Source organism: Eurosta solidaginis, chromosome 4 (assembly GCF_040869045.1).
Source record: "Eurosta solidaginis isolate ZX-2024a chromosome 4, ASM4086904v1, whole genome shotgun sequence".
Taxonomy (NCBI): domain Eukaryota; kingdom Metazoa; phylum Arthropoda; class Insecta; order Diptera; family Tephritidae; genus Eurosta; species Eurosta solidaginis.
In genome coordinates this window covers 278724455-278796543 of record NC_090322.1, presented here as the reverse complement: position 1 = coordinate 278796543, position 72089 = coordinate 278724455, and the positions used below count along the sequence as shown (strand labels likewise).

The window sequence follows — 72089 nt, the reverse complement described above, 5'->3', positions numbered from 1 at the left end:
AAATTGATTATAATTATTGATGATGATAATTAAATACATTTTATCACATATGGGTATATTTTTCAGTCTTATACACATATGCATTTGAAAAGTTAAAGCATATATGCTTATAATATATTCTGGGCTACATCGAAAAAACGTATAATAAAAAAAGTTTTATATCGTTCATTGTATATTCTTTTCTAGAACCAGCCTATGTCTTTCATCGACAAAACGTAATGAGGACCTGGGTTTTGCGTACAAAGTTCTTTGGCGAACATTATGTGCTTGATTGGAATAAACTCCAATTTATTGCGTAATTTGGTTTCAAAAAGAGACAATTCAAAAAATGTTCGGTCTGCGGCCGCCGAACTATGTGTCAGACTCAGTAAATCATATATAAAACCAAGCAATTCTTCAAAACACCTTTCGTTCTTACCATTTCTATAAAAGCTTACTTTTTCCCAAAAAGCTAAAACGTCTATATCAGCCTTAAAACCACAATTTAACAGTCTTAAAAGCTTCGGCAAATACGCAACATAAAAACCCGTAGTTTATTTTTTCAATTTTGAATAGCAAACAAAACAAAATATGCAAAAAAATTTAAAAGGAAAAAAGTTGTTCAGAATGCCACTTACTTCGAGATTCGCACAATGTTACACGACAAAGCATTCTATATAAAACCGGCCAATAGCTATCGGCTCTGCTGGTGAGAGTTACTGAAAATCGATTGCCATTCACAGGGTCTTCAAATAAGACAATCTTTTATCAGTATTGCGTATTGTTATGAAAGTAAAAAAATTCAAAAATTCTAATCAAAGTACTAAAATCGATCGCCTAAAAAGTACCAAAATTGAAAAAAAGGACCAGCGGACCGAACGGGGTTGGAGCGGAGTTGTGCTGCTGAGACTTGTTGGTTTGTCCTGTTGCTAGGGCCTTTTGTGACTGGCTGTTGTGTTAAATATGTTGTGGGGCCCAATTAATGAGGTTTTATTTGGTCCTTCGTTTCGGTGTCCGGTGTTAGGGAGTGAGTGTTTTCTTCGGTGCTTGGTTGTGGAACTGTGTGAGGGTGGGATGTGGTGGTAGTGGTTTGGGCCATCTCATTGGTGTTTCGACCGTCCGTAGGAACCGGGTCAGCATTTCTGTGCGCTTCTTGCTCGCCATTTCTTCCGTGCACGGCTGTATACACAGTCCGGGTATTCCTTCTCCCGCTCCCCATGTATCGCAATACCCTTTCCATTTTTTCGGCCACGTAGACGCCACAGTCGTTGTTGTTGTACTGTTGTGGCATCTCGAGCTCCTGGGCCTTTGGCCTTGCGTGCAGAACTTTGGCCCTGTGCATCGAGTCCGCTCCTGCCAGCATTCTGTGTCAGTGACGTGGTGTATGACTGCTGCATTCGCCTGGCCGAGCAGGTATCAGTGTTTGGCTGCGTTGTGGGGCGCGAGGATCACGCTCTTGCTAAACAAGTCGACGTGTCGGACCCAGCGGTGAGTGCGTCGGTAATTTTCCTCTGTGTTCCTCTTCTGGGTCAGCTGCCAGATCACGAACGGGCTGAGAGTCGTATTTTGTTGTCCGTGTTGCTATTCCAGTCCCTTTGCCCAAGCGCCAATGACGGTGTCAGTCAACCATTTCGCAAGCAAGCGCGGTTGCCGGTATACACTCTCTGCAAGCGTACAAAAACCGGTTATTAGGCGAATTACTAACACTGCTAATGCCGGCGCTAACATTTCTATGAACACTGCCTCTTCTCATGCTGCTAATAACCAAAATATTGTAAATGATAGCAACACTGCGCGTAATTTAAATGGTAATGACACTGTAGCTAATGACGATAACGTTGTTTATGTTGCTGGAAATTTGGGTGATACTAATTTAGATCCGGCTGGTCCTAGGTTGGTTAATGCCGTGCCGCCTCGACGTGCAATTTTCGTATCAAGATTGCATCCATATCTGACGGAGTCTGGTGTGGTTAATTATATTTTAGCTAAGATTAATAGTACAGGTTCTATTAACATTAGCGCACATAAATTTGTTTTTAAGTATGTGAGGGATTTTTCATCATTTAAAATATCAGTTCCAGATGAATATTTTGGTATGGTTCTTGACAAATCTTTTTGGTCTATACATTCGGTGGTACATTTGTACACCACAAAGTCGAAGGTTGAGCCTCGCGCACGTATAGTTTCAAAAACAACAACAAGTTTGAAGTCCAATGGTTGGTTTATTAAATGTATTAATTTTGGTACAGAGTAAACTCATTTATTTGCCTACTGTAGAATGACGACTGAGTTTTATTGTTTTTCAATCAGCTGTGCAAATGAGCTTATGCTTATCCAAAGTATTTGTACATAAGGACACACATATAGCATGTTATTAAGAGAGGTGCATTTATCTGCGATGAGAACTTTATCCCCCGCTCCGTTTTACGTGTTGTTGCTGCATGGCGCTCAATCCGATTTTGGTTAATTTGGCAAGTTATGGTACGATCACACATGCCGGCCCCCTATGCCATATCCGTGGCATACGAATCTTCTTTGTGCTTAAAAATCCGACTCGCCGAACAGGTGTGATAGAGGCTTGTCAGTGGATGTCGGCTAGTTCTAATGTTCTATTTGGTATTTATCTGCTGAGGAAAGAAGGAAAGGGTATTCAGAGTGTGTGCTAATTTGAGTGCTCCTAGGGTGTTTCAATGGGCAAGCGGCAAATTTTTGAGATGCAACGTTTGTAACTTCCATTTTTTGTGCGGACGGTGACAACGCGCACTAAGCCGTCGCTTCCCGGATTGGTGTCGACAATCCTTCCAAGTATCCATTGATTGGGTGGTAAGCGATCATCTTTATTGATGACGAGATCATTCTCTTTCATGTTTGGTTGTTGGATGCGCCACTTTGGCCGGGATTGTAGATGACTAAGCCAATCTGAAGACCACCGCTTCCCAAACCGCTGAATTTGTTGCTGTAATTTAATATATTAACGAGTAGGTGATATTTCTAAATTGGTTGGTTCGGGTGGAGCATGTAATGAGTCACCGATCAAAAAATGACCTGGAGTCAACACGAGCAAGTCGTCACTATCTGATGTTAGCTCACACAGCGGTCGAGAATTCAAGCACGATTCAATCCTCGCCAGTACTGTTGATAGCTCTTCAAACGTGAGTGGAGTACCATTGCAAATACGTTTAAGATGATGTTTTAGGGAATTTACATTCGCCTCCCATAATCCGCCAAAGTTTGGCGAGTGTGGTGGATTAAAATGCCATTGTATGCCCTAGTCAGCCAAAAATGGTATGATATCACTTTGCAGGGATTCGCGAAACTTTTGTGCTTGTAATTTGAGTACCCGTTCGGCACCCATGAAATTTGTTCCACAGTCACTATACAAATCGTGACAAAGACCACGGCGACCAATAAATCGTTGCAGAGCGCACAGAAAATCATAAGTTGACATACCTGAAACTGCTTCGAGGTGGACAGCCTTAGTTGTTGAGCAAATGAAATGGCAATGTTGCCTTTATATGTAGTGTGTCCGCGATAGCGTGATGCTTTAAGGTCGATGGCTCCCATGTAATCGACGCCTGTGGCTAAAAATGGACGAACGTTGATAGCAACTCTTGCTTGTGGCAAATCACGCATTAACTGTGTCGAATGTTGCGGCCTCTGACGAAAACAGACGATGCATTTTTTGATGAAAGCAGCTATAGTTCTGCGTGAATGAATAATCCAAAAACGTTTGGCTGACGCATCAAAAACAACCCGACACTTTGTTGTCAAACTATCTTCCTTCATCACGGCGTGATGGGGCAATGTACAACACGAGTAAGATGGTTGATTGTTGTAAAGTTGCATATGTTGTTCTTCGTTAGTCTGAACAGGCGTTATTTGATTGAGATCGAAATATTCTTTAATTGTTGCAGTGTATTGGTCTTGGACCTTGATGTTATTGTTAAACTTACGCTCGAGTAAATAAAAACGATTAAGTGCATTTTGCCGAGTCTTGCCTAACGTAAAATTCGAGTCAAAATGCGTTTTCAATGGTAAGCGTATTAAGTATTTTCCGTTTGCCTGACGAATTGTAGTCCTGCAATAGTATTCTTGACACCATATCTATTCTGGAGTATGTTGTTCTTCAGTTGGAATACTTTCAAGTGCATAGAACTTCTTCACGAGCGCATCCAAATCTTCCAAGCAAGTGTGCGAACAGTTTGTTGTACTGCTAAATTTATAAGGGGTTGAAATTGATATCGCCTTACCCGATATAATCCAACCAAATGCTGTTTGTTGGGCGATGGGCTCGTCGCTGCGGCCCTTTCGTAGTCCTTCCATTATCAAATCCGAAAAAAGGTCTGAACCAATAAGTAAATCAAAAAAATCAATAAATAAAATTCCGGGTCTGCCAATTCGAGATCACGTAAGTGGGGCCAATCATGATATGATATGGTTGTAACTGGTAAATTCTCCGTAACGTTTTTAACGATTGAAGCTGTGACGTCTAGTTGGAAGTTTGCATCAATTCGTGATTTTATTGTAAATTGTGTGATATATCTTCCAGATGTATGCTGACCATTTGTTAGTTTTATGCTAGTTTTGGTGGGCCAGCGTTCCAATTCAAGGGTGTCTGCAGCTCGCTCACTGACTAGAGCTCCGGTGGAGCCTTGACGTGCGCAATAAAACTGTTCAGCCGTCGTGACGGGTAACCTTAACCACTGCTGTGGGTAAACTACATTTGTTTTAGAAGTGAACTTGATTGCGTTGGACAGTAGTGGGCCGATTTCGGAGCTAATATTATTGGTACTAATAGTACGCCTATGTGATGGCGTGGTAGACGACGTTGCTGCAGTATGTGAAAAAGATGATGGATTGTTTATGGTTTGAGGAAAATGCAATAATGTGTGGTGTCGTTTGCCGCATTGTTGGCAGTTCCGATTGCTTGGACATGTGGAAACCAAGTGTATGGAACTAAGACAATTGACGCAAAGCCTGTTGGTGTCAACGACAGTTTTGCGTGCAAAAGAATCCATGGCTAGAAATTTGGGACAACGTCGAGTTATATGACTCTCTTTACACAAGATGCAACTAATGCCTTTGCTATCAATAGAGCTAGAAATGTGGTTAACCCTTGAATCACGACGAAATTTTAATCTCTGAGTTGGTTGTGAAGGTAAACTCAACCTTGCTGTGCCGCCGATTTTGTATCAATATTATTTGATTTTAGCTCAATGGATCCGAGCGTTCGATAGCGAACCTCAATAAAATCGCAAAACCTTTTGAATGTTGGAATTTCTTTGGAATTCCCCAATTCTTGTTACCAAAATTGATGGGTTTCCCTAGGTAGTTTACTAATAAGAAGGTGTACAAAGACTTGATAGCGTAGTGTACTAAAACACGATCGGGACGTGTCGATTAAATGCTTTAACTTAGTCGAATCTTCCTTGGCCACGATGGGTTGGGAATAAAACAATTGCATACAATGTGTAAACAAAACTCGGGGATTGTTGTAACGACCCAGCAGAGTTTCCCATGTAAGGTTGTAGTTATCATTTGTCAACGGCAACTTCATATTGTCGTCATCGAAACAAATAGGCCAAGCAAGTCGGAAATAATTAAACTTTTCTATGCTAGCGATTTCAATGTTATTATGAATTAAGCGGGGGTATGCATCGTGGAATGCAGGCCAGTCCGTGTAGGAACCACTAAAGCTTGGGACTGTTAACTTTGGTAATCGAACGGCCGGTGCTATTGTCTCCGCAGTAGGCATCAATGTAGTAGGCTATTTGGTTTTGAATGCTTCAACTATGTCACTTCGAGCCGATACATAGAGCTCCTCAAAATTAGTGGCGAATTCATTGGCATAATAATCATGCTCAATATCGAGGTCCGATCGAAGAAGTCTTACGTGATTTTTCTCAAATTTGTGGTAGCACTCAGTCAAGGTTGCAATTCTAATTTCAAAGTACGTAATGGTTTTTCTAGATTTGGGATCCTTTTTAAAGTTTATGAGGGCACTTTCGACTTGGCGTTGCAGGTCCAGCTGCATAGTATAAACTTCTTCCGGTGACATCTCGTTGCCCATTTTTAGAAAAAACAGAAACCCGCAAGCACTCAAGCAACAATAAGCACACACTTACCTCACAGCGGTCACTTGAAAGTCAACGAGTTCAGCACGTAAAAGACGCCGATTTGTTCTCGATGTATCACTGTTGTTGTTTCCAGGTAAAATACCCAACCTTGTTGTTATGGAATGCATTATGGCTTCAATACCCTTCACGAATGCCAATGTCAAATGTATGATGATATGTTTGTAAAATGCCTCACCCGGGGTACCAAAATGTTTGTGCGCTAGTTCGCAAAGATAAAACAACAACAAGTTTAAAGTCCAATGGTTGGTTTATTGAATTTATTAATTTTAGTACAGAGTAAACTCATTTATTTGCCTACTGTAGAATGACGACTGAGTTTTATTGTTTTTCAATCATCTCCGCTAGCTGTGCAAATGAGCTTATGCTTATCCAAAGTATTTGTACATAAGCACACACATATAGCATGTTAATAAGAGAGGTACATTTATCTGCGATGAGAACTTTATCCCCCGCTCCGTTTTACGTGTTGTTGCTGCATGGCGCTCAGTCCGATTTTGGTTAATTTGGCAAGTTAGGGTACGCTCACACAACTTGATTACCAGCGCTGCCAATACGATTCAAAAGTAACTATTCACTATCAGAATGTTCGTGGTTTACGTTCTAAACTAAATGCTTTTTACCTTAACAGTTTTAAGCGGGAGTCATTGGTGCCGTATGTTGTATCGCTGTAGTCGTATCCCTAACGTAATCAGCTGTTTATCGTTACGACGGTAAACTAAAAACCAATTGGTTGGCTACGATACGGTTACGACCTTAGCGGCACCAATAATCGATTGCATTGATTCCCATAAGGTTGGTCGAATCAGCTGTTTTAAGGTTACCGATACGGTTACCGATAAAGCACCAATGTCTGCAGCTTTACTTTTACAGCGGGATTGATCGCTTTCACAGAGACTTGGCTAAAACCTGATAATTTAAATTCAGAGTTATTTTCAAATGACTACGTTGTTTTTTGGTGTAGTCGTCAGTCGAGAGCAGGCGGTGTCCTGATCGCTGTATTTTCCAGTATTTCTACTGCATTGTTGAACTTTGATGACGTGCTTGACATTGAATTCATAGCTGTAAAGCTCTTATTCCCGAATTTTTTCTTATATATTTCTTGTTCCTACATACCGCCTCGGTCAGATATGTACGTTTATGATTGCCATAAAGCAGTTATCCACAGCCTACATCCTTGTTTGCGTGATAACGATCACCTAGTGGTTCTTGGGGACTTTAAATTACCATTCCTTAGTTGGATTGACAACAATGATTCAAACTTTTTGACTCCTGTCACTCAGCATAATTTTATTGGCTCGCTTATTGAATTACCGCTAGTTCAGATCAATAATGTGGTAAACTCTAAAAATAAGTTGTTAGATTTAGTTTTTGTTGATAGTTCAATGGGTACTGGTCTCAGTCGAATCCCTGCCTTATCCCTGCCTGAAAATCCCTTGCACACCACACTTGAGGTTACACTAGACAATTTACTGCCTACGATTAATTTCATGGAAGTGTTATGTCGCTCTCGTTCGAGATGTTTTAATAAGGCTAACTTTGATTTGCTTAATCAACTGTTAGCTTCCCACGATTTGTCTGACCTTTATGCTTGTACCGATGTTGAGGCTGCAACGTCTATATTTTATAGTTACCTAAGTGACTTTATTAATCGTTGCGTTCCGGTTCATTTTGTTAAGGCTAAAAGTAGTAGACTACCTTGGTTCTCGAGGCAACTTGCTAACCTGAACAATATTAAATCAAGGCTCTATAAGCATTTTAAAAGATCTGGTTCTTCTGAAGATTTTTCTAAATATTTAGTTGTCCGTTCTAATTTCCAACGCCTGAATCAAGGCAAGAATGCTAGCCTTGACCATGATATTGCCGACTTATTCGCAGACTTTTTCAAATCGACCTATTCGTCAACCCGTACCCAAACCGGTAGTTATCGTTTCGAAATAGTTAGTTCTAACTGCATTCTCAATCCAGTCATTGATAGTGCCACTGTACTTCAGAGTTTTTTAGCTCTGAAACCGATTTTTTCTTCAGGGCCCGATGGTATTCCTGGCTGTGTGTTTAAGTTCTGTGCCATGAACTTAACAGAACCGATCGTAAAATTGTTCAATTTATCTTTGTAATCGGCGTCATTTCCATCAATTTGGAAACATTCATTTATCATACCTCCGCACAAAAAAGGTAGTAGATCTAATATTGAGAATTATAGGGAAATTGCTAAGCTTTCAGCTATTCCTAAAACCTTTGAACAAATAATTACCAGTCAGCTTCAACGTTCGTGTACTTCCATATTATCACCCTTTCAGCATGGGTTTGTGAGATGTAGATCAACCACCACAAACCTACTTGAGTTTACCTCTTTAGTTCTGGATGGTTTTTTGGCTAGCAAGCAACCAGATGTGATTTATACGGATTTTAGTAAAGCTTTTGATTCCGTGAATCACGAACTTCTGATTCTGAAGCTTGATTTACTGGGCTTTCCGAAGAATCTGACTTTATGGCTCTCAAGCTATCTTTCTAATAGAACCCAAAAGGTGCTTTATAAAAATATTATTTCAAAATCAATTAATGTTACCTCTGGTGTACCTCAAGGCAGTCATTCAGGCCCATTGCTTTTTGCTCTTTTTATTAATGATCTGCCACAGATTTTGAATCATTCACGAGCTCTAATGTATGCCGATGATGTAAAAATTTGCTATACATGCTTGCCTTCGGGTTTAACTCGCTCAAATCTACTTCAGGTTGATTTGGACTCATTTAATTTGGACTCATTTAATTTACGTTGGTGTACAATAAATGCATTAGTTCTAAACTGTTCTCAATGTAAGTTTATGACATTTCATCGTGTGAAGCCTGTCCTGTCGTCTTATGCACTTTATGGCACTCTTATGGAGCGTATATCTTCGATTAACGATTTAGGTGTACTGTTCGACTCCAAACTGAGCTTGAGTTCATATATTTCAGCTATTACTAATAAAACCTTGTGTACTCTTGGTTTTGTTAAACGCTGGGCTAAGGAGTTTAATGATCCGTATCTGACCAAAGTCCTCTACACTTCGCTGGTCCGCCCAAAACTTGAGTATTGCTCGTGTGTTTGGTGTCTATTATATATTACTCATATAAAGCGTATTGAGTCTGTGCAGAAACAAATTTTAATTTTTGCTCTACGGGCCTTTAACTGGGACTGAAATCTTCATCTTCCCTCTGATAGAAGTAGACTTCTTCTCATTGATTTGCCAACTCTGGAAAATCGTAGAACATTACTCGGGGTAATGTTCCTGCATAAGCTAATTCTAGGTGAGGTTGACTCCTCTGAGCTGCTAAGCCGATTGAACTTTGCAGTTCCTACTAGGGCGTCCAGACACTACGTGCCCTTCCATTTACCCCTGTGTTGGCAAAAATGATCCTATACGTGTTTGGTGCTCGTACTATAACGACTTGTATAATTGCATTAGTATCGAATGTTCGTTTATTGCCTTACGCAATGCAATACTTTTCAGTCTCAACTGATATCTTAAATTTTACTTGTTTAATATGTAACGATAGTTTGATTTTAGTTCTTGTTCAACGTCAAACAAAATTGTAAATTTTTAATTAATTCCATTTTTAATTCTATACTTGTATATATATTTATACACTATTTTTTTATCTTACTTTCCTTTGTGCTTTGTTAGTCGATTACTCTTGTTAGTTGACTTTAAATAAATAAATAAATAAGATCATTTGAGGGCGTCGAGGTCAGTCGCATAGAGGGGTGTGCCGCCTGGTCCTGCCGGGAATATTGCTTTAGGCGTTTCCCTCTCCGGTGGGGCTGTCCTCATCCGAGGAGAGCTCAATGATTGCCGACTGTGCTTGTTCCGGTGGAGCTGTGTCCTTACCCGATCTCCGAGAGCTCGATGATTGTCGGCAACTGTTGTTTTTCCGGTGGAGCTGTGTCCTCATCCGAGGAGAGCTCGATGGTTGCCGGCAACTGCCCTGCCTCCACGTCTATCCTACCTAGTGTGGCTGTTAGCGGTGATGTTCTGGTCCTATTGTGGGCCTTGGCCGCGGTTTCCTCCCATTTCGACATGCGCGTGGTGCGTAGTTTCACGCATGTTGTTGACGTCGCCGTCTGAAGTGTTTGATGGTGTAATGATGCATGCGACGTCAACATTCGTGTATGCGCGTGGGTTTGCGCGCATGTCGTTGACGTCGCCGCCAGTATCTTCTTCCAGCAGTACGACCCTAGGACGCTTTGCTTTCTCCTCCTCGTAGCGCTGGCGCATACGCTTGGCGCTGTTGGTCAGTTTAGTGTTATAGCTCTCCATTGTAGATTGTTGATTTTTAAAGAAAATTCGTAGCAAAAGAACGTTGTTGTCACCTGGGTGGTTTGCGATAGAATGACCTCCCATCCTTGATATTAATTAATAAATTTTGTTTTTTTGAATTTATTTTAATTTCACGCGATGATCTCTGCTGCATGATATGCCTTTAGTTTCGCAATGTTGACCGTTTTCTCCTTTCCGCCGTTGGGTTCTCGTACTTTGAGTATCACTGGTGATACATATCCTAGGATTTGGTAGGGTCCGTCATATTTGGGGGCCAACTTTGCCGCGAAATTTTCCCTGGCCTTGGAGAGATTGTGTTCCTTCTCGAGTACTAGTTCGCCGACCACGGGGGTCCATTTTCTCCGCCGTAGATTGTAGTGCCGTGCTTGGTCTGCCGCCGCTTGTTCCATGTTCTGCCTCACTATTCTGAACGCCTCTTGCATTCTGTCGGATTTTTCTTCTGCCATGGTGGTGGCTGTGCCCGTCCCCAGGTTGATCTTGTCAAACAATGCCCCTGATAGTCGCGGTTCCCGTCCTTGTGCGAGGAAGGCTGGACTGTATCCTGTCACACTGGTGTTGATGGCCAGCTCGATCTCTGGGAGAAGGTCGTCGCATCTGTTGTGCTGTGATCTGGTGAGTTGTGCTATGATCCTCTTGATTGTTCTGCTCGCCCGTTCCATAGAATACTTCACTTTATTCATTGACTGCTTAGATAATATAATATAAAAGAAAACGTGTTTGTTTACTTCATTTACAAATTCACTTAGATTATCTTGTGGTATCCTCGACTGTGGTAGCGGGCCTTAACGGTCCGGCTGTATCCCGTTAGTATGTGGCGTCTGTGCCCTGTCCCGCCTTATGTCGGCGTCTCTCTCTGAGGCGATGCTCTGCCGCGCCTTACGTCGGCGTCTACTTGTATTGCTGAGACGATGCTCTACCGCGCCTTGCGTCGGCGTCCACTTGTATTGCTGAGGCGATGCTCTGCCGCGCCTTGCGTCGGCGTTTACTTGTATTGCTGATGCGATGCTCTGCCGCGCCTTGGGTCGTCGTCTACTTGTATTGCTGGCGCGATGCTCTGCCGCGCCTTGCGTCGACGCCCACTTGTATTGCTGAGGCGATGCTCTGCCGCGCCTTGCGTCGCCGACCACTTGTATTGCTGGGCGATGCTCTGCCGGGCCTTGCGTCGACGTCTACTTGTATTGTTGGGCGATGATCTGCCATCTTGCGTCGCGGCGCTGTCGGCGTAGGCGAGCGGACGTCACCTGTTCGCGGGTGCGCTTTGATGTGGGGGTACCTTTGCCTACGCGGGTGTGAACGAAGTCTCAAGCGGTGGTACAACCGACACATTGACCTCTTGAAGACCCGAATCACTCCCATGAAACGATCTCTCTTGGTGGTACAACCGGCACATTCGAGGTACGCTTCACTGGTAACTCCGGTCACGACCACAGCTCCGTGCTAACTAACTCCTGTGCTGCTATGTCGCTCGTTTTATGGTTGTTCTGTTTGGTGTTGCTAGCTCAAAAGGTTGCGTTGCCATGGTTACCGTGTTGCTGTTAAATGTTGCGACCGTTCGTTGTGTTGCTGAGACTTGTTAAGCGCCAAATACACGACACGAACATTTCCGTGAACATTCCCGTTATGTCATGTTTCTGCGACCTTTTCTGTCGTGTATGGTGGTGTTTGCCAGTTCGCGCAAATGTTCGCCAAAACGAACATTTGCGCGAACTGTTCGTGCGTGTATGGCGAAATAGCTCATAATCGTAGTAATTTCTGAACGGAACAGACGTGCGCGGAAAAGTAAAGTGGACAATAAAAAATTTCTGAGTGAATTTATTGAAATGTATAAATCTTTGCCATCATTGTGGCAAGTAAAAAGCAAAGATTATTGTAATCTTTTCTCTTTTTTTTACGCTTAATTGCCACAGCGAGCAATATTGCTGCAGCACAATTGTTGTCCGTATTCATCGCTGTCTGAAAGAGAACTAATGTTCGGCCAAAAGTTCGTATGATGTATGGCCAAAGCTGCGAACAAGATTGCGGAATGTTCGCGGAAATGTTCGTGTCGTGTATTTGGCGCTTTAGTTATTCGTATTGCTATTAAGTGTTGTGATCGCTAGTTGTGTTGCTAAGACTTGTTGGTTTGTCGTGTTGCTAGGGCTTTTTGTGACTGGCTGTTGTGTTAAATATGTTGTGGGGTCGTTTTGTGTGGGCCAAATTAATACGGCTTTATTTGGTCCTCACAATGTCTCGTGCAGTTTTACGGAATTAGATGTTCTGGGCTAATGCCTATACTCGTCGTCGACACGATTTCTTTAAATCATTTGTGGCTCCTTGCTGTTTACTCACAAATGCGACTTACGGCAGCTATTAAAGGTCTATTAATAGTCAATAGGAATCCCAACTGCCAATCGCTACCACGGCTCTTGGCCTGGGTGTAGCTTCGAAGATTTTCTGAGGGATGTTTTTGTCGCGTTATGCTGCGAAACGTTAGGGAGTAACTATTCGACCAAGGATGCTGCCCTCGAAATCGTAAGTGAATATCATTGCCTTGGATAAAAATTTTTTAATATCGGCCAAAATTTGCAGACGCTTGATACGAAACATTGATTTCAATTGTCTTCGTTAAACCAAAACGTGATTTTAGCATGAAAGTCGGCCGATTTTAAGTTGAAAGATGTTATGGTTATATGCTCAGCCCATTCTGTTGTTTTCTGGCCTTATGATATAAGAGCTCATTATGGATGACCGCGTAGCTTTAGTTTTCTGACTAGTTCGATTGTCTGCCACGTTAGGGTTGTAGCATATCCGGTTCAATTATGATGTATGAAAATCAAAATTACCATTTCAGACGCTAGTTTATAGTTTCGCAAATAAACAACAGAGTTTTGAATACTAGGCCAAGTGATTTTTCAAACCCTTCCCATACGTATGTATATATATCTACAGGTTAAGTATGAGGTGAGAATCATTTTAAGGGAGTATTTAAACCCCCGGGACATACTAAATTATTTTGCATCCCCGATTTCGCTTATTCTTTCATCCATTCGGGATATAGAATTTTTGAAAAAATCTGCATAACTTGCTTTTTTTAATAACTTGAGGACCATTTGAAAAGATGTTCGACTTGTTTCTTGTATTTAAATTTATTACATAACTTTTCTTTAAGTGTTTAACAGATGACATTTAAAGCGCCTGTTTTTATATGGTTTTATTTAGCTTGACTCTGCGTAGCCGTTGTTTAGAATTTTGTAAGGGAAATTTAAGTAACTTCCCGATAAGCTGCAAGCTGCAAACTTAGAATATAGTTCATAACCCGATGACAATGCAATAAAAAGAACAAAAAGCTCCGCTAGGTGTGGCAAGGATCGAGGTATTAAAAAACTCGTATTTGTGGTCCGATTTGGTTCATATTTGGAACAAATATTACATACAGGAAGGTAGAAGTGGCATCAAAATACTTTGGAGTTCGAGGAGGGACAAGAATACGTGGCGCTGAGCCGAGTAAAGTCTTTGGAAGATTATGTAGGTATTGGGGAGTTAGATTGTAACAAATTGTAAGGAAAGAGTCCTTGTAATAATGGGGCACTAAAGGAACTAAATAGAATGAAAATCGTATAATCCTCGGCGCATCTACAGAATTAAAATTTTACAAGGACCCTGGATAAAATTTTTTAAATGTAGACCAAAGTTTGCAGACGTTTGTGTTCACAAGATTGATTTCGATTTCAATAGTCTTCGTTAAATCAAAACGATATTTAAGAATGAAATTCGACCGATTTTAAGTTGAAAGATGTTACCTCTTGTTTTCCGGCCTTACGATATAAGAGTTCATTATGGATGACCGCGTAGCTTCAGTTTTAAGACTAGTTCGAATGTCCACTACGTTAGGGTTGTAGGACACACGGTCATTAGTTCGACTGTCTTGGGAAAGCTGTTGCTTCACCACTTTGAGTGTTCTTGCGAAGGAGAAAGCCTTACCTGGTAAATATATGTGCCTACGTATTCACATTTGTAAAAGGAGCCGTAACGTGTAGGTGATATTTAAACTTGGTTGATAGGCTATAATCAATGCCGCCAACTATAGGAAATGTCAAACCGGGAGATTTGGGTGTTGAAGGATGAAGTGTGAAAATCAAAATTAACATTTCAGACGCTATTGTATAGTTTCGCATATAAACAAAAGATGTTTGAATGTAAGCCCAAGTGATTTTTCATAACCTTCTCATACGTACATATGTCCTCAACTTAAGTATGAGGTAAGAATCATTTCAAGGAGTGTTTATGGCCCTAGAACCTACTAAAGGATTTTGCATCACTGATTTCCCTTATTCTTTCAGCCAATCGCAATATAAAATTCTTTAAAAAATCGGCACCTTTTTTGGGTAACCTGCTTTTTTTTTTAACAACTTGAGGACAATTTGAAAACATGTTCGCCTTGGGTCATTTTGTTTGAATTCATTGTTCATTATTAACTTTTTGAAAAAGATATGCAAAGTGAGCATATAAATTTATTATATAACTTTTCTTTTAGTGTTTTGTTTTAATAACTTGGTGAATTGGGTGATGCAAAGTCCGTGTTAAGCTGACATCGAAAGCGCCTGTTTTTTTAAATAACTTTTGAACAGTTAGAAAGAGTTAAATTTCGCACATTGTTTCTTATAACTGGCAGTGGTGCGCATAAGTTGATACCACTTTCGATCATATCCGACCCATTTTCGACATGAATACGACAATAAACGGACAAAACAGTCTTAAGCGAGTAAAAAATATAGTAACGCGCCGGACGCCGCCGCCGCCGTCGCCGCCGCCGCCCTCGCGCCGATATTTTTGACATTCGGCGGCGGCGTACGAAAAACGACCAAAATCGGCGGCGGCGGAGGCGTTTATTGGCGGCGTATATCTCTAATACATACATATGTATGTTATGCCGACCCCGAACAGCAGCTGCAAGGCAGATGCATTTTCACTGAGCATCTTCTCATGGAAAAAATACATTCGGAGTGTTTGCTAAACCACTGCCCTGCCTAGAAAAACTTTATTCTAATTCAAAAGAATTTTTTCTAAATTTTTGATATTGCTCGAACCCAGGTCCGTGAGGCACATGTGTTACTTGGCTTTTTATGGAACAAGAGAAGGAAATAATATTGATAATACCTATATATTTTTAAGGCAACAATAAGTCTGAAGGCTCCTCGCGAATCTTCAAATATTAATTCGCTTACGTCTTTATTTGTGTTCCTTTGTACACGGTTTACATGCCATACATACTCATACATGTACATGTATACATATTCATGTACATATCAAAGTAAAAATGGATGGTTTGGGTTTTCTAGGGAGCGACAATTAACTGATGCCAATTTACTGTTAAAATACCATACAAAAGTGCTAATAGCTGAAAAAAAGCAATGACTTACTTGGTATATACTACGAACAGTGCTTGAAGCGACTTTGTGTCTTCTTCTCGGCACTGTCATCCCTTATGAGGTTTTATATCGTGAATACTTTAAAGATTTGGACATGCGTGTCATGCTGTGGGAGCAGTATAGCACTAAATGACATTCGGGTGGGTTCTTCTTGATACTTCGCTTCAAATGATGCTGTAAAACCAGTTCTATATTTGAGGCGGAGTTATATTATAGTACAGAAACTCATGCCAAGTGCAGGCTGAAGTAATTAAAATGTCAAATGAAATTGGGCAATTTCCATCATGATATCGACAAAATATGTACATAAGTATGAATAGCTACATATATATGTATATGAATTGCTACTTTAAACCATGTGTATGATATTATAAGGTGGTGTAATAGGTATTCTTAAGAATATGTATGTATTTAAGTAGCTACTGAAAAATATGAGCTTAATGCGTATTCCTTATAGTTAGGCTTACCATACGTCAGGCATTTCGCTTGATAGGCAGACTTTAGGCTTTAACTGGATTAAAAAAACCCCGGGTTAAAACAAATGTATTCCTAAAACACGAGAAAAAGTTTGAGTAAACTGCATTTATTCTCTTTTATTATGTTTTTCATAGTATGTACCTACTATGTAGTAATATATCGAAGGTTGAGTGGATAATCACCTTTTCTCGGCGTGCAGTGCGACATTTTTTTTCAATGCCTTATCTCAGTATTGGTTTCAAAAACACTCTATCAAGTGATTCGGTTGCAGAATACCATGTTTTAGAAATGTTTTCAAAAACGCCCTATGTAATGCCAAAATGTATTGAGTTTATGCTTTTGATGGGGGGTTTCAAAAGTTTTCTAGAGCCGAGATAGGGCGATATTCCACTCACACAAATAAATTATCATATCACTGTGTGAATCGGCCAAATAGTGAACCACTTAGGGGTCTGGTTTTTTAGTGCGAGTTTAAACTCCAGTTAAAGTTGGCTAGAGTTTAACCCTTTGCCCGCTTAAACCGAGAGGAGCAGCAACACTTTTTGTTATCAAACAAAGTGACCCTAGTCAACTTTAACTGAAGATTAAACTCGCACTGAAAAACCAGGCCTTAGTTAAATATTTCCAACTAATTTAAGTACTGCTCGGACATCATTTTAAAACTCTATCTCTTTAATCGATTTAAGTTAACTGTTTTCTGATGAATTTACATATGGCACAAAATCATGGAGATTCTCCACCTCCAGATTCAATAAAAATGTAACGAGCAGAACACGAAATGTCATACAATTCGATTTGTTGCCAGAAGTAATGTATCTATGTATATGGGTTATCATATTGAAAAACTTGCGAAAATCATTCAATAATCATTCAGCGGTCCAGTATTATATACGGGGAAAGGACCGTCTGCCACAGCAGCGCCCCTTACTGTGGTAAGACCATCAATACTTCCCGAGGTGACCCGGTATCGGGAAGGCTCCGTTCGAATACAGCCGAATTTATCCCCTGGCTGGAAATCGTCTAATAGGCACGGTCCGCATAACACCCTGGATTAGGGGGTTGGCAGCTTAAGCTTGTGTTAAACGCATCTATATGAAAAATGTCATTGTGCCGCGGCCTTTAGCGGCACAACATTACGCCGGAAAATATCATTTCCATTTATTCTTATGGAGCAATCATTTCGAGAAAATGTATGTATTTATGGAGTGTATATGTATGTATTTCTGTAACTCTTTTAAAATATGTTACGTATACGCAACGGCAGCTATCTGTTCGAGCTGCTCGAGTATGTGGGCGTGTATTTGGTTGGTTCTTAATAAACCAATGTACTCATTTGTCGCCATCCAGTTATAGTACTTAAGCAGATTTTATTTTCCTTCTTTATAGTTAAAGCATCTTCATGAGATTTGATCCTTAAGTGCAATACATTTTTACGTCTGTTAGTGTATACACTTCCTTATTCTTAAAAAAAAAATATTCCTTTTATAAAGCTTTTAAAAATGACATATCCAATAAAATTTTCGATTATAATATAATTATAATTATAAGGGGTTATTAGTATATAGTAATTACTTAAATTTGACATGTTTCATTTTGCGGGTTTTGGACGCATCCCCCAAAATGATTTTTCAAGCTTTCCCTTAGAATAAAATTTAAATTGAAAGCAATAAACTAAAATTCTTAGGGCCGATTTCACCAACTCGGCTTAGGCTAAATATTTTCAGTTACGGTTGTCAGTTGTCACTTTAGTTTAATGTGTCTGAAGCGGGCTGCATATGGTTCATGTCGATTAGCTCCTTCATAAAATCGTTGTAGCGCAAACGAAGTTCACTGTCACGAGCAAACCTTCTTTCGAGACGCAGCAGGCACTGAATGGCAAGGTTCTGCGAATCTCCCAACAGTACATCGGATTTCAACGGCAACTCAAATAGCGTCCATCCAAACACCGTCCGTTGAGTCATAGGGGTTTCGGGTGGTCCCTTTATAAATTCCGGACAGACAAGCTGATCCATGACGTCCATGCCAACCAATATGTCGATGTGCCCAGGGTTCATAAATTGTGGATCGGCTAGAAGCAAGCCTTGAATATGCGGCCACGGGAGATAGCTACAGACTGCGTTGGCAAATCACTTGTGATTTTTGGTGCAATAAGAAGAAAGAGAAAGTGATACCTCACCTCTAGCTTGACCTCCTTGCGCTGATCCAATCCCAGTGATATGCACTTCGGAGGGTGTTCGCGGTACAAAACAGGTTTGGGAGCCAGAATCGAAAAGCAACCGAGCGGGTTGTCATCGGCCGGAACGATCACATACCTTTACCGAAGCAGTCGATAACAGAACCACCCTTTCTACTGGAATGGGTGGATTAGCGCTTGAATTAAGACATGCCGACACGCGTGAAGCTTCGCCGCTTGATGAGGGGTCACTTGCAGAGGAAGCATCAACGTTTAATCGCGGAGCGGCGGCAGCAGCCGAGAACGGATTGGACGAGTTGTTGGAATAGTGACTGACTGCGGTAGTGCTATTGGTGGATACGGCGCCATGTAAAAGCATATGATTACGTTGTTTACAAACGCGGCAGGTAGAGGAACTATTGCACCGATCTCTGAAGAGTCCTGAACTTAGCAATTTACGCAGACACGCGCTAGCATCACGAAATTCGATTTTGCAGTAACGTCCAAGTCACGAAACTTTTCGCAGCTGTAAATCCTGTGAGGACCTTTGCAATAAGCACACGTATCATTTAGTTCCGGTACTGCATGAAACACATTTGTTGGTACGGGTTTGCCTTTTATTAGGACCAATGTTGTCGACGAGGAAACATGGATAACGAGAGACACCGTATCTCAAAAAATTCCGCCAACTGATCAAATGCCGGGGGCTCGTCATTAACGAGAGAAAGCTCCCACTGCTTACGTGTCTCAAAAGACAATCTGCAAACCACCTGATGTACCAACCAGTCGTTCCAAAACTGCACTGGATGACCTAAGGCTTTGAGTTCGCGAATGTGTTGTTGAAACTCATCGATGACAGCTTTAATTGCGTCAGCACTGTCATTCGTAGCCTTTTTGGCACCAGCCAATGCGCGAAGATGAGCTTCAATAATTACACGCATAACTTTATACCGCGATTTTAATTGTTCCCAAGCTTCCATATAGTTCGCGTCACATATTTTGAAGCCACTTATAATATTTGGCGCATCACCCTTAAAGCAGCTCCGAAGGTAATTGAGCTTTTGTACATCTGATAATGCAGATTTGTCTGCAACAAGAGAGCTAAACGCGTCGTAAAATCCGATCCATTCCGTCGAATCACCGGAGAAGTTCGGTAGCTCCATTTCCGGTATACATATAGGCGCGGATACCATTGTTTTTGCGGTGTTATTTACAGCTTCGTTACGACTTTTTTGTTCGCGGTTAAAGTTGGATAACGCTGTAGTATACCATGCTTCAGCTTGAATACGCACATTCTCTTCAATTTTACCATTATCAACAACACACGAATTTTCTACTGCATCTTGAGCAATATTAAAGCGAGCCCACTGCTCAGTCAATAACCTCAGGTAGCTCGTAATATCCTCATTTTCCATTGTTAATGCATCGACACTTTTTCTCATATATCGTTTTATCGCATTGAGAGCAGAATCTCGTGTTTTAACCGAGTTCGACATTATAGTTTTAACGTGTGTTTCGAAAATTAAAGGATTATATTTCAAACTCGAAGGGTTCAGATAGTTATAAAACGCGCCGAATAGCAGAAAATCAGCGATTATGTAGACTAAAAAATAACTGCAATGTTTAATAATGATCTAGTCCAATACACTAAAAAGTGCATAGCATAAAGAAAAAGAGAGGACAAAAATGGTTAACCTTTTCGTTGATCGCCTGCATTAACCCTTATACAAAATTAAAAATAAGAACTTTAGGAAGTGCTTATATGAACGCTACAGGGCGCCTCCAGTTTTTTGAGAAGTTTTTAAGAGCTACATACAATTCCCGATTCCATACAACGCCTTGTACAATAATCGAAATCAATGAAAATTTTATTTTAACTTGACATTCTTCTGCACGGCGAATTGGTTGAATTCGCTTTGCCACAGCCTGCTATAGATTCGCTTTGTTTCAGGCGGTATTTTATAGTTTCACAAATAAACAACAGAGGTTTGAATATAAGGCCAACTGATTTTGATTTATGAGTGAGATTCATTTCAATAGAGTATTTTAACCCCTGGAACCTACTAAAGGATTTTGCATCACTGATTTCGCTTATTCTTTTAGCCAATCGGGGTATAGAATTTTTGAAAATATCTGTAGAAAATATCATAACGCGCCGAACGCCGCCGCCGCCGCCCCGATATTTTTCACATTCGGCGGCGGCGTGCGAAGAACAACGAAAATGGGCGACGGAGGCGACGGCGTTTATCGGCGGCGTATATATCTAGACTGTTGGCCATATGAAATAAGCCTTATATAAGGCAATAATTTTTGTGTTGGGTATTTAAAAAATCCATATATGAATAAAGTAGGGGTAATCACATTTATTCAGTTAGTAGAAAATTCACCACACTTACCTACCCCTCAATGCACATATAAGCTCATAAAGTCATGTTAACATCAAGGGGAAATTTTCTTGTTTTTGATATGTGAGGTGGCGAAGTACTAAGAAGAGAATGTACCTACATAATAATTACGTACTTGAATAGTGCCGCTTTCTTTGCATCGACTTTAGATAAGATAATTATATATATGTATATGTGTGTGAATATGCTCCATATACTGATGAACGTCAATAAGGGACAATTATTGTCAATAACTGTAGATTTTTGTGTTGTAGATGTTCTACCAAATGGTATACATTCATATATATTAGATACATCTGAATGTAAAATAGCTTTACATTTATTTTTTGTTTTAAAGTTTCATAGACGACATGCAATCAAAAAATATTCAGACTACACCAAATTTGATCAAAAACAAGAGTACACATCATATGCATAAATACATACACATAAGCATTTAACATAAGGTGGTGTAAAAATAATTTTTACTTGGTGCAAACGAGACAACGCTAAGTCAAAAAACAATTGAGTTGAGCTGAGAGATAAAGAATGCGAATGGTTGGACTTCTCTTAGCCAACTGTTTGTATTGGTATCTTTTAGAGTGAGACTCGGGGTTTCAACTAAATTCTCTATGTACATATATTTCTAAGATTTTAGTTTTGGCTTTGAATTGCAATTGCGTGGTTAGTGTGATTCCGTCTTTAAACAAATTCGCTTCGAAGCGAAGATCTACATAAAAATAAAAACAATTAACCGGCGGCTTCAGAAACGTGTGTGATTAAGTCAGCATAGAATACCCATTTATATTGAGTGAAGAAAAGCGCATATATTGAATTTATAAATAATAAAAATATTTTATGTACATACATATATGTACCTATGTACATATAATTGGTGTGATATTTTAAAAATACAGATTAAATCTCTATCGTAAATCAATATACATATATATAAAAGTAACAGCACATCTCAATGACAACAATGCCACCTGAAATGTCTACAGCAGTTGGAGCAAGTCCCATAAAAATGCCAAGTATAAAAAAAAATGCTCCTGGCGATACGCATTCAATGCAATATTCATCGCGATCACGTTTTATGATAACGGATATTTTAGCCGGTAGTGAGACTCCTGAAGCAGTTGCTTTCCGGAACAAATGCAGTACCGATTCTGTGAAGAGTTTAATAAATAATAGTGTGACATATCAAAGCAATCACTCAACCATACAACAATATTTGTCACAACAAAATCAAGAAATAACTCGCCAACAACCACAACAAAGAAATTCTGGACCTTCGGCAGGCTCTACATTAGCTTATCAAGAATCGTCGCAGTCCTTACATGCTCCTCATTTATTCGGGTATAGATATGGCCATGGACGACAACACACATCATTATCACCATGTGATTTGCTATCACATCTCCATATTCCAAATACATTGAATAACAAAATCAATGTAGGTGTTAATGATTACCAGATATGTCAAAATGAACATTCTCAATCACCTCAACCACCCACACAAACTGACACATATGATATAGTTCAAGATGATCATGGAAAAGTTACTAAAAGAGAAAGAGACTTAAGTGGTGGCAGTATTGGTGATCCATCTACTAATTTAGATGATAGCGACAGTGACACTTGTGGTAAGTTGATTATATTACTCACAGTTCCTTTCTAATATTACAAAGTTTTAAATTTACCACATTACAAAGCAAGACTGTGAGCATTCCTTCACATATCCACGTTTTATTATTGACTATTGGAAATTAAAAGAATGGAAGTTGACATTGCTCCATTGGCGTAGCAAGTATGGCAACCATGCCCCAAACGCTATCCGGAAAGGTGCGCCTGTGGTCTGCAAAACAAAAAATTTCTATAAAATTAAAATTTTTATTATAATTAATTTCTTGAAAATATATTTAAAATTTAGTGCCAGTGTAATATCACAAATCCATTGCTGAGTGGAATATCACCCTATCTCGGCTGAATAACGCAGTATATAAGAATTGAATTGAAAAAAAATTCGGAAATAGGGCGCTTGAAACTCGACACAGGAGTACCTCTTTGACTAAATTAGTATTTGAGAAAATTTACTCCGCCTACCACACCGAGGATCCTGGGTTCATCTCCCGCACAAAATAACATCGAAGAATAGAAAGAAGTTTTTTCAATTAGAGGTCGCTCCTCTGAAGTGATTTGGCAAACACTCTGAGTATATTTCTGCCATGAAAAGCTTTTCAGTGAAAATTCATCTGCCTTTCGGATGCCGTTCGGAGTCGGCATAAAAAATGTAGGCCCCGTCCCACTAATTCGTAGGAAAAATTAAAAGTAGCGCGACGCAAATTGGAAGCGAAGATCGGCCTAAATCTCTTCGGAGATAAGTCACGCCAAGTATTTTTTTTTTTTAAATTTTTATTTGGGGAAGTGGACCAGGGTCCGAGCTATTGTAATAAATCTTATTTATGGTGCGATTTGTTTGAAATTTATTATTTACGCATCGTTTTCGAATACGTTAACATGACATATAAAATCGAATGGAAAATCTGTTGGTTACTTTATAACTCGAGGTCGGATGGAGCAAGTTTAAAAAGTTTAGCTACGAGGTTTTCGTTTAGTTTCGTAGATGGTTTTTAGTTGGGAGAAAGTACCATCTTTTTGAAGAACAAAGTCTGCCGGGTAGTCTAGTTATAAATAAAACGAAATTAAATTAAAAACTAATATCTTTAGTTTTTATCATACAGACTGGATATGCATATAGCATATTAGTATAGAAAAAGTTACCAATTGCAAGTGACCTATTATATGTATATAAAACAAAGTGATCCCAGCGGCGACGCTTCCCAAGGCAGTCGGTTCTATGTACCGGAGCGACTCGGGATTTTTCTCGACCAAGGACTGTCATCTCAGTGCAACCCCATTTAATTTGTTGCGTCCCTCCCACAAATTGTCATCCTCCCAGCAGCTCCTTGCAGCAGGACTGCTCCATATTCTCTTGCTCCGGGAAGGTATCGAATCCAATCCGGGTCCGTCTCCTGACCCAGGTCCTGAGAAATGGTTTTGCTGCATCTGCCGGAAAAGAATCTTTTTAGGACGGTCATACTCTGTTCAGTGTGTCTCGTGTAAGGGATGGTTGCATCGGACAGGTTGTTCTGGGCTTGATCCCAAAACCCGACGTCCACGTAACTTTTATAAATCTTTTGTGGCTCCTTGCTGTTCACGCCCAAGGGCGTCCCGTAGTCTACGCCTAAGCGCCCCCCACTACCTTCCAGCAGCCCCGCTGCTCAGCAAGCCACAACAAGTACCCGCTGCTGCTCGCGCCCCACGGCGCCAACAACTCAAACAGCTGCTACCACTCATAACTACAATCTCCGTAGTAGAGTCGGAAGCAATGGTGAGCAACAGCCCCTGCCCCCGTCTTCTCCCCCCCTCTTTTCCGGCAGCAATCGTGTAGGTCAGGGAAACAGACTCTTAGTCCCTACCTCCGTTTGCACCGTTTGCCAGCACAGAATATATATGTTTGCGACATCCGCCCAATGCAGCTCCTGCCTTGGGTGGTGCCACTTTCCTAGATGTTCTGGTCTCCGCGACGGCAACCCCCCGACGGGTTTCATCGCGCCATGTTGCCAGGTCGCAAACCCAAATCATCCGGGTACCCCAATGCTTGCCCAAGGACGCCCAGTCCCAGAGCCACAACAGTAATTGCGTCCTGGCCTTCCTCAACCCAGGCGTAGTCACCCGTCACTTACCCCCAGAGTAGCGACGTCTCCCCCCATGCACTTCAGAATTCTGCAGTTAAACTGTAATGGACTAACTGGGAAGATTACGGAGATAGTCGATTTCATGAAGCGGCACAACATCCTCATTGCTGCGATTCAAGAGACTAAACTCACAGCGCGATCTGCATTGCAGACCCGCTCTGGGTATAATGTCCACATAAAAGATCGCGAGAGCGGAAATGGAGGCGGCCTCGCGTTTATAATACACCACTCTGTGCAATATTATATATTTGATCCTGGCATCGACCGCAGGGACAATGTCTTAGAACGTCAAGGCCTATCTGTCCGGTCAGGCGATAAAAACCTAGAAATCATCAACATCTACATCCCCCCTGCCACCTGTTGCCCCAGTGGATACCGCCCTAATATCAGAGCCCTACTCACTGGCAACAATCGCATTATATTAGGCGATTTCAATGCCCATCACGATCTATGGCATTCAAACTTGCGGGCGGACAGTAGGGGTGAGATGTTGGCGGATCAAATAGAAGAAACGACGTTCTGCACAATAAACGGAGACGCCCCCACACATATGGTAGGAAGTTGTCACAGTTCGCCAGATATCTCAATCGTGAGCGTAGAACTCGTAAACTGCGTCAACTGGCAGCCGATGGTAACATTGGCATCCGCCCACCTGCCTATACTTACTTCGCTCGAGCGTACCGCCGACTTCATCGTCACCGAAAAACGCACTTTCATAAACTTTAAAAAAGGAAAGTGGGAAGAATATAAATCTTTTACAGACAACCTCTTTGCTGCCCTATCTATCCCGACTGATGCCCGCCAAGGGGAGCGTGCCTTCCGCAAGGTCATTGAATCCGCCTCGGCACATTTCATTCCCGCCGGGAGAATTCTCGAAAGCCGGCCCACTTCCCGGCGGAGGCCGCAAACTTAGCGAGAGAACGTGACCTTATAAGGCAGCTTGATCCAGGCGACCCCCAAATAAGGGATATAAACCAACGCATCAGATTGCTTGTGGATGAACACAACCGGTGTGGGTAAACTTTGGTCCACCGTAAAGTCCCTATCGAATCCGACTAAGCACAAAGACAAAGTTTCCATCGCCTTTGGCGACAAAGTGCTGTCGGATGCGAAAAAATGCGCGAGCGCTTTCTGCCGACAATATATAATGCATTCTACGGTCGACAAAGATAGACGGTGGGCCAACAGACACGCACATAAACACAAATTCAGCGCGTCACCAATCACCATCACCGCTAAAGAGGTTGAGGACGCCATTGGTCGCGCTAAACCATCCAAAGCAGTGGGCCCAGACGACATAGCCATGCCGATGCTTAAAAGCCTAGGGAAAGAGGGTTTCAAATATTTAGCGCAGGTCTCCAATCTGTCTCTTTCCACCTTTGTCATACCCGAGAAATGGAAAATGGCCAAGGTGGTCCCGCTACTAAAGCCTGGTAAACCAGCTAACATAGGGGAGTCGTATCGTCCGATATATCTCCCATCGCAAAGGCGAGCGAAGCCATTTTGCTCCCTTATTTCCAAGCAAATTTGCAGCTAGCCTCTCATCAGCATGGCTTCAGAAAACTCCATAGCACTACCTCCGCGCTAAATGCCATTAACACCCAGATAAATTGCGGTTTAAATCAAAACCCCCACCATAGAACAGTACTCGTAGCGCTAGACCTATCAAAAGCCTTTGATACGGTCAACCATGGCTCGCTACTGCAAGACCTGGAAGGGTCTACCCTTCCCCCATGTCTTAAAAGGTGGACCGCAAATTATCTGGGTGGTCGGCAGGCATCGGTGCAATTTAGAACCGAAACATCAAAACCAAGGAGAATTAAACAAGGGGTGCCACAGGGTAATGTCCTGTCCCCACTTTTGTTTAATTTCTACATATCTAAGCTACCTTCACCACCGGAAGGAGTCACAATCGTTTCCTACGCCGATGACTGCACAGTAATGGCCACAGGCCCAGGCCCACAGATCGATGAGCTATGCAATAAAATAAACGACTACCTCCCTGATCTCTCCAGTTTTTTCGCCTCACGAAACCTGGCATTATCACCGACTAAATCTTCCGTGACCTTATTTACAACCTGGACGTCCCAAATGTCGACCATTTTGAACATCCACGTCGATGGCACTACGCTACCGACTGTCCTACACCCCAAAATCTTGGGTGTGATGTTTGATCAGGATCTACATTTTGGTGAGTACGCAGCCGCAATTGTTCCGAGAATTCAGAGCCGTAACAAAATCCTCAAATCCCTTGCTGGCAGTACCTGGGGAAAAGATAAAGAAACGCTCATGACTACATACAAAGCAATTAGCCAGACGATTACGTGCTACGCGTCACCTATATGGTCGCCAAGCCTAAAAATTACCCACTGGAAGAAGCTACAGGCCTGCCAAAATACTGCTCTCAGAATTGCCACGGGCTGTCTTCTTATGTCCCCAGAACACCATCTGCATAATGAGGCGAGAATACTCCCCATAAGGGAGAGAAACGAGATGCTGGCCAAACAGTTCCTGTTAAATACCCAGAAACCTGGGCATCCCAACAGACATCTGATTGATGAGCCAGCACCGCCTAGGGCCTTAAGGAGTCATCTCCGTAAGCATTTTGAGGAAATACGGCACCTGAGAACCCAGCCGTATGAAGCGAAAAACCCACAAGCAGGTCCTTGGTGAACTCCACAAACAGGCGTCGGACCTTTATGCCGGGAATTGCCCGGAGAATCCAGTACTCAGAGAAAAGTATCCAAAACTCGCGGAAGAGGAACGCATACTCCCCAGGGAAACGCGAGTCACTCTGGCTCAACTTCGTTCTGGATACTGTAACAGGTTAAACTCTTACCTATCCAGAATCAACCCCGACATACAAAATGTATGCCCCGCTTGCAATGTGTCCCCACATGACACAAACCATCTCTTTAATTGTAATGTGGAACCAACGCCTCTAACACCCCTTTCCTTATGGTCCACCCCTGTTGAAACAGCAAGTTTCCTTGGACTCCCGTTAGAGGATATGGATGACAATCTGTGATCGGTCGCGGCTGTTAGGTCGGGCGAAGCACTGCTACAACAACAACAACATCCCAGCGGCGAACAGAGATCTCGAAATTGACAAGTCAAGATCTAAGTTTTTGTAAATGTAAAGCAAACTCATAATGACGTCTACTAGCAAGCGATTTCCAGTTTATTAGCGTTATAGGATGGAAAGGTATCAGCGAAACGAAGTGATAGTCTTCCAGAAAAGGGTTGCAGATAATGGACGCATATTTTAACTTCGACTGTACAAAACAATTAAAAAGTGATTTCTTCGTATAGGGCTCTTTAAAATCATTCACATATCGCTTTACAAAAGCTTAATGGTGTATGCTTTGCGAATGACAAAATTCATGTTGTAAACAAAAGTGAAACAGGAGACAAAGATAACTCCTAGATCAGAGAATGCTTCAATTGATAACAAAAAAAGAGAAACTTGTGCTAACTCGCTTTGAGTTTTCCACAGGGTTATATGAAAACATTCATTGCTATTCAGAGACAGTTTATTTTTGATGCTCCATTCAGATAGATTTTCGAGGTAATTTTGTAGCCGATAAACGTCAAACAAGCACGTAATTCTGCTAAAAAACTTCAAGTCATCGGCAAACAGCAATGTTCAAACCATGTCTAATATCGTTCATAAACAGAACAAATAAGAACGGGCCGAGTATACTGCCTTAAGGTACTCCGGAAGTGGCGATAAAGGAGTAAGATGTGGTGCTTCCAATTTCAACAAACGATCTTATGTTAAGAAGATATGAGTTCAACCAAGAAAGGAGTGCTTAATGGATTCCCATATGTTCCAATTTGTACAGTAGGATATCGTATGTCACTGCCTCGAAAGCTTTCGAGAAATCGGTTAAAATTGTATACATCTGAGATCCACTTTTAAAAGCTGTACTGTACTCAGGGAATAGGTAAGTAACTGTGGAGCGACCCCGGACCATGTTGTATTAGATCAGTTATCGCTTTAACAGAGAAGAGAACTCTATCTTTTACAGTTTTTTTGAATAGTTTTGAGACGGAAGTATGTTTGGAGATCGGCCGGAGATTCCTTACATCATTTTTGTTGCTAGATTTGTGAATGGGCGTTCGTGGATTGTTCGTGTAAAACTCAAAAAACTACATAGATTCTTTAATAAATTTTGGAGAAGTGTTTCGTGATCTTGAATCATTAGGGACTGCAATCTGAGAAACGCTCCGTGAACAGGGATAGAAAAAGCGAAGTCTTTTTCAAAAATGAGATGTTGATACAGTAAGAGGACGCGGCAAAACTACCGAAGAATCTGCTGGAGATGCTAGTCTATCCGCATGAAATGAAATTTCACACGTTATGAAAAGCGTTCCGTGATCGACACCAAAAAGAAGAAATTTCTACACGGTTTGTGTGACTAAATGACCATAACTATACATTTTTGTTTTAGATGTTGAACATTAATTCAACAACAATAGGTTTTATAATGACCTCGAAACAACTTTAAAAGTTTAAAACTAATTCGAACATATCTACGATGAACTATGGGAAAGATAAAACTGCGGTTGATGAACGATACGGTACGATATTATTGACAAGTTCGGTTCGGCAAACGCAAGGAAAACTTCTCACGTATATTTGTTCAGTTTTGTTTCAAGAATTCTTCACATACAGTAAAATTCATATCAAAAGTGACACAAATACATATTCCACAACACTTATTGACATACTAAGATGCTGTAAATGTGAATCTATGGTCGGAGAACGCGTAAAGCTGGATTTCTTAAAAAAATTTTATTGGCGGTATGTTCAAAAAACATAACAGTCGCGGCCAAGAAGGTAGTACCGTATCGTTTAAATAATATCTGTACAAACATACAATATCAATGGACAAATGAAAGGAATGGATTCCCGTAAATGAGAAAAATTTTAGTTTTTGCCCAGGACTATTAATAAAGCTCATGTTAGAAAATTCTGCTTTACAAATCGATGTTCTGTATTTTCTTGAAAATCGAAGAGCCGCTTCCTTGCCAGAGAGCTGTTTTTTTAATGAGGAAGGTACAGGCGTTCATTATTAAAAAATTTTACTTCTGACAGGAGCTCAAAGTTTCAAGTTTGAGATTCAGATAATTGATGTGTTTAAAGCAGGGACCCAAACTACTGGTCTTTTTATTATAATAGTCCTACAAAAAAAATTATTTCCGGGCTTTTGAAATTACTAATTCCAGACCTTTAGTTAATAAGTCCCAAAATATTAGTTAACTTTGGACTTTTAGTTTTTGAGGACACAATAAAAGTCCGGCTCTATAACTATGGAACGGCTCGTCCTTAGCATCCTACTAGATATATTGAAGTCTATAAATCCAAGAATATCCGGAGAATCAATGGAACCGTTAACAATATAAAAAATAAACATTAGTAAATGAACAGTCCTTCTACCAGGGAGGGAATTAACATTTGTAAGCATACACCTGTCAGCGTATGATGGGACAGGTTCAATAAACACACCTAAATCTAAAATTCAGATACCATATTAACTTCAATATTTAAAACTGGATAATTGGACGAAAATTTAATTAGTGATTTAGACAGAGTCATATGGTAACACTTTTTGATACTAACTCTAATCCAACTCCAATCTGCACAAAAATCTGCTGGACAGGAGATTTTACTAAACAGCTTCAGATCATCTGTAAAAAATAAAACTTTTGCATTACTAAAACAATCCCCAATGTCGTTAATAAACAAAAGAAATAATACGGGGCCAAGAATATTGCCCTGAGGCACACAAGAAGTGGACACGAAAGAGTGTGACCTAATATTCTCCATTTCTACATAATAGACTCTCTTATGTACGACTTTAACCATATTAGAAAACTTTAGTGGAATTCAAGACTTCCAAGTTTTTTAAATAAAATATTATGTGCGACAGTATCAAATGCTTTTGTGAAATCAGTATAAATTTTATCTACTTGATAGCCATTTTTAAATGCTGAGACACAGTACTCTGAAAAAACTACCAAATTTGTAACTGTTGAATGAACTAATGTTGATGAGGACTCAAAATTCTTTTGATAGAGAAGTATAGCTTTTCGTTGACTACCTTTTCTAACAATTGGAAACATGTAGTTAGTTTCGAAATAGGCATATAATTCTGTATATCATTTTTATTTCCGGATTTGAAAATTAGTGTGATGGCGGCGATTTTGCACCGATCAACACAAACATCCGAAGAAAGGGAAAGGTTAAAAATACATGTTAAAGGCACATATAGAGACAAACTGCATTTCTTCAAGATAAAAGATGGCTTCAATGCGGAAATGCCATTGATGATGTTTAACTCAGTGATTGCAATTTAACCAGAATCCACAGTAGAGGTTTTATCTATTAAAAAATTATGACTGTCAACACTTGTTGTAAAATTTGATTTGACAAATTCTGCAAAGAGACAGGCATCAGCATGGTTCAGCGAAATAAAACACAGCGGATATGCCGGCTAGGTTATGTTGTGCAGATGAAAGAAGATTCTACAGCCAATATGGCACTTGTCTATGGAAGTAGAGGAAGGGGAAAGCCCCTAATCATTTAGAAGAACCATTTGGAAAGCGATTGGAATACCTTGAAGTGTTCGATTGGCGCCAAGTAGGGCAGTAAAGAAGCTACCGGCGCGCTTTGTTGGACGGCCAAAAATGTTTCGACTGTTAAGCGGCAATTAAGTAAATAATAGTATGATACGACAAAAGCACAGCATTAAAAAAGTAGAAACAACAAAAATACAAAGGTATTATTAATAAAAAACTATCGCATGCCAATATTTATGCACGTTTTCTTATAAGCAGTGTACTTGCTCTCATTTGTTGCATATTACATAAGTTTTATTTATTACTCGCATTCCTTCATTGGCAATTTTTTGACATCTCTTTTGGTTTTGTAGTAAATAAATGCTGCTGCATGCTCAAACCTCTATAAATGCTTTGGGGAAGAAACAGTGCCCGTATCATGGTTGACGATCAGTGATCGAATTATAGTTATAATTAGGATTGAGGTAATACGTGAAATATAGGCTGCAAGTACATATTGGATTCATAATGTTTTACCATTTTTATGAAAACATGAGAAATTCATATTTATCATTCGACTCACTCAGACTCTTTGCTCTACTGAAAAGTTACTGAGACATTAAGTTAGGGTATTATCCCCTCTAGCTGGAATGCGTAGAAAATGTAGAAAGGTTTCCATATAAAAATCAAGAATTTTCTACCCGCAACAACAAAATACATTTGTTTTATTGGATATTTTGGGCTGTTTCGATTATACGCTGTAAATCTTTCCACAGCCTTACCTCCGGCAGTTGGATTTGAACTCGCACTGGACCGATGATCGATTTGTTGACAAACACTCTCGACCACGTCGAAATCCAAATTTATCCCAATTGGCTTCTTTTATACTTCTGTATAGCAAAAGTTATGCATTTGTTGGTGGATTATAATATTTGTGAACAAGTTTTTGCATTTTTCTATTTTTAGAAGCAACATTTGCTATTTTTTTAAGCGGGGAAGTACCCTATCGCCTAATACATAAAACATTTTTAATGTATTAAATTTTATATGAGAATAGACTTTTCTTGACCATATGGTTGCTATTTTTAGTGCAAGTGAAACTTCACTATTGCGACCCAACGTTTCGCTAAGCACCTTAGCTTCCTCAGGGGCGAAACTGCATTTATTTAACATTATTTTCATCAAAAAAATTTTTAATGTAATTTGTAATTTATTAATATTTTCGGAAAAATTTATTCAACGCGACATCAGAACGAAGAAATTAATTTGTATTCGAATTGTAAATTTATAGGTGTAACAGGAATGCTTAAAACTTAAATTTTAATAAAAAACATATTTTTATTCGCGGCAGATTCTTGTCATTTTATGTTGCATAAAAAACACATTTTGTAATTCATTTTTGGTACATTCTCTGGGAGTTGTATATTTGACCTAGAAAACGAGGAATATTTTTCTACGGTTACTACGCTCCCTAGACTGAGAGAATATCCCAAATATTTATTTTTTTGGTGCAGCGACGTTACGCATTTTAAATATAAAATAAATTGCTTTTATAACGAACGTTTTGTTTATTAATGAGTTGAAAAGAGTAGCCAATTCTGAGACACCGAAATCAATCTAATTCACTATTGACTGTAACGCCAACAGAGGTAGGGAGATTTTTGTACTGACAGCCGTCTGCTATTCTGTACACTTGGGTACTGGAACCTTGAGCTGCCAACCTGACCATGCGAATGATTTCATATGTCGAACTTTTGAGGTTATCCCATCGCAATTTGGAGTGTCCAGAGCAGGGGTCTGCATTCCATAGCACAATTGTTCTCTTATTGCGTAAGCGATGGCCCGAAACCTTACTAATTCTTAAAAGTTCATCTCCCGTAGGTGCTGTGGTTCACACTTGGATGTATTGCGCTTAGTAATTTCTTTGCAACTGCATTTTTTGTGCATTTGTGTCCTCTATCACGTTCATTATTATTACTTCTATGTAGATGGGACCAAAAGCCATGATTAACGATCAAAACTTCCACATACATACATATATTGTTCACAGATATTCATATCGAGTTTCGTAGCGTTTTTTTTTTTAACAGAAGCCTAAGTAATAAGTTAAACCCAGATTTCCTATATTTTTAATAACGAAAATTAAACTATACAAATATATGAATATATATATATATAAGTCTAATATATGTGCTGTGCATATGGATACATATACAAAGGAGAGTGACTTAATACTTATTTCACAAAAAAAATACTTGAGTGCTGGAGACCATAGCTAACTTTTTTATGCTGTTTTTTGTTTGTTTTTGTTTTATTCCGACCAAACGCGTGTCACTTGAGACGCGTGCGATCACCATATGACTATAATTTAATTTTTTGTTTAAATACTTTCACAAATATGATGCATATTTGTATAAGTAAAGAATCACGCATGAAATTGATCCGTGTCTCCTAAAATTTATATTAAGCAGACAAAAATACTTTCAATGAAGTGTGAAGCTTTAAAAATGTCTGTGCATATACTTATATATATGAAGCTTTTGTGGCTATATTTGCAGTTGAGTGGACCGTTGGTCATAAGCTTCAATAATCATGATGATAAAGTTTCAGTAAAAAACGTTTCTTGATAGGTTTGGTATTGATACATTAACGGTTCATTTTGACCCTATCTTGGAGTATGTTGCATTAAATCTATACATATTATATATCAAAATCTTATGTTTTATAAAAGGGTAGTCTCGGGGCACTACTGACCGTTTTTGGCTGCAACTTGGTTTTAAAAAGGTAGGTCAAAATTAAATTTTAATATCAAATTTGCCATGCCGTTCGGCAATTGTCGTTTTCACGTATTGGTCAATTTGACTAAGTCAAATTTGGCCTAGTGAAAACTAAGCATTATACCTGTTCGAGCATGTATGGTGAAATATTTTAGAATAAGTGTCGAAATCAAATGAAATCGCCTTTTTACTATGCAAATGCATTTGACCAACACTTTACATGTGTTTGCTTTGGTTTTTTCGGCACATAAGTACGTACATATAACAATGCGTTTCAGATGACATCTTATATGAGTAATAAAGTGACTGAGCGACGGTTCAAACAAACTTTCAATATGTGTGTGCCATTTGGCGGATTGTCCTTTTCCTCTTCAGCCAAATGAACGAACATTTTTGTTGATATATTTTATTGCTAATAGGCAATATTTACACAGTTCATTAATAAGACAATTACAGGACATAGCTTTTGATATATTACCACGTAAAGTCTAAAGACCTGATCCAGTTACTGTCTTCGATGGGGTACGTAATTCCACAATTGAGGTTTAAAGTTGGGACAAGGGTGTGAAAATGGCGGCCGAAGCATTTACAAATTTGTTTCCAAACTAATTGAGGACTAAGAAATAGGGTCTGCGATATTCTGTACTGATCAGGAAGTAAACAGATCCTATAATCAAATTACTTTACTATCTTTTAGGAGAAAGTATGTAGTTGTGAGCAGTATAACTAGAGGAAAACAGATTAAAATTCAGCCGCGTCAACTTTTACATACATATATTGGCAGCCAAGCGGCAATTAAGGCAGTAATTTCCCTGGAAAGAGTCGGGATAGGGAGAAACAAACATTTACATTGGGTCACCGGGCATATGGGAATATATGAAATTCAGCCAAACTCAATTTTAATAGTAAACTCATACGGAGTATTTCTGAACACATCAGTGTAGTAGGTATAAAAAATTGGAAAAAATAAATAAAATATTGTCACGGATATTAACATCACTAAGTTATACCATCACTAAGGCGATACCAAGGCCACGATAAGCAGTATTTACGTCAATAATCAAATCATGTATACACATATATAAGGCAACCGAAAGATGTCACACACAGATGCATTTACTTATACGCCAATGTATGCGCGAGAGACTGTAAACTACAAACATTCACATAAATAATTCAATCATTATGTATCTACATAAACGAATAAATAATTGCGTCTACACATATGTACGTATACGAGCAGCGGAGCGACAATGCACAAACACATGCATATATCTTATCTGAGTTGTCACAAGAGAGAGCAATAATTTGTGCACGTAGTTGTGGCTGGCGATTTTGTAGCCGAAACTAACTAGTAACTTCTGGAAATCGAAGAGCATAGAAGTATGCAGCGTAAGCTATAAAAGCGGAGCAGGCGAGTAAGAAGTAATTCAGTTTGATTTGAGTTGTCAAGCAGTTTGATCAAGACGATATCTAGCGACCAATAGCAGTGTTATTTTGAATAGTAGAGTTTCATTGTGCTATCAATCAGTGTGGTTATTAAGCAAGCTATTCGTTGCACAGTTTGTTATTGTGAAGTACTTTAATAAAGGCCATTTTGCATTATTACAAATTGGAGTTATTTATTCAACAGTTTAGTGATTCGAACTTAGCAGAGGATTGCAAGTAAGAGGATTTGCAGCAAATTCGTTACAATTGGTGTCAGAAGAGGAATTGTTGAATAAATTCCAGAGGACAACAAGGACATGGCGAATTTCAGTGAATTGAAGATCCAGCAACTGAAGAGGGAGTTGGAGAGCCGTGGATTGAATACAAGCGGCGTTAAACTTGAACTTCAGGCACGGCTACGAGAGGCAATGGAAGCAGAAGGAATTGTTGTGGATGAGTATGTCTTTTATCCTGATGGGGACGAGACAACAAAAATTGAAGAGAAGAACGGAAGTTCGAGTCCAGTCGCAAACAGCGAGAATAATGCGATATTGGCTTTGTTATCACAGATATCGGCAAAAATGGAAACCCAGGAAACACGCATAACAGAAATGTCATCACAAATATCCACAAATATGGCATCCCAACTGAAATCGCAAGAGACACGCATAACATCCAAGATGGAAGCACAGGAGGCACGTATTTCAGAAATGACGTCGCAAGTGTCATCTCAATTGGAAGATCAAAAGACATATATGGCATCTCAATTGGAAGCGCAAGAGGCACGTATATCTGAAATGTCGGCAGAAATTTTGGAACAGGTATCATCAAAACTGGAAGCGCAGGATGCAAAAATTGCTCAATTTCAGGCAGAAGTAGATGAATTAAAAGGTCGCATGGAGCAGTTGCAACTTAATCGGCCGGCTGCTTCAGCGAGTAATACGAAGGTAAAAACTCCATCTTTTGACGGCTCTGTTCCTTTCAGGTTCAGGTCTTCAAGCTACAGTTTGAGAAGACCGCAGCAGTGAACAACTGGAATGTGGAAGATAAAGTTGCTGCACTGTTCGTGGCATTGAAGGGGCCAGCAGCGGAAATCCTACAGACGATTCCCGAAGGAGAGCGGAACAATTATGAAGCATTGATGGCTGCTGTAGAACGACGTTATGGAAGCGAGCATAGAAAACAGATATTCCAAATTGAGTTGCAAAACCGCTACCAAAAAGCAAATGAGACATTGCAGGAGTTTGCTTCAGATGTTGAAAGGTTGGCTCATCTCGCAAATGCGGACGCACCCGTGGAATACACCGAGAGGGTAAAAATCCAGAGTTTTATAAATGGCATACGAGATGTGGAAACGAAGCGAGCTACACACGCGAACCCAAAACTGACATTTGCTGAAACGGTATCACATGCATTGACTCAGGAAACTGCCTCTCTATTGAGCAAACCAGCATATAAGGCTCATCGTGTAGAAGTAGAAAGGCCAGAATGGGTAGACACAATTTTGGAAGCACTGAAGGGATCACAACAGAAAAATGCCGGAGTTATTAAATGTTTCAAGTGCGGCAACCCAGGTCATATTGCACGACATTGCAGCACCGGGGCCAATAGCTCCAACAATGTGGGTGGCCGTAAACGCAGAGCTGAAGGAGATGAGCAAATCTCCAAGTCCACTCAATCGTTAAACTAAAGCGAGTCAGCCGAAAGGGGCGACAGCTGGCTCCCTCAATTGAATGCCCCATAATCTCTATCTCACAAATTGGAAGAAGGTCAAACAATCTTACTGTCGGAGACATGTGGATGGAAAGGAACGTTTACTGACTGTAGATACGGGTGCATCTCATTCCATCATTCGAGCGGATTTAGTCAACAAGAAGATAACACCATTGCATGGAGCAAGATTGCGTACAGCCACTGGAGAAGACAGCACGGTTCTAGGAGAAGTATCATGTGAAGTCGCAATTGGGAACGTCACGGTAGTACACAATTTTATAGTGGCAGAGATTGTTGATGAAATCATAATTGGAGTGGACTTCTTAATCGACCAGGGCATCAAGATCGACATGCAAAGCAAGACGATGCGATATAAGAACATGGATGTACCACTTAATTTCGGCTACGAGAGAGGCTACAGCAGTAAACGAGTGCTGGTGGAAGAGAGTCAGCGAATACCACCAAAATCCGAAGCAGTCATCTGGGCAAAGGTTGATGGAGATTGTGGGACAAACAAATTGTGGGTTGTCGAAGCAGCAAACAAATCAGCACTGAACATACTTGTAGGAAAAACCCTGGCTATGACAAAACAAGATGGACGTATTCCGGTAAGAGTACTCAATGAGTTCAATTCACCACTCAAACTGACTAAAGGAGCTATTTTGGGAAGATGCCAAGAGGCTGAAGTAGTTATTAACTGTGAACAGCTCCAGGAACACGTTTCAGCTAGTAATACTAATCTTTCAAATGACATCACGGCATGGACGCAGGGGCTAGAGGAAGCATATCAGAGTAAGGCAAAACAACTGCTCCTAAAGTACGCGAACAAATTTGACCAGGATGGTTCTAAACCAGACCGCGCCAACGTTGTGAAACATCAAATTGACACTGGAGATGCGAGGCCGATCCGTCAAGCTCCACGTAGTGTTCCACTGGCGAAGCGGGAAGTTGTGAGTCACATTATACAAGAAATGAGCGACAGCGGCGTCATCGAACCATCAGCTAGTCCCTGGAGCTCACCGGTAGTACTTGTAAAGAAGAAGGATGGAAAAATGAGGTTTTGCGTGGACTACCGGAAGTTGAATGACGTTACGAAAAAGGATAGCTACCCATTGCCAAGAATTGACGACACTCTGGACTCGCTCTCTGCTACGAAATGGTTTTCCACACTGGACTTGAAAAGCGGCTACTGGCAAGTGGAGGTAAAGGAGGAAGACAAAGAGAAAACAGCCTTCAGCGTCGGAGATGGTCTTTGGCAATTTACAGTAATGCCCTTTGGACTATGTAATGCACCAGCTACTTTCGAGGACTCATGGATCAGGTATTGAAAGGACTACATTGGAAAACATGCTTGGTGTAGCTGGACGACATCATCGTATTGGGCAAGAATTTCTATGAACATCTTAAGAACTTGGAGGAAATTTTCCAAAGAATAGCTGGCGCTGGTCTGAAGTTAAGTCCCAAAAAGTGTGCGCTGTTTAAAAAGGAAGTAAATTATTTGGGTCATAAGGTAACGACAGAGGGCATCTGCACTGCGAACGAAAAAATAGAGGCTGTAAAGGATTGGCCAAGACCACAGAACCTACATGAATTAAGAAGTTTCCTTGGGCTGTGCACATATTACCGCCGATTTGTACAAAATTTTTCCAGCGTAGCCCATAGCCTCCATGAGCTTACAAGAAAAAATAAAGCTTTTGAATGGAAGAAGGAGCAAGAAGTGGCTTTCCAAACATTGAAGGAGCGTTTGTGCACTGCCCCAATGTTAGCATATCCGATTCCAGGAGCAACATTTATTCTAGATACAGATGCGAGTGGATATGCTATAGGAGGCGTTTTATCACAACTGGTCGATGGACAGAAGAAGGTAGTTGCATATTACAGCCGTTCGATTGGAAAACCAGAGAGGAACTACTGCGTTACGCGGAGAGAGCTGTTGGCATTGGTAGAGTGCGTTAAACATTTTCACAAATACCTCTACGGCCAGCGATTCCGTGTCAGGACAGATCACGCAGCTTTAAAATGGCTACTGCAGTTCCTTAATCCGGAAGGACAATTGGCACGGTGGATCGAGCGACTACAAAGCTATGACTTTTCCATTGAGCATCGAAAAGGTAGTACCCATGGAAATGCCGATGCAATGTCACGAAGACCATGTAGTTTGGAATGCAAGCACTGTTCAAAAGCCGAGGCTAAAGAAGACATTATAGATGTCCGGCTAATGACTATAACATGTACAGATGAATGGGACAAGGAACAGCTAAGAAAGTGCCAGCTAGAACATGCAGATCTGTCACGTGTTATGCAAGGGCTCGAACGAAATGGAAGACCAAACAGAGAAGAGATGTCAGCAGAGAGTCCCATTGCGAAGTCATATTGGGCACAGTGGAACAGTTTAGAATTGATATCCGGTTGCCTTCATCGAGTATGGGAGAGTGAGGATGGTAAATACAAGAATAAACTGATAGTTGTTCCCAGAAAGAGGATTCCTGATGTGCTCAGCGAGCTGCATAATGGTCCAAGCGGAGGTCATCTTGGAATCACGAAGACGCTCGAGAAGATTAAACAGAGATTCTATTGGGTTGGTTGCCGTCAGTCGGTCACTGAGTGGATTGCGAACTGCGAGGTTTGCAGCAGAGCGAAAGGGCCCAGAACACGAAGTCATGGCCAGATGAAGCAATATAACTCAGGCGCGCCATTTGAAAGGATCGCTATGGATGTCGCCGGTCCATTTCCTACTAGCAACGGCGGAAACAAATATATACTGGTAGTTATGGATTATTTCTGCAAATGGCCAGAGGTATACCCAATCCCAAATCAAGAAGCGGAAACGGTAGCAGAAGTGTTTATAAACAATTGGGTTGCAAGGTATGGTGTACCAATGGAGTTACATTCTGACCAAGGCAGGAATTTCGAATCAACTGTGTTCCAGGAAATGTGTAAGTCATTGGGCATTCGAAAAACACGGACAACTGCATTGCATCCTCAATCCGATGGTATGGTAGAACGATTCAATAGAACATTGGAGGAGCACTTAAGGAAAGTAGTGGACAGGTACCATAAAGAATGGGATACCCGCATACCATTATTCTTGATGGCTTACCGATCAGCAGTGCATGAGACAACGGGCCAAACCCCTGCAAAAGTAATTTTTGGCAATGACCTTAGACTGCCAGCTGATTTGAAGTTTGGGATAGATGCCAATGCGGAGAGAAATGTCAGGAAATCCACTAGTGATTTGGAAGAAGAGCTAAGAGAAATACATGATCTGATAAGGCAACGAACAAAGATTATGAGTGAAAAGATGAAAGCCAGATATGATAAAGCATTAATTCAGAAGGTTTTCAGGAAGGAGATTTGGTGCTGTTATACAACCCGCAACGAAAAAAAGGTTTGTCCCCGAAATTGCAGTGTAATTGGGAAGGCCCACACAAAGCTGTAAAACGGATCAACGATGTAGTGTACCGCATACAAACCATCGGTAAACCACGAAGCAAAATGAAAGTGGTCCATTTGGAAAGCCTGGCAACGTTTAGATCGGGAGATTTGTCTGATCGGGACGATCAGACTTAGGTGGAGGGCAGTGTCACGGATATTAACATCACTAAGTTATACCATCACTAAGGCGATGCCAAGGCCACGATAAGCAGTATTTACGTCAATAATCAAATCATGTATACACATATATAAGACAGCCGAAAGATGTCACACACAGATGCATTTACTTATACGCCTATGTATGCGCGAGAGACTGTAAACTACAAACATTCACATCATTATGTATCTACATAAACGAATAAATAATTGCGTCTACACATATGTACGTATACGAGCAGCGGAGCGACAATGCACAAACACATGCATATATCTTATCTGAGTTGTCACAAGAGAGAGCAATAATTTGTGCACGTAGTTGTGGCTGGCGATTTTGTAGCCGAAACTAACTAGTAACTTCTGGAAATCGAAGAGCCTAGAAGTATGCAGCGTAAACTATAAAAGCGGGGCAGGCGAGTAAGAAGTAATTCAGTTTGATTTGAGTTGTCAAGCAGTTTGATTAAGACGATATCTAGCGAGCAATAGCAGTGTTATTTTGAATAGTAGAGTTTCATTGAGCTATTAAGCAAGCCATTCGTTGCACAGTTTGTTATTGTGAAGTACTTTAATAAAGGCCATTTTGCATTATTACAAATTGGAGTTATTTATTCAACAGTTTAGTGATTCGAACTTAGCAGAGGATTGCAAATAAGAGGATTTGCAGCAAATTCGTTACAATATCATAATTTCTCAAAAAATGAAAATTTTGCAATAAAACGTGCGATATCATTATCCGAGTAATTTAATTAAAAGCTTTTTTGTGTTTGCCCGGGTGCAAAGGTGAAAATAAAAAAAAGTAGAGAAAACATCGAGAAATTTATAATTTCGCTGCTTTGACAGGATGCTGAACAAATTTTTCTTTGTTTTTTGAACTCCTATCGAGGTAAGGGTTAAAACCCCTCTATACATCACACTGCGGGAAATCTATGGATACTAGAATAAATGAAATTGTATAATTCTGTCCCACTAATAAATATTGTTATGCTATCCATGCCCCAATGATAATATAATATTGAAGCCGTTTTCATATACGCTTTTCGTAAGAAATACCATTAACTGGTTGATATCGCTTTCAGAGATATCAGTGATAAATAAATAAGGCTTTATCTAAACGATATTATGTGACTTTTTATAAAATACAAATAATAGCGTTTTCTTTTCTGAAAAAAAGTTTGCCTACATAAATGGTTAAACCTTAAGAGAGTTACTCCTAACCCAGAAAAGTTTCAACTTTTATAGTGCATGAAAAGAACATAAATGGCCACCGCTGATTTTCATAAACAATAAGCCAATATATAAATCAATAATGATAAAAATTCATTAGCAAATATTGACTCTATTTAAATTTTTTCGCTAAAAATGGTTGAAGTTGCGAAAATAAGTTGTCACGATCAGCTGTTTTAGCAGGGTTACACCGCAACCCACACCTTCATTTTTTGCAGGGTAAAAGTGTTATGCTTTTGCGTTGCGAGCAGGAAAAAATTTTCACAAAACAACGAAATACTCCGCAAAGATGTTGCCGGCTTTTTAGAATAGAACAAAATACATTTACAACCCCTGCGCAGCGTACAAAAAGCGTAACACTTTTTCTAGAAAAGGAAACGCTATAGGACTGTTATCAAATCTTCATTTCAGCGCTAGGATCTATCTACTCATCAAATAAATACAATTTGTTTCACATGCAAATTTCTTGATGGGTATCCATGCAGAAGCCGTCGGAAATAAATCGTATATACATATTACATACATATGCACAAATAGATGCTTGTAAACATCCAAGCATGTTAGTAATATGTAATATGGAGTAACGCAAACCAGCAAAGGCAGCTGATTTAAGCAATTATAAAAAAAAGTAAAGCATGTAGGAACCGACTGTTTGCTCTTTCATGTTGTTGTTGCACTAAACAACAACATCGATGCTAACAACGATAGACTCGCAATTATTAAAACGAATATTGCAAAAAACAGCACTTGTACTATTAAGTGGTTCAAAACGTTGTGTTTCCCTGCAGTGCAAAAGAAAAATAATAATATAACAGTTGCGCATTTAACCATGTTTAATGCAATTTAGCTTAAGTTATTTAGTAGTATAGACACAATAACAACAAAAAATGCAACCTCAAGCACTTACATTCAAACTCACATGCCTACACATGTACATATATAGGGGGTATTCCATCCCATTTCGTCCAATTTTGAACCCGACCCCTTTAGAATTGGTTGAAAGTTTTTCTTCTTTTTCTAGCTTACGAAAGACGTTTTTCAGAAGTTTTTCAAATTTTTTCATCCAACTCAAAAAAAGTTATGAATTTTTAAAAAAACACCGCTTTTGTTTTCAAAATGATATAACTTTTTCAAAAATTGACCGTTTAGGATCTTTTTTTTTTAAATTTGTTTTTAAATGTACTTTTCGGAAAAAATACAAAAAAACATTTTAAAGTTTTTTTTTCAATTAAATGAAAAAAAAAGTTCTCGGCCCCCTCCGGAATTAGTGGGGATGATTGCAGAATTGATTGAAGTTTTTTATGAGAAAAAAAGGGCAAAATTCGAAAAATCTCGAAAAACTGAAAAAATACAAAAAAAAAAACTTTAAACATTTTTTAGAATTTTTTCCGAAAATTACATTTAAAAACAAATGTAAAAAAAAGAAGATCCCAAACGGTCAATTTTTGAAAAAGTTATAGCATTTTGAAAACAAAAACGGTGTTTTTTTAAAAATTCATATTTTTTTTTGAATTGGATGAAAAAATTTGAAAAACGTGTGAAAAACGTCTTTCGTAAGCTAGAAAAAGAAGAAAAACTTTCAGCTAATTCTAAAGGGGTCGGGTTCAAAATTGGTCGAAATGGGATGGAATACCCCATATATATGTATATGTATGTTTATAGCATGTAAATACCCAGCAAGAAATTTGAGCTTTATATAAGGCTTATTTCGTATGGCAAAAGGTTTATTGCATCAGAATTTCATTCTATAAGGCATATTCGAATTAGTTTGACGACCAAACGGAAGAACCCAAATCAGATACCAGGCTTTGTTTGTAAAATAACGGCGTCCTCTTGGCATATACTAGATGTTTTCGAAGGCCTTGCCTCGAGCAACTCCGCCGACCCTAATAGCTGGAACCTTGACCTGGCGAGCCCAGGACACAACCACAAAACGTGCTCAACTGTTTCTACCTGCAGCTCGCACTTCCTATATCTGGTGTTACTGCCAAGGCCTAACTTATAAGCATGTGACGCCAGAAGGTAGTTTCAAGTACGTCTGTTGTCATTTCGGCGAGTGTTGCACCCTCCTTTGCCAACATATCGGCCTTTTCGTTATCTTCTATCCTTTGTGATCAGGAACATAATATAGATATATAGTCCGGATTGAGCGAAGTTTTTCCAATGCTTCTTAGCATCCCAGAACACTTATTTATGAAGTACTGTGCGAGATTATTCGCTTAATTGCCGCCTGAGTTCCCCCCAAAAAGCATCGAAGCTCTGTAAATCAGTGACACAGATATCAATTTTACACTCAAATAAATTTTTTTTTCAATAATGGGAATGCTTCTCAAAACAATAAAATTTTTCGTGATTGATATTAGCGATAGTACGGCGGAAGTACGCTTATAACACCAATTCTATAAAAAAACCCAATGCTACTAAGCTCTTAGGGCCCGCGAAAAATTATTCCACACAATTTAGATTAAAAAGCATATAGAATTAGTATGTGCTTAAAGGGTGAATAAAGGAATAGCAACAAAAAGGCAATACTTAGATCCCAATTGCAAAACGAGCAGCCGGACATTTATATGGCTGAGTGGTTAAAGGCATTTATCTGCCTTTACACTAGTGCAAAGTATGAATATTGGAGATTAGTATCATCTTGAGAAAAAAAATAGTTGAAAAAAAGGCATAATAAAATAGAAAAACAAATTGAAAAATTAAATAACTCTCAAAAATTTCTTACCAAATTTTTTTTTATAAATTCACATTAACTTGCTGGAAAATGTAGAATGTTCACGCGCTTTTTTTTTTCAAAATAGTTAAATACATAAAACCTTACAAAGTTTATCTTATAAAAATTTAGCATTTTGGCTTTATCAATGACGGATATATACCGCTAAGTATTAACTATCACAGAATTATGCTTAATCTTGAAATAATATTTATTTTGTACAGGAGTATTAGTCGCTGTCAGAAGAAGTAGTTGTGTTGAACAAAACATTTCTTTAAATGAAAATTATTGCAAAAAAACAAAAAAAAAAACCTGCTATGATGACCCCTCGGACAAATAGGCTCACGGATAGACCAATGAATAGATGAGCAATGCTAACATAAAATTTATTTAATAATTTGGGAACATTTTTTTTTTTTATTGCTTGAAATAAATGTTTTCATACATTTAAAGCAATACGGGCAATCCCCGGTTAACATAAAATGTTTGTCCGTTAAGAGTACCGATAGGGATAGGTTACAACTGCTTATGCCAGTTTTTGGTGGGTATCTTTTTATGCATTTATGTTGTAATGTCTGTGGTGTAGTAAAATTTACACGTAACATTCGCACTGCGGAAATATATTCGTGGTCTATATTTTAAAAAATGTATGCACTTACCTGAGAATGCATTGCTTTTGCACGCTAAGAAATATAAGGAAGAGCTTAGCTTAAATAAATGTATTTATGCGTAAAAACACGAATCTGTAGTACGGCAGCAAGTATTTACTTATTCAGTTTCAAGTTCATAAGTTATCCAAACTAATATACCAGCACTTCAAACCTTAAAATAATAGCTTAATATTTGTTTATTTTATTTTTATATGAAAGTTAATATTATATTTACTATGTTAATAACTACGAGAGGAAGTTCGTTTCTTAAGTCATTTGTTTTGATTAGTAGGTAATTGACTGCGGTTAATTTTTTTCAATGACTAGACCAAACTAATTATAATGCAGCGGCGGATCCACGTGGGGGATGCAGTTCCCTCCAAAACTATTGAAATACTGAAAAATATGTGACACAGATATCATTTCTACAAATTTTTCTAACAACATAAAAAACTACATATCTAATATACTTTCATAGAAATTTTCTGCACTATGTATTATAAACAAGTAAAGGTGCCTAAGTTCGGGTCTAACCGAACATTATATACTCAGCGTCAGCTTCAGTTGTACATTTCATTTCAGATAAATTACTTTTCTACATAACACGTGGCACCGCCCGTTTAAAAAAAATGTCTCCCCATTTCCTCTTACAATAAAACTTGATAAGTGAAATATCATTGATTCAAAACAATTTTTAGCTAAGTTATAGCTTATTATTCTAGTCTACGACCCTTTTAACCTTGTTTTATATAAAAGTGGGCGTGGTCTTAAACCGATCTCGTCCATTTTTGTTTTAAATATTTCTTGCTATAGGAAAAATTTGTGTACCCAATTTTATTACGATCCGTTAATTTTTCTTCGAGTTATGGCTCACGAAACATAGAAAATTGCTCAGTCATAAAGGGGGCGGTGCCACGCACGTTTTTTTTAAATTTGAGGTTTTTCCTATTTATTGTTATAAATCCACTTGGGAAATGAGAGAAAGTGGAGAAAGTGGGAGAAAGTAAAATTCTAATAACACAAAGCTCTTTTTTGCAAAGATATAGCTTATTTTATTCGTCCACTACCCTTTTAAAAATCTTTTATATAAAAATGGGCGTGGTCTTTGACCGATTTCGTTAATTTTCTTCAAAGCATTCCTTATAGCAATAGAAACCTTTCTGCCGAATTTTGTTACGATAGGTTTAACCATTTTTGATTTATGATTAATAATATCTATAAAATTGATTTTATCACAAGCGGGTGGTGCCACGCCTGTACAACCAACCGTTATCCAATCAAAGTTAATATACTCTGTGTGCAAAACACGCTGAGTATAATAAACAGTCAATCGGAGTATTTGTGCTGGAAACTTCATCGCTGCCTCCCATTAAGACGGAAGGGAAGAGTTGCCTCCAAAATCTAATCACTCTGTGAACGTCGATTTATTTATTTTTTATTTTTCATTTATTTGGGCGAATTTTTGGTAACATTTTCAATCTTTACTGGTGGAATATCGTCATCTATCTCAATATAGTCGAGATCTGGTGCCGTATGTTTGATCGGATGATAGCCATGTAACTTTAAAGATCTATTTTAAATTTTATATAAAAAGTGGAGACTGCTGCCGTGGTGTGGTGGTAGCATGCTACGCTCCCCTATGCCGAAAGTCTTGGATTCAAAGCTATGGGAAAGCAAAATAAAAATCTTTAAAAACAAGTTTTTAAAATAAGAAAACTTTTTTTTAAGTGTGGGAATCGGTATAAAACATGTAGCTTTCTTTTTTTATAGAAAGGGGGCGGGGTTTTCAACGGATTTTGTGATTTTTGCTAACGGCAGCTCCTTATTGAATAGGAAATATGGATAACAAATTTCATCACTATGTCTTCAACGGTTCTCGAATTCGATACAAAGCTTTTTAAAAAGATATGATCGGCCTTAGTAGGCGATGCCACGTCCGTTATAGTTAAATACGTATTTAAGTCATCGTTACGGAATTGCTTCTCTAAAATTTTTTCCTTTTTCATTATTTCAATCAAATTACACTGATATGCCATTAAGTACTGAATTATCACAGAATTGTATTTATATAAATATTTGATGTACCACACCTATATACTTACTACGCCCATTTTTAGTAGGAGTCTTGGTTAGAAGAAGTGGTACGTTGAATTTCTTAACAATACATTTCTCTAAATGAAAGTTATTGCAAAAATTTGTTTCAGTATGACCCTTCGGACGGATAGACTGGTGGATAGACCAATGAATGGATGAGCAATGCCAAATAAAATTTTTTTTCGATTGACGCTACCAACTTTTTTCGTATATACCGTTAATATTTTCCGTAATATTGTTATCACTTAATCCTTTTTCATTTTTCAATTTACAGGTGGTAAAGATGAAGACGCTTACAGCAGTAAAAGTGACAGTTTAATGGGATTGACAAAGAAGCAAAGAAAAGCGAGAACTGCATTCACTGATCATCAGCTTCAGACTTTGGAAAAGTCATTTGAACGTCAAAAATATTTAAGTGTGCAAGATCGAATGGAGTTGGCTAATAAATTGGAGTTAAGTGATTGTCAAGTGAAGACCTGGTATCAAAATCGTAGGTAAGTAAATAAGAGAATAGATATCGTCACAATTGAGGTTAAATTGCAGTGAGGGAAACCTACGGCTAGATCATCCACAGCTATGAATAACCTTGAATAAATATCAATAAATATTTCCACCCATTGCATCATATGCGGTTTTGCAAATTTTTATTTAGCTCAATACCTACGTATGCGCGGTTTTGTAAAGAAGGATTTTCTTAATATAAGTCACAGAAACGTAATAATTTTTGACAAAATTCAGACCAAAGCTCGCAGAGTATATAAATTCTGTTCGCATAGCGGTGGCTCGACACAACTTAAACTAATCATCCGTTCGTCTGTGATAACTTGACTTAATCTCTAAATATTTTATTGAAATTTGATATGGGGATCCCTTGACTCACATCTCCCATCCATGTTTGAAATGAGCGAAATCGGACTATAACCACGCCCATTTTTTAATATATGATTTTACAGAAAATATTGCAGCTAAAATAACCGACAATTTATGACAAAATCAATATTTAAAATATTAGTGGTCATAAAATGAGTTATTTTGTCCTTTGAAGTTTTCGAAATATTCCTCGGGCAGCAGAATATTAAAATAGGACCCCAATTTTTCAAATATTGTTGGTCATTAATAAAAAAGTTATAACCCTTTAAGAATGGCACTTTGAAAAATGGACAAAATCGGTAAGGAACCAAAGAATTTTTTTAGAGTTCGTTGGTGAATATAAAAGGCCATATCTATATATTTGTATTAACGCTATTTTATATAAAAGGTGTATTCAGAACGAAAAAACCATTAATTAAATAAGTTTTTTAAATGGGCTGGGCAACCTTTCTTTTTAAGAAAGCATCTGCCGCCGCTCCGGTGTTGTGGTAGCCTCCGCCTACCGCACCAATGATCCTGGGTTCAATTCCCGTGCAAACCAACATCAACAATTTTGCAACAAGTTTTTCCAATTAGAAACACGTTTTTCTGATCGGGGTTGCCCCTCGGAAGTGATTTGGAGTAGGCGTAAAACATGTAGGTCCCGTTCTTTCAATTTGTAGTAAAAATTAAAAGGAGCACGACAAAAATTGGAAGGGAAGCTCTGCCTAAAATCTCTTCGGAGGTTTCTAATGTTTTGGGGGCCAAACTCGAAGACTAGTTGACACATCAACACAAAATTCAGTACAAATATTTATCTTATAACCCCAAATATTTCTGATATATATTTACGAAATGCGATGCAATAGATTTTTAAAAGGACCGTTAAGAAATAGAATAACATAGAGAGGAATTACTTAGCATCAACTTCAAAATTGGAAGAATTAAAAATATTTTAGAATTATACACATGTTCTTATATTTTAAAATTTTTTGTTTCGGGGACCACAATTGAGAGAAAAAACAAACCGTCATAAAAACTCGGCACGCTAATGTACATATATAATACCGAACTGAACACATTTGTTTATTTTATACATATTTTTTAATACAATATTAGTAAACAAAAATATGCATGAATGGAAATTTCTTACAGTTAAATTTTGAAAATTGGGATGTTTTTACGTATGAGCGCAAGTTCAGCATCTCTCACCAAGTAAGATAACCGCAGTTTGTAGTCATAATTTGTCCGTTTGCCCGCGGTTTTGCAATGACGCCGCTAACTGTCATTTAACTTCCGAAACATCGACTAGTATGTGTCACTAACGAATAGGGCCTAATACCAGAAGTCTCTGGTGAGTGTATCTCATTTTTGACACAAATGACGTTTACGCGGTTTTGCAAAAGTTCTATGCGCTGTCTTGCATTTTTACCGACGATTCATAAATTTGGGAAACTAGTATGGATACCTCGCACATATCTCCCCTGATTGATCAAAATAACGCGGCTACATTTTTGAAAGTTGTGGGTATATGAAGCTTTGCGTAAAGTCCATATCTTCCTCAAGTATCAAGTTGTTCTAAAGACCTTTATACTATTAAATAGCGTTAACTCTAAAGTTGTGTATGCATAACGAGCTAAAATTTTTGGTTCATAGTTTTTGATTAATTACTGTAAAGCTCCGTGCCCAGCAAATGACACGATTTTAGCATTTCATCATAATTTTTCTTGTCACAAAAAAAAGCACCAACTTGCACATAACTTACGACACAAATTTTTTTATATCTTTCATGAAAATGAAATGGTATATTAACGAGTCTCAAAGTTGTAATTCCTTAAAGGAAAATGGATAGGTCTGAAAAAATTGATGAGATCGTCATATATCCCCACAACCGATTGTTCATATAAGATGCTTTTCGTAATTACTGCCCCATTTTAAGAGAAAATGCTTACCAAATGCTTACGTATATAGCATGTATTGTTGTCTGAAAAAATCATAGAGATCGGAGGTAGATATTTTATATACCCCATATAAACTGTCATTTTTCCCCCTTTTTTACGGCTAGAAGCATCAAATTTTATCAAATACTTACGTTTACGTTATATATTGTTAAGACAAGTGATTCATAGATATCATAGCTATTTCATGCAGCCCACAAAAAACGTGAAACTTTGCATCCTCACACCTATTTTTATACTCAGTTGAGCAGAGCTCACAGAGTATATTAAGTTTGATTGGATAACGGTTGGTTGTACATATATTCAAAGAATCGAGATAGATATAGACTTCCATATATCAAAATAATCAGGATCGAAAAAAAATTTGATTGAGCCATGTCCGTCCGTCCGTCCGTCCGTTAACACGATAACTTGAGTAAATTTTGAGGTATCTTGATGAAATTTGGTATGTAGGTTCGTGAGCACTCATCTCAGATCGCTATTTAAAATGAACGATATCGGACTATAACCACGCTCACTTTTTCGATATCGAAAATTTCGAAAAACCGAAAAATTGCGATAATTCATTACAAAAGAGAGATAAATCGACGAAACTTGGTAGATGAGTTGAATTTATGACGCAGAATAGAAAATTAGTAAAATTTGGAACAATGGGCATGGCACCGCCCACTTTTAAAAGAAGGTAATTTAAAATTTTGCAAGCTGTAATTTGGCAGTCGTTGAAGATATCATGATGAAATTTGGCAAGAACGTTACTCCTATTACTATATGTACGCTTAATAAAAATTAGCAAAATCGGAGAAGGACCACGCCCACTTTTAAAAAAAATTTTTTTTAAGTAAAATTTTAAGAAAAAATTTAATAGCTTTACAGTATATAAGTAAATTATGTCAACATTCAACTCCAGTAATGATATAGTGCAACAAAATACAAAAATAAAAGAAAATTTCAAAATGGGCGTGGCTCCGCCCTTTTTCATTTAATTTGTCTAGGATACTTTTAACGCCATAAGTCGAACAAAAATTAACCAATCCTTTTGAAATTTGGTAGGGGCATAGATTTTATGACGTTAACTCTTTTCTGTGAAAATAGGCGAAATCGGTTGATGCCCAGTTTTTATACACAGTCGTCCGTCTGTCCTTCCGCATGGCCGTTCACACGATAACTTGAGCAAAACTCGACATATCTTTAATGAACTTAGTTCACGTGCTTACTTGAACTCACTTTATCTTGGTATGAAAAATGAACGAAATCCGACTATGACCACGCCCACTTTTTCGTTATCGAAAATTATGAAAAATGAAAAAAATGCCATAATTCTATACCAAATACGAAAAAAGGGATGAAACATGGTAAGGTAATTGGATTGTTTTATTGAAGCGAAATATAACTTTAGAAAAAACTTTATAAAATGGTTGTGACACCTACCATTATTAAGTAGAAGAAAATGAAAAAGTTCTGCAGGGCGAAATAAAAAACCCTTAAAATCTTGGCAGGTATTACATATATAAATAAATTAGTGGTATCCAACAGATAATGTTCTGGGTCACGCTGGTCCACATTTTGGTCGATATCTGGAAAACGCCTACACATATACAAATACCACCACTCCCTTTTAAAACTCTCATTAATACCTTTAATTTGATACCCATATCGTACAAACTCATTCTAGAGTCACCCCTGGTCCCACTTTATGGCGATATCTCGAAACGGCGTCCACCTATAGAACTAAGGCACACTCCCATTTAAAATACTCATTAACTCCTTTCGTTTTATACCCATATTGTACAAACAAATTCTAGAGTCACCCCTGGTCCACCTTTATGGCGATATTTCGAAAATGCGACCACCTAAACAACAACCACCCCTCCCTTTTAAAACCCGCATTAGTACCTTTAATTTGATACCCATATCGTACAAACACATTCTAGAGTGACCCCTGGTCCACCTTTATGGCGATATTTCGAAACGGCGTCCACCTATAGAACTAAGGCCCATTCCCTTTTAAAATACTAATTAACTCCTTTCGTTTGATACCCTTATTGCACAAACGAATTCTAGAGTCACCCCTGGCCCACCTTTTTGGCGATATCTTGAAACGGCGTCCACCTATGGAACTAAGGATTACTCCCTTTTAAAATACACATTAACACCTTTCTTTTGATACCCATATTGTACAAACAAATTCTAGAGTCACCCCTGGTCCACCTTTATGGCGATATTTCGAAAATGCGACCACCTATACAACAACCACCACTCCCTTTAAAAACCCTCATTAATACCTTTAATTTGATACCCGTATCGTATAAACACATTCTAGAGTCACCCCTGGTGCACCTTTTTGGCGATATTTCGAAACGGCATCCACCTATAGAACTAAGGCCCGTTCCCTTTTAAAATACTCATTAACACCATTCGTTTGATGCCCATATTGTACAAACAAATTCTAGGGTCACCCCTGTTCCACCTTTGTGGCGATATCTCGAAACGACGTCCACCTATGGAACTAAGGATTACTCCCTTTTAAAATACTCATTAACACCTTTCATTTGATACCCATATCGTACAAACGCATTCTAGAGTCAACCCTGATCCACCTTTATGGCTATGTCCCTAAATAGCGTCCACCTATAGAACTATGGCCCCTTCCCTCATAAAATACTCTTTAATGCCTTTCATTTGATACACATGTCATACAAGCACATTCCAGGGTTTCCCTCGGTTCATTTTCCTACATGGTTATTTTCCTTTTGTTGTCACCATAGCTCTCAACTGAGTATGTAATGTTCGGTTACACCCGAACTTAACCTTCCTTACTTGTTTATTTTATATTTATGTTAAAAATCGCTTAGGTATGTACATCTGTTCACTAAATATTTCATATCTTATACAGCCGATTATTTGGTTACTACGAATGGGATAAGATTATTGTTCAGCCCCGTTCATGAAATGTATGAAGACAGTCCCTTCCTTTCTCGTTTTTCATATAATAAGAATTTTTTGCTTCAGAGTCCATCACTGCCTGAGGCCCCGTCACATTAGCAGTTTTTCAAAATGAGAAAATTGCACGTCTTTTTATGGAGAACGTCAGATAGAGCGACCCTGGCGCCATCTGACATGAAAAAGTAGCCAACACCCAACTTTTGTAGCAAGCAAAGCATAATAAGAAGAATTCGACATTTGCTTTGGCCAAGGGTGCTTTCGCACTTTGCAAGTGAAATTATTTTTACCACACGTTGGCACTTTTCTAACATTTTTCACAGTTAATTATGTAAGGAGGTATTTTTCTTGTTTAGTGAGAATGTTTATAATAGTGCTTCGCGAAATTTTGTTTGTGAATGGGCAAGGCGATATAAACTTCAATTGCCAAGTCTGAAGTTACTTTATATTTACAAACGCAATATCTATTTATTTATTTTTATATAAATTTTAGTCTGTGGTATTACACAACCTTACAGACTAGATAACAATATCTTATACAGTACAATAAAACTTGATTTACAATAATAAAACAACTTTAAACAAGCAGGGACTTAAAAAGACAAAAATTGGAAAAAATGGCCACATGAATTTTATTGTAGTAAAGTGAGTTAAAGTGAGTTAGCATTCGTGTTATTGGCTCATACTGAGCATAATTGCACCTACAATATCCAATATGAAAGAGATCAGAGTGACGTAAAGATCTACATGGAACATTAAACTGTATGATTTCTAGCAAAGGAGGGCAATCAATATTCCCATTGAGTAGGCCATGGAGGAACAAGAGTCCAGACCTTAATTGGAACAAAGCAAAGTGCAGGAACCTTTTTTGAACACGTTCAAGTCTATACGAATGGATAGCGTAAAAGGGATTCCAAACTATGGCCACATACTCCAGTTTGGACCTGACAAATGCATAATAACATATTTTTTTCGTGTAGGTATCCTTAAACTCACGACTATTCCGTTTTATAAAGGCAAGAGCGGCATAAGCCTTAGGTATAATAAAGTTAAGATGCTCTGTAAAAGAGAAATTTCAATCGAAGACAACACCAAGATCCTTAATTTTGGTAAGAGAATTTAGAGCGAAATTATAAATGAGATACGAGGATTGAAGGGGCGCTCGCCTTTTGTGGTAAGTAACGAAGCAATATTTGTTAACGTTTAGAACTAGCTTATTTCGTCTACCCCAGTCATGGAAACAGTTAAGCTCATGTTGAATTATTTCAATATCTTGCTTGATGGTGGCTGACATGCATAATATTGCGTTGAACGCGTGTATATGAAAAACTTCATTGTGCCGAGGCCATTAGGCAATTAAAAATTTGAAACAACCTTCTAACGATATTGGATAATTGCTCTGTAGTCATTTTTTGCCCAAAAGTACAATGTGTACAGCAGTAATAAAGGTTCCGTAAAGTTTTCTTTCCATAGAAAGACTAAAGCGCGAAAGTACGAGTTGAGTGTTTCTGTTCTACCACGAGAGATATGTACAGGGTAGCGACGAATAACTGTTCCACTTTTTTAAAGTACTATCCTGCTAATATTAGTAAGCGTAACCAAAAATATTTTATTCAGTTTTGATATGCGTACCATTACTGGTAATTATGACCAAGCAGAAAATTAATTAATTCAGTGTATAAGGTTTGAGAAGGAGTTAAAATTGTATAGAGCCAATTCACAAACTTTATTCATTATTTTATTCTTTCGGATGAATGGCTTTCCAACTCTATTGATGCAAATCCAGTGAATAAATGCATATTGGGTTAGAGGGTTATGAGGACGCTTATAGAGGATATGGAACGAAATTCTCGGCCAAGTCGTGCGTGCAGCGAAGTCTTCACGAAGCACTTAGGAGGAGGAAAAATTTAGCTTATGATTAAATATAAAACTTAAAGGCTACTAAAAATCAAAAGCACCTCCTTTTTAAATTAATAAAAATCGTTCACAGTTTTAATAAAACCTTTGTAACAGTTATTCGTCGTCACACTGTATAAATATGTGTTATATAAATAATCGAATTTTTTCATAAATTATATTGATAAATCCACCAAGTCTTAAATTTTTTGTTCGTAAGATATTTACTTGACAAAAGAATTATTATTATATAAGTATGTTATTTTTGTAAAATGTATACATATTTCACAAGTTATATTATAATGAATTATTAAAAAAGAAATGTAAAGCGCGATAACCTCCGAAGAAATCTAAGGCCGAGCTTCTCTTCCAATTTGCGTCGTGTTCCTCTTGATTTTCCCTACAAATTGGCCGACTCCGAACGGCATGTGCAAGGCAGATGAGTTTTCACTGAGAGCTTTTCATGGCAGAAATACACCCGGAGCGCTTGCCAAACACTGCAGAGGGGCGACCCCGCTTAGAAAAATTTTCTTCTAATTGAAAAACCTTATTTCTAAAATTTTGATGTTGCTTTGCCCGGGGTGTGAACCCAGGGCACACGGTATGGTAGGCGGAGCACGCTACCATCACACCACGGTGGCCGTCAATATTAAATTATTATACATAAAAAACGAGTAAATTAGAAAACAACAAAGTTCATAGACCGTATAGCCGACTATTTCCTCGTCAATAGCAATTGATTGGCGCACTCAATTGACGGTGGTAAAGAATAAAAACAACAAACAGTAGAAAACGAGTTATAAATAGAAACTTGCGAAGTGCATTGATGACCTGATGCGCTGAACGTTAAGCCTTCAATGTGTGGATCACAGATAATAATCCGTCATGGGTTTTGAAATAGTAGCCTATGCAGTGTATGAACTTTGCTTTTTTCTAATTTACTCGTTTTCTATTTATAATAATTTAATATAATATAACTTGTGAAATATGTATAAATTTTACATAAATAACATACTTGGTCCTGAATTCAACAAATTAATATAATAATTATTTACAGACCAGTAAAACCAAACATAACACTGGACAAAAGAATTTAAAGCTTAAATTGGAAATTATATGCCCATTTACTTTGTATTCTTGATATCCGATCCAATGGTTTTATGATGAAAAAAGTATATGTAAAAGGTTTTGGAAAATTTGTATAAAAAAATCTTTATAGAGCTAGTAGAGTTAAGTTGAGCTCGTAGGTTAAGTTGAACTGGCTGGTCCATGAATGCCTCCCATAGACTGAATGAATCCGAAGTCTTATCAGAAGTTTATTTAACGACCAAAGTAAAAATCCCTATCAAAAACCGGGAACTATGTTATAAAATGACTCCGTCCTGTTGGAAAATACTAGAAGCCCTCTAAGACATCAGCCACGAAGCTCTTAGGTTAAGTTGAACTGGCCGGTACATGAGGACCTCCCATAGACTGAATATGTCCGAAGTGTTATGAGAAATTTATTTAGCGACCAAACTAAAAATCCCTATCAAAAACCGGGACCTATGTTTTAAAATGACTCTGTCCTCTTGGAAAATACTAGAAGCCTTCTAGGACCTCAGCCACTTGCTGCTTCTAGATCTAACAGCTGTATCACTCCTAATAGCTGGAGTCTTAGATCTCTTGATAATCGGCTATTAGAATAATCGCCTAATCAATTAGAATAGTGACTATTCGAATATATTTTTTAATGTAACTTTCTATGAGTTCCGCGATTCGTAAAGGCGTTGTAGTGTTATTGTAAGCCATCTGCAGCTGAAATAATTTGCACTTTGCTTCTTTAGCAACTTCGAAGCTAGAAAAGAAATTCCATATCCAGATACGTTTTCTGAAACTCATTTCCAGCAAATAATATTTTTGTTTTATGACCAAAAATGGATCTTATGAAACCGTCAACATTCCAATAAAAATAGTCGATTGGATGCTCTGTTAAAATCGAAGCAGCTGGTCGATTTTAAATACATGCAACAGTTGCTACTCGACTAAACGACTAGTCGATATGGGATTTTCATTGAAAATAACGTTCTGGGGGTTTCGTGTTTTAAACATTTGTGGTGCTATAGAATTTTTGTTGCTGTAGCATTGAAACATTTTCTTAATATATAGTATATTTCACACATCTTTCCAATGTATATGTCGACAAAATCCATTTTAACATAATTTTTTTTAAAAACAAAATAAACAAGTAAGGAAGGCTAAGTTCGGGTGTAACCGAACATTACATACTCAGTTGAGAGCTGTGAAGACAAAGTAAGGGAAAATCACCATGTTGTAAAAAGAACCTACGGTAACCCTGGAATGTGTTTGTATGCCATGTGTATCAAATGGAAGGTATTAAAGAGTATTTTAAAGGAAGTGGGCCATAGTTCTATAGGTGGACGCCATTTAGGGATATCGTCATAAAGGTGGACCAGGCCTGACTCTAGAATTTGTTTGAACGATATGGGTATCAAATGAAATGTGTTAATGATAATTTTAAAAGGGAGTGGGCCTAAGTTCTATAGGTGGACGCCTTTTCGAGATATCGCCATAAAGGTGGACCAGGGGTGACTCTAGAATTTATTTTGTACGATATGGGTATCAAATGAAAGGTATTAATGAATATTTTAAAAGGGTGTGGGCCTAAGTTCTATAGGTGGACGCCTTTTCGAGATATCGCCATAAAGATGGATCAGGGGTGACTCTAGAATTTGTTTGTACGATATGAGTATCAAATGAAAGGTGTTAATGAGTATTTTAAGAGGGCGTGGGCCTCAGTTCTATATGTGGACGCCTTTTCGAGATATCGCCATAGAGGTGGACCAGGGGTGACTATAGAATTTGTTTGTACTATATGGGTATCAAATGAAAGGGGTTAATGTGTATTTTTTTAAAGGGAGTGGGCCTTAGTTCTATAGGTGGACGCCTTTTCGGAATATCGTTATAAAAATGCGTTTGTACAATATGGGTATCAAACGAAACGTATTAATAAGTGTTTTAAAAGGGAGTGGGCCTTAGTTGTATGGGTGGACGCCTTTTCGGGATATCGCCATAAACGTGGACCACGGGTGACTCTAGAATGCGTTTGTACAATATGGGTATCAAATGAAAGGTGTTAATGAGTATTTTAAAAGGGCATGGGCCTTAGCTCTATAGGTGGACGCCTTTTCGAGATATCACCATAAAGGTGGACCAGGGGTGACTCTAGAATTTGTTTGTACGATATGGGTATCAAATGAAAGGTGTTAATGAGTAGTTTAAAAGGGAGTGGGCCTTAGTTCTATAGGTGGATGCCTTTTCGAGATATCGCCATAAAGGTGGGCCAGGGGTGCCTCTAGAATTTTTTTGTACGATATGGGTATCAAATTAAAGGTATTAATGAGGGTTTTAAAAGGGAGTGTTTGTACGATATGGGTATCAAATGAAAGGTGTTAATGAGTATTTTAAAAGGGCGTGGGCCTTAGTTCTATAGGTGGACGCCTTTTCAAGATATCGCCATAAAGGTGGACCAGGGGTGACTCTAGAATTTGTTTGTACGATATGGGTATCAAATGAAAGGGGTTAATGAGTATTTTAAAAGGGCGTGGGCCTTAGTTCTATAGGTGGATGCCTTTTCGAGATATCGCCATAAAGGTGGGCCAGTGGTGACTCTAGAATTTTTTTGTACGATACATCAAATTAAAGGTATTAATGAGGGTTTTAAAAGGGAGTGGCCCTTAGTTGTATATGTGAAGGCGTTTTCGAGATATCGACCAAAATGTGGACCAGGGTGATCCAGAACATCATCTGTCGGGTACCGCTAATTTATTTATATATATAATACCACGAACAGTACTCCTTCAAAGATTCTAAGGGCTTTTGATTTCGCCATGCAAAACTTTTTCATTTTCTTCTACTTAATATGGTAGGTGTCACACCCATTTTACCAAGTTTTTTTCTAAAGTTATATTTTGCGTCAATAGACCAATACAATTACCATGTTTCATCCCTTTTTTCGTATTTGTTATATAATTATGGCATTTTTTTCATTTTTCGTAATTTTCGATATCGAAAAAGTGGGCGTGTTCATAGTCGGATTTCGGCCATTTTTTACACCAATACAAAGTGATTTCATATAAGTACGTGAACTGAGTTTAGTAAAGAAATATCGATTTTTGCTCAAGTTATCGTGTTAACGGCCGAGCGGAAGGACAGACGGTCGACTGTGTATAAAAACTGGGCGTGGCTTCAACCGATTTCGCCCTTTTTCACAGAAAACAGTTACCGTCCTAGGGGCTAAGCCTCTACCAAATTTCACAAGAATTGGTAAATTTTTGTTCGACTTATGGCATTAAAAGCATCCTAGACAAATTAAATTAAAAAGGGCGGAGCCACGCCCATTTTGAAATTTTCTTTTATTTTTGTATTTTGTTGCAACATATCATTACTGGAGTTGAATGTTGACATAATTTACTTATATACTGTAAAGATATTAACTTTTCTTTTAAAATTTGAATTAAACAATTTTTTTTTAAAAGTGGGCGTGGTCGTTCCCCTATTTTGCTAATTTTTATTAAGCGGACATATAGTAATAAGAGTAATGTTCCTGCCAAATTTCATCATGATATCTTCAACGACTGCCAAATTACAGCTTGCAAAACTTCTAAATTACCTTCTTTTAAAAGTGGGCGGTGCCACGCCCGTTGTCCAAAATTTTACTAGTTTTCTATTCTGCGTCATAGGTTCAACTCACCTACCAAGTTTCATCGCTTAATCCGTATTTGGTAATGAATTATCGAACTTTTCCGATTTTTCGAAATTTTCGATATCGAAAAAGTGGGCGTGGTTGTTGTTCGATATCGTTCATTTTAAATAGCGATCTGAGATGAGTGCCCAGGAACCTACATACCAAATTTTATCAAGATACCTTGAAATTTACTCAAGTTATCGTGTTAACGGACAGACGGACGGACGGACATGGCTCAATCGAATTTTTTTTCGATACTGATGATTTTGATATATGGAAGTCTATATCTATCTCGATTCCTTTATACCTGTACAACCAACCGTTATCCAATCAAAGTTAATATACTCTGTGAGCTCTGCTCAACTGAGTATAAAAAGTACAAAGCCTTATATTTTGCGATGTTTCGAAGTCAGTTTCAGAAATATAAAAACAAAATATTTGGTGTGGGTATAAAACTTGACCTGTTCTTCCTATAAACTGTTTTACGTAAAAACGGATCTTCGAACCTTGTTCCCTTTTTGCTCGCAACTCCTCCATTGTTAACAAGAGCCGTAGTAAAGGACGCCATTGCAGCACAGTTAGGAGGAAGAATTTCCGAAGCTGATATTTAAACTCTACTGACGGCAATTGAAAATACTCAACATATCCGTCCGGCAGTAGGGAAAATTAAAAAGGATAAAGAACAAGCTGGAAGAGAAGCTCGGCCAAAATCACCTCGGTATTTATTTCTTTTTTTTTACCCTACACCGATAAAATAACAGTAGACCATTTTGGTACAGGCTGGAAATGGTTGAGGCTTTCGTTTTCATGGGCAACATCAATAGCTGCAATATTCGGGGAATAGAGTCAGATATTTAGGTGCATTCACTGACAAAGTGAGTCATCCTACCAAATCAGCTGCCCTGAGACGAAAGTCAGGGAATGAAAGTTATTTGTTATTTGTCAGTTATTTGTGTTTGCTATTAATTTATGTATATATGTGTTATAAAAATATACAAAAATTCCGCTTTTCCCGTTAGTATTAAATATTATGAAGAAATAAGATTTGATTTTTTTCAACTATTTCTTATTAATTGAATTTGTTCATGAAATAGAAAAAATTTTGTTTATTAATTAAAAAATATATTTTTTTTTGAAAAGTGGAAAATAATTTCATTCTTATGCACCTAGATTCAAAACGGCGACCGCCGTGGTGTGGTGGCATCGTGCTGTGCCTACCACACCGAAGGTCCTGGATTCAATTGATGGTCAAAGGAACATCAAGACTTTAGAAACAAGTTTTTTCGGGGTCTGCCACGTTAACCCCAAAATCAAAATCCCCAAAATCAAAATCCCCATTTTATGTGTGAAATAAATTCAAATTAGATTTAAAATCGCCGCGACCAAAAAACCAACTGTCTGCATAGGCGGCGTTCGGCCGCGCTTATGAAAAATTACCCTGAGCTACGCCATGCCAAGTCCGGGTGTGTGGTATAACCGTGGCTACCGCCACGGTGATGTCCTTCTGCGTAGTACACGCTTCTGTTAGCTTGTTCGAATTAGAGCGAATAGCAGTCCTATATATGGATAAGTAAAAATATGTATTGCCAAAACGTGAATATATAGTTATACATACATAAATATGAATAAAAGAGGAAAGAGATATTGCTATTTTTTACACGGTCATGATGTTTATCATAGCACTGAGATTTTGTGTTTGGGGATTTTGATTTTGAGGATTTTGATTTTGGGGATTTTGATTTTTGGAATTTTGATTTTGGGGATTATGTGTTTGGGCATTTTTTTTTCTTTGGGGATTTCGTGACACACCCGTTTTTTCAATCAGGAAAAACTTTTTTAAAGCGGGGCCACCACTCGGTAGTGATTTGGCAAACACTCTGAGTGTATTTCTGCCATAAAAAGCTTCTCAGTGAAAACTCATCTGCCCTGTAGAAGCCGTTCGAAGTCGGCGTAAAATATATAGGTCCCATCAGATCAATTTGTAGGGAAAACTAAGAGGAGCACGACGCAAATGGGAAGAGAAGCTCGGCCTAAAATCTCTTCAGAGGCTATCGCGCCTTGCATTTTGCTATGTTTTTTATTTCTCCAGTATCAATAAAAATGTTCTAAATATACTTTACATATAAAAAAGTGGGTCGGTCCTACGGTGATTAAGAACAAGATGAAGTACTGGCTGTCATCCAAGAAAGAATCGGCGCATGGTCAGCTTAGAATTTTAACGAAGGTTAACTCTTGCCAACAAGTTGAACTTTGGACTGAAGATGCAATTGAAATTTAAATTCTTCTCTAGATGAACAAAAAAACATATCACACCTGTCCTAATGTATGGCTCGGAATCATGAGCCCTCGAAATCATGGATCCTTAAAGTGTTCGAGAAAAAAGTGCCCTGAAGATCTATGGGAATGCGAAAACAACAGAGGGTATCACAAGAGATATAAGGATATATGAGCTGGATGCAGACATAAAAATAGTACAACGGTAAACCCCCAAAGACTTTGAGGAGTAGGTCACGGCATGCGAATGGACGAAGACGATTCTGCTGAAAAAGTAGTCTTCCCAGTTCGCGGATTTTTAAACAAGGAAAGGTGTGGCCTCTACTGAGGTCAGAAAGACAGGTGAAGGAAGACTCCATCTCAGTTGGTGATCCTAATTGTTATCAGTAAGCGCGGAACAGGGATAGCTGGCTTGTCTTGTTATGCAAATGCCAAGATCGTCTAGGCGGATAAGCTCCAAATTTTGTATGAATTAAGGGAGTGCTATTGATATTGATAGTCCCTTCTTCCATAAAAAACTTGGGTTTCCAGAGCATCGCCTTCTTTATATAAGTACATATGTATAAATTCATATTTATAATAGAATTGGCCTCATGTAGGTGAGTTTATCAATGGCATTATAGAGATTAAGTAGCCATTAAGCTATATTTTGCTGTCGTTTTCTTTTTCTCAGTGTTCAAATTCGTTCTTTTTCTACATTTTAACGATTTCCAATTTAAAATCTTACAACCATACCCTACATGAAGCAAATATAATTGTGCACATGAATTACTTACTTACTTAATTTGCGCTTAACCGATTAAACGGTTATGACCGTCCAACAAGGCGCCCCAGTCGCTTCTTCGCTCTGCCAACTGGCGAGTATAGGTTACACCAAAGGAGTTTAAATCGTTTTCCACCTGGTCCTTCCAGCGAAGTGGGGTCACCCTCCTCATCTGCTTACATTGGCGGCTTCCGATAGAAACACTTTCTTGGCCGGAGCATCATCTTTCATTCGCATAACATGGCCTAGACAACGTAGCCGCTGCGTTTTAATTCGCTGGACTATTTTGATGTCTGCATAAAGCTCGTACACCTCAGCATTAAATCATCTTTGGTACTCGCCATCGCTAAACCGTAGAGGCCCATAAGTATTTCGAAGAAATTTTCTCTCGAGCACTCTCAGAGCCGCTTCATCTGATGTGATCATGGTCCATGCTTCTGCCCATATATCAGGACGGGTACGATAAGTGACTTGTAGAACATGATTTTCGTTTGCCGAGAGAGGACTTTACTTTTCAATTGTCTACTAGTCCGAAGAAGCAATTATTGGAAAATGCTAAAACAAATGTTTTAGCGAAACAAATTTACATAAAATTTTTTCTATAAAAAGTATTTACATACAAAATAAACCGGAACACAGAAAACTGCAATACATAATCCAAATCCCTATCAAGCTTGAACATTATTTAAATTAATTGCTTAAATTTTCGTCCTCCTGTATGTTCTTTAACAATTTAATTTAATATTATTGAGTATTGTTACTAAATATACCCTAATTGGAAATTGACTGCACTTCAAAAAAAATTTTTTATATGTTTCTATATATTTCGAACCTTAATCTTTATAATATCAACTTCAGTAAAATGGAAGTCTGTGGACAGAAAGCAACAATGATATGCATATGGTCATCATGTTTAAATTTTTAGTGATAATAGAACATTATTTCACTACCACAGTGTAGTGGAAATGAAAATTTAGTGCACTGTGCCCAACTATGGCTAGAGCGATAAAGATGTAATGTGGCTATTTAAGTAGTAGCCAAACACAACTTTTTGATTTGACTTTTAATATTGAATAAGAATTAAAAACTTATATCTAAATTATAAAGGGTTCAAATATTTTAGTTGCCTTAATACGTACGATTTCTATAGTTAATGATTAATTATACTCGGGTACTTATGTACATATTGCGAGCGTCAACGATATATATATTTGTATATGTGTACGTAATTGTTATGAATATAGCCTGGCTTGACTTAAATCTCCGTGGCAAATTTTTTAATAGCAGAGCACAGTGGGCGCAGGGTGAAATGCATCGCTAACCAAAACGAATGAAAAAGTGTGCCCTCTGCAATTACCTCGCTTAAGTGCTCAATGAGTGTTTTCAACATTAGTTACGATGATTCGAGCGGATATCGTGCTGTCGATGTTACATACATACATACATATGGACAGATGAGTGAAAGACTGAAGTTTTCAAGATGACTTTGTATATTTATGCCATAGATTTAGGAGTATGCAACTATCTACATACATACATTTACATGCATAAGTATTTTCACGAAATTTTATGATCAATGAATTGTTTACTAAAACACTATGACTGTTCAAAAATTTTTATTTTTATACTCAGTTGAGCAGAGCTCACAGAGTATATTAAGTTTGATTGGATAACGGTTGGTTGTACATATATAAAGGAATCGAGATAGATATAGACTTCCATATATCAAAATAATCAGGATCGAAAAAAAATTTGATTGAGCCATGTCCGTCCGTCCGTCCGTCCGTCCGTCCGTCCGTCCGTCCGTCCGTCCGTCCGTCCGTCCGTTAACACGATAACTTGAGTAAATTTTGAGGTATCTTGATGAAATTTGGTATGTAGGTTCCTGAGCACTCATCTCAGATCGCTATTTAAAATGAACGATATCGGACTATAACCACGCCCACTTTTTCGATATCGAAAATTTAGAAAAACCGAAAAAGTGCGATAACTCATTACAAAAGACAGATAAAGCGACGAAACTTGGTAGATGGGTTGACGTTATGACGCAGAATAGAAAATTAGTAAGATTTTGGACAATGGGCGTGGCACCGCCCACTTTTACAAGAAGGTAATTTAAAAGTTTTGCAAGCTGTAATTTGGCAGTCGTTGAAGATATCATGATGAAATTTGGCAGGAACGTTACTACTATCACTCTATATGTGCTAAATGAAAATTAGCAAAATTGGATGAAGAACACGCCCACTTTTTAAAAAAAAATTTTTTTAAATTCAAATTTTAACAAAAAATTTAATATCTTTACTGTATATAAGTAAATTAAGTCAAAATTCAACTCCAGTAATGATATGATGCAACAAAATACAAAAATAAAAGAAAATTTCAAAATGGGCGTGGCTCCGCCCATTTTCATTTAGTTTGTCTAGAATACTTTTATTGCCATAAGTCGAACAAAAATTTACCAATCCTTCTCAAATTTTGTAGGAGCATAGATTCTATGACGGTAACTGTTCTCTGTGAAAATGGGCGAAATCGGTGGAAGCCACGCCCAGTTTTTATAGACAGTCCACCGTCTGTCCTTCCGCTCGGCCATTAACACAATAACTTGAGCAAAATCCGATATATCTTTACTAAACTTAGCCCACGTACTTACCTGAGCTCACTTTTTCTTGGTATAAAAAATGGGCGAAATCTGACCATAACCACGCCCACTTTATCGATATCGAAAATTACGAAAAATGAAAAAAATGCCATAATTCTATACCAAATTCGAAAAAAGTGATGAAACATGGTAACTGGATTGGTTTATTGACGCAAAATATAACTTTGGAAAAAACTTTGTAAAATGGGTGTTACACCTACCATATTAAGTAGAAGAAAATGAAAAAGTTCTACAAGGCGAAATCAACAGCCCTTGGAATCTTGGCAGGAATACTGTTAGTGGTATTGCATGTATAAATAAATTAGCAGTACCCGACAGATGATTTTCTGGATCACCTGGTCCACATTTTGGTCGATATCGCGAGAACGCCTTCACATATACATCTAAGGGCCAATCGCTTTTAAAACCCTCATTAATACCTTTAATTTGATATCCATATCGTACAAAAATATACCAGAGTCACCCCTGTCCCACCCTAATGGCGATATCTCGAAAAGGCGTCCACCTATAGACCTAATGCCCCCTCCCTCTTAAAATACTCAGTAACACCTTTCGTTTGATACCCATATCGTACAAATATTCTAGAGTCACCCCTGGCCCACCCTAATGGCGATATCTCGAAAAGTAGTCCACCTATAGACCTAGTGTCCACTCCCTCTTAAAATGCTTAGTAACACCTTTCGTTTGATACCCATATCGTACAAACATTCTAGAGTCACCCCTGGCCCACCCTAATGGCGATATCTCAAAAAGGCGTCCACCTATAGACCTAATGCCCACTCCCTCTTAAAATGCTCAGTAACAGCTTTCGTTTGATACCCATATCGTACAAACATTCTAGAGTCACACCTGGCCCACCCTAATGGCGATATTTCGAAAAGGCGTCCACCTATAGAACTAAGGATTACTCCCTTTTAAAATACTCATTACCACCTTTCATTTGATACCCATATCGTAGAAACACATTCTAGAGTCACCCTGGCCCACCCTAATGGCGATATCTCGAAAAGGCGTCCACCTATAGACCTAATGTCCACTCCCTCTTAAAATGCTCAGTAACACCTTTCGTTTGATACACATATCGTACAAACATTCTAGAGTCACCCCTGGCCCACCCTAATGGCGATATCTCGAAAAGGCGTCCACCTATAGACCTAATGTCCACTCCCTCTTAAAATGCTCAGTAACACCTTTCGTTTGATACCCATATCGTACAAACATTCTAGAGTCACCCCTGTCCCACCCTAATGGCGATATCTCGAAAAGGCGTCCACCTATAGACCTAATGCCCACTCCCTCTTAAAATGCTCAGTAACACCTTTCGTTTGATACCCATATCGTACAAACATTCTAGAGTCACACCTGGCCCACCCTAATGGCGATATCTCGGAAAGGCGTCCACCTATAGAACTAAGGATTACTCCCTTTTAAAATACTCATTACCACCTTTCATTTGATACCCATATCGTCCAAACACATTCTAGAGTCACCCTGGCCCACCCTAATGGCGATATCTCGAAAAGGCGTCCACCTATAGACCTAATGCCCACTCCCTCTTAAAATGCTCAGTAACACCTTTCGTTTGATACCCATACCGTACAAACATTCTAGAGTCACCCTTGGTCCAGCTTTATGGCGATATCTCGAAAAGGCGTCCACCTATAGAACTAAGGATTACTCCCTTTTAAAATACTCCTTACCACCTTTCATTTGATACCCATATCGTACAAACACATTCTAGAGTCACCCCTGGCCCACCCTAATGGCGATATCTCGAAAAGGCGTCCACCTATAGACCTAATGCCCACTCCCTCTTAAAATGCTCAGTAACACCTTTCGTTTGATACCCATATCGTACAAACATTCTAGAGTCATGGCGATATCTCGAAAGGGCGTCCACCTATAGACCTAATGCCCACTCCCTCTTAAAATGCTCAGTAACACCTTTCGTTTGATGCACATATCGTACAAACACATTCTAGAGTCACCCCTGGCCCACCCTAATGACGATATCTCGAAAAGGCGTCCACCTATAGACCTCATGCCCTTTCCCTCTTAAAATGCTCAGTAACACCTTTCGTTTGATACCCATACCGTACAAACATTCTAGAGTCACCCCTGGCCCACCCTAATGGCGATATCTCGAAAAGGCGTCCACCTATAGACCTAATGCCCACTCCCTCTTAAAATGCTCAGTAACACCTTTCATTTGATTCCCATATCGTACAAACACATTCTAGAGACACCCCTGGTCCACCTTTATGGCGATATCTCGAAACGGCGTCCACCTATGGAACTAAGGATCACTCCTTTTCAAAATACTCATTAACAGCTTTCATTTGATACCCATATCGTACAAACACATTATAGAATCACCCCTGGTCCACCTTAATGGGGACATCTCGAAAAGGCGTCCACCGATAGACCTAAGGCCCACTCCCTCTTAAAATGCTCAGTAACACCTTTCATTTGATACCCATATCGTACAAACAAATTCTAGAGTCAGCCCTGGTCTACCTTTATGGCGATATCCCTAAATGGCGTTCATCCATAGAACTATGGCCTACTCTCTCTTAAAATACTCTTTAATACCTTTCATTTGATACACATGTTATACAACCACATTCCAGGGTTACCCCAGATTGATTTTCCTTATTTTGTCTCCATAGCTCTCAACTGAGTATGTTATGTTCGGTTACACCCGAACTTAGCCTTCCTTACTTGTTTCATATACATTTAACAAATGTATGTATGTACGTCGATGTACACAGTAGTTCAAAATGATTTTCGTTTATAAATTTAAATAAATATAAAATATGGAAATTACGTGGCACATGTTCATGTTCTCAGTAGCTTTGGAATTACTCGTGATATACTTTTGTTTTTGTTTTGCGTGTCCCTTTTGTTGTTTGCAATATTACTTTGAAAGGGCGAAGATGACTAGAAAGAATTTCATGAAGTTAGAAAATGAGTTGCAAATAAATGAAAAATAAAACAAAATATTAAATTGTAATTTTCTGGTCTAATATTTTCAGAACGAAATGGAAACGACAAACTGCTGTTGGATTGGAACTACTAGCTGAAGCGGGTAATTACGCTGCTTTTCAACGCCTTTATGGAAGCCAGCCTTTTCTTCCTGCTTGGCCTTATGCCGCCCATGGTACGCCTATTAACGGCATCGATTTATATTATCGTCAAGCGGCTGCAGCTGCTGTACTTCAAAAACCAGTTTCCTATCGCATGTATCCAAGTTTAGTGCCTATGAATAGCTTATCCTCACTGCCTTTGCCATCTTCTTCGCTTACACATCACAACGTATCCAATACATTTTCCTCACTTAGTGGTTACTACAATGCTGCTGCCGGTATTACTGAAAATCTTCAAAGAAGTAATAATTTTTTACAAGGCCATGTATCCAATCAACTGCTGAATAATGATCAGAGCCCCAGTCCTCAGCTAAATGTAGATAATGCACTGGAACATAACGAAAAAGAAGAAGATATCTCCAGACACAATTATGACACTGACGATGATGCTATTGAAGTGTGAAACAATGAAACCGTGCGATTTGAAACTTTTGTGAAACGGTTTCGCTAGACGTGGGACACTACATCATGTAGGCACACGGTGTCTAAAAGAGGTCTCGGCAAAAATCGCAGAATTTGTTCTGAGGAATTGGTTTTGGCTTAAACAGCCGGTAGTGCCTAGTTGGGAACCGACCAAAGCTATGGTTTGATGAGTGCAGAAAGAGGGGACTTTCGATTTGTGAGGTTTGTGTGGAAAATTATGAATATTTGAAAACTTAGCTATAGACAAAGTATTTTCGAATAATTACAGGCTTGCCTACGCTTTTGAAAACGTTCTATACTTCCTATTTTGGATCTCAACTTCCTGGAGCTTAAATTCAACATATTTACATACTTTTATGTAAAACTTCTATATTGGTAGTAAGAGCCTTGTATCGATGAAAACATTATAGACAAATATATATTTGTTTCAACCCATGATAATGTTTTCAAAATTTTTTTTTTTGAGAAGACACAACTGCCAATATAAAAGTATTACATATATATACTATATTTATATAAGATGTATGTACATATATATTAAAGCATGTATGTATGTATTTATGAATGTGAAGATCTATTCAGACAATTTTGAGTTTAATGAAGAAATAAACATGGAAAGAAAAATTTTCATCTATCTTATTATTGCAAAAAATTCTCATTGTTTTCTTTCAGGGACATAATAACGTTTTCAAATATTAAATTGATTTTTTGCTACTTACCGTACCATGTGCTGTTGTCAGTATTCATGTATCTTGTAGCAGAATGGTTTCGAAAAGTGACTTGTACAGCTTTTTCTCTTTTGCCTAGACATAACTTTACTTCTAAAATGCTTACTTAGGCCAAAGGCCGGCGATTTTAATATCGTCAGTATTTAAAAGTTTTGCAGGCCGTAAACAAAAAGTCATAGAAGGAATCACATTGCCGAGCCAAAATTTTTTCTGATTGCACACAGCACCTGTGCCGAAGCGAAAAATACAAAAATGTGCTGCACGTGCGTGCGCAAATGCGAGCCTTGATAAAACTTCTGTCTATGATCTATTTTATGGGCTTGTAATTCTCCCAGTGCATTTAAGCCTCATAATGTAATAATAAAATGACGTGACTCGTTTGAAGACCGTTTATTGAGTGACTAATCTGGATGAATACAATATGTGTATACATAACTAATGTTACAATGTTGAACTAGAGTTAGTGAATATAAGTAGATGTTACTATATGTAAAGGTAAGAATGGTAATTAACGCATAAGTAATAAAGGGTGTCTGAATAATACTTAATGTTAGAATATTTACTACACATAACTTCGCCAATTTTCTTTTATGTAGAAAAGATCTGAAGTCTTGATATTAAAAATGGAAGTCATTTTATACCGGCAGTGGTGGTATAAAGGTAGCATGCTGGCCTAACTAAACAAAGATCTCCTACTGAAGTGACGGGACAACCCACATAAAAATACTTGAGTCAATTTCGGCTCATTAGCAGTGATTTGGAAGGACCTTAGAGTGTATTTCGCCCATAAAAAGGTTTTCAGCTAGTTAATCCCCTTAAGGAGTACAAACTTGAAAAGAAGATCGGTCTTAGTCTCCTCGGAGGTACATATGTTCACGTCTTCGAAGGGCGTGCTTGATATTTTTAAACCTCTCAAACTATGTATTACGTACATACAAACTGGCAAATAATTTTAATTTCGTTTACGTTCGTACAAATATTTAATTTTTCAAACTGTTTATGAAATTTAAAATAATCATTTACATGAGAAAAAACACTTAAATAAAATGAGAAAAATATTTCTTTAAAAAATGATCTTTAAACTATGGAAAATTTCTAAGAAATAATTCCAGTACTGTTTGGGATATTTTCGGGACAGTTTCTGCATCATTTCAGGACTATTTCAAAGTCACTTCGGAACTATTTCGCTTTAGGATTATTTCATGATCATTTCAGGATTGTTTTTGGAGCTGTTTCTGTGCCTTTCCCAAACCGTTCGGAGATTGGTTTCCGGATCATGCGGAATATCTCGGGATCATTCTAAAACCTAATTCTGTTTCGGGAGCCTTTCGGGACTATTTCTTAATTGATCCTAAAAACGATCTCGAAATCATCCTGAAGTAGTCCCAAATCGACTTTGTCCGATCGATATTGTCCGAAAATGGTCCTGAAGTGATCCCGAAAAATCCTGATGTAACCCGGGAATTGGTTACCGGCGGCTACGAAACAACAACTGGTACGATGAAGAACGCCGCGTTGCAACCGAAAGAAAAGACGCTGCCTACAGGGCTACGTTAAAAGCGAGCGCAACAAGGGGAGTGTGTGAACGCTATCGTGAGTTGAAAAGGGAAGCGAGACGCCTTTTCAGGAAGAAAAAAGCAGAAGCAGAAAGGCTTGGTGCGAGGAACTTGAGCTGCTAGCCACAAGGAATAACGCCCGAAAATTTTACCAAAAAATACGGCGACAGACGGAAGGTTTTAAGACCGGGGCAAACTCCTGTAGGAACGACAACGGCGACCTTGTAACTGATGTCCAGAGAGTAATTAGATTATGGAGGAAACATTTCTCTGCTCTCCTAAATGGAGGCAGCGATTCATCGCGCAGAGATGACGAACCCAATCCCGCAATCGATGATGATGGAATATATGTTCCCCCGCCCGATTATGACGAAGTTAGAATAGCAATAACCAGAGAAAAACAACAAGGCCGTTGGCGCTGATGGATTGCCTGCGGAGCTATTCAAGTACGGCGGCGAAGAGTTGGTAAGGCGCATGCAATAGCTTCTTAGCAAAATATGGGCGGACGAGGCATGCCCGACGATTGGAATCTAAGTGTTCTTTGCCCAGTCCACAAGAAGGGGGATACTGCAAAATGCACCAACTTTCGTGGAATCAGCATGGTGGAGAAAATTATACTAGCAGAACTTAACCGCACTGGAACAATATTCTATAAAAGCGTGCAATTACTGGCTTATGCTGATGACATTGATATCATCGGCCTAAACACCCGCGCTGTTAGTTCTGCTTACTCCAAACTGGAAAAAGAAGCGGTA

The 72089-nt window shown here is 38.6% G+C and overlaps 1 protein-coding gene across 1 annotated transcript; it reads left to right on the top strand.

Annotated features, from left to right (window-relative positions):
• Positions 1-21580: 21580 nt before the first annotated feature.
• Positions 21581-69665, top strand: LOC137247520 (homeobox protein B-H2-like). Its single transcript, XM_067778510.1, has 4 exons — positions 21581-22523; positions 47670-47889; positions 68517-69251; positions 69319-69665. The coding sequence occupies exons 1-3, from the start codon at positions 21851-21853 to the stop codon at positions 69028-69030; spliced, it is 1407 nt and encodes a 468-aa protein (XP_067634611.1). The 5' UTR covers positions 21581-21850; the 3' UTR covers positions 69031-69251; positions 69319-69665.
• The last annotated feature ends 2424 nt before the right edge of the window (positions 69666-72089 follow it).

Excerpts from the sequence above, each read along its gene's own strand:
- LOC137247520 (XM_067778510.1), top strand. The coding sequence starts at position 21,851 with ATGACAACAATGCCACCTGAAATGTCTACAGCAGTTGGAGCAAGTCCC. Across the intron at positions 22,524-47,669 it reads TAGCGACAGTGACACTTGTG|GTGGTAAAGATGAAGACGCT; the intron begins GTAAGTTGATTA and ends TTCAATTTACAG. Across the intron at positions 47,890-68,516 it reads ACCTGGTATCAAAATCGTAG|AACGAAATGGAAACGACAAA; the intron begins GTAAGTAAATAA and ends TAATATTTTCAG.